The 72089-nt window shown below is 44.7% G+C and overlaps 2 protein-coding genes and 1 long non-coding RNA gene across 4 annotated transcripts; all 3 read left to right on the top strand.

Moving 5' to 3' along the window:
• The first annotated feature begins 25865 nt into the window (after positions 1–25865).
• Positions 25866–36984, top strand: LOC135399097 (transmembrane protein 65-like). 2 transcript variants are annotated; one of them, XR_010424191.1, is made up of 7 exons: positions 25866–26160; positions 26573–26682; positions 26793–26847; positions 27328–27370; positions 28183–28288; positions 31331–31538; positions 36772–36984. XR_010424191.1 is itself a non-coding variant. In XM_064630788.1 (6 exons), the coding sequence occupies exons 1-6, from the start codon at positions 25926–25928 to the stop codon at positions 31433–31435; spliced, it is 654 nt and encodes a 217-aa protein (XP_064486858.1). In that variant the 5' UTR covers positions 25866–25925; the 3' UTR covers positions 31436–36984. The 2 variants fall into 2 exon arrangements, 1 of the variants encoding a protein (XP_064486858.1); XM_064630788.1 differs by having other exon boundaries at positions 31331–36984.
• A 10208-nt stretch (positions 36985–47192) lies between these two features.
• LOC135397642 (uncharacterized) lies at positions 47193–50051 on the top strand. The gene is made up of 3 exons (XR_010423685.1): positions 47193–47286; positions 49674–49797; positions 49983–50051. It is a non-coding gene; the product is annotated as an uncharacterized LOC135397642 (long non-coding RNA).
• Positions 50052–50512: 461 nt separating this feature from the next.
• On the top strand, positions 50513–59403 carry LOC135397641 (choline transporter-like protein 2). Its single transcript, XM_064629252.1, has 9 exons — positions 50513–50566; positions 50640–50768; positions 50857–50963; positions 52023–52163; positions 52259–52371; positions 54140–54306; positions 57105–57197; positions 58135–58227; positions 59278–59403. Exons 1-9 carry the CDS (start codon positions 50537–50539, stop codon positions 59332–59334), a joined length of 930 nt encoding a protein of 309 aa, XP_064485322.1. The 5' UTR covers positions 50513–50536; the 3' UTR covers positions 59335–59403.
• The last annotated feature ends 12686 nt before the right edge of the window (positions 59404–72089 follow it).

Genomic DNA, 72089 nt, shown 5'->3' with positions numbered 1-72089 from the left:
ACAAAAAGATTTTTGTTTTCTTTACAAATACATCCGTGTTACACGCTGAGAAGTGTGAAAAATTATTGTGTTACAAGACGCTAAAAAGGTTTACACTTGGTACAAGTAAACAAATTGATTAATTTATTGTATTACCTTTTTTGATTAAATTGAAACCTGCAGAAGTACAGTCAACTGCACGAAAGTCTAGCTCGTTTTGTATATTAAATAGATGTTCTCAACCGTCTTGTTTTTTATTGAATTAATCTTAATTAGTTCACCAAAAAGGGAGTGTATGCCTGCGAGAGAACCAGGACATGGACCGCGAAGTTGGTACGTTTGGTTGCAGTGCAAGCCTTGTGAGCGCGTTTCGACAGCACTGTTTGGCACATCGCTTCGAAACCGGAAAAGAAGAGAACCATTTCGAATATATCTCGTCCCTGTCAAAACAAAACCAGCCATATTTCACGTTATCTGATTCGCATGGCTTGTGCTTAGTACAGCGCGCTATAGAACAGCCGCCGCCTACGAACATTTTCGACATCTTATATATACACAAAAGAAAGGAAACGTGGTTACGGTTGCTCAACCACGTTCACTTTTCTTATTCTGCGGTCACCTGATTACAGAGAGGGGTCTCTTGAGGTCGCAGATCTGCCGGTGCGTTTAGTTCCACCCCCATAAATAGCAAAAGTCACGTGACTGCAACAACGTATTCATGCGAGCGACATCCTCAAAGAATATTCCGGTGAATGAAGAATAAAAAATAAAAGCTGCTATGGGGCAGAAGTTCCGCCGTGTGTCGCGTTCGCATATGGTATCGGAATATCGGGAGTGGACACTTAGCAGACGACCGTCTGCAACTCTTTTCCTGTCGTCTGCTACGGAATGATGTTCCCCACAGTTGCCAGTTCACGAAAACACATGACGCTGAGCGCTCGCACTCGCATGTGGCAGCAAAAACCAATTGCGTTTTCCGCATCTTTCGCTGGAGTACGAACTTCCGTGTGAACACACGCGCATAAGCGTCTGTCTTTCTGTTGGGAATGCATGTCGAATTTTTCCATTAGAAGTCGTGTTCTCTGTTTCATTTGCAGTGGGATTAGAAACAAATGAAATCAATTAAGAAGCTATAGGCTCCGAAATATTTGCAGTTGGAAACATGTCCATTAGTGCGACGAAACGTCCAAACCTTGTCCAAATACTTGTTTGAAGTAACGTTACCTCGATGACTTGCCTCGGAACAGGCGAATAAGCAAAGAGTTTCGTGTGTCGTGTCCTTGTCAAACTTACTGAACGAATGATCTTGTGTACTGTCTAACTAAGAAGGGTGGCACCTTTCGCAATCTCCACGGGGACAAGACATATCTTCGGAATCGTCTGCGGACTTCCGGTGAACAAATGAAATAGTTGACCGTATAGCCAGTGGCGGATCCAGGGGGGCGGCGGTTGGGCGATCGCCACCCCTGCGAAACGTCAGTTTATACAGTGGAATTCCCTCTCTCCCCTCCCCCACTACGCGCTTCAACAAAGGAGCCCCCCCCCCCCCAGGATCCCCCCCCCCCGCAAACCCAGGGTCTAGACCCCGCCCCTCACCGTAGCTGCCACGTATGTTGGCTAATAATATCTTCTCGAACAGAATAAAGTGCCACTGAAACGGCATTAACACGTAGTGTAAATTACGAGAAAATAGATTGGAGAGTTTGGCAGTCGTGGAAGATTGCCGGCTGTTGTGTTCACGTAATTTTGACAAAATGAAAGGAAATAGTGAGGGAGATACTGCAAATAGGAGACGCTGTAAACATTTAACGGAGTGAAGCAAACTACAGTAGATGGTCTCACCGCACACGGTATAGGTCATGAGTCACGACCACTGTCACAGTACAAACGGCTACACTGAGCTGGAAGTACTTCTTTGTTTTTCCAGAGTGAATACTCTAGTGTCACTGTTCTTGGAGAGGTGTACAGCACAACAAGCAAGAAATCAAGCACAAGGGGAACGCAAGCTCAATGTAGCAGAGTGCTTCGATGCATGCTTATCGAGCCTAGGGCTCAATATAATCAACTTAAAAGCTGCAAGAATACGACATTAACCACGCCTCAAAGGGGGAACCCCCCCCCCCCACACACACACACCACCACCACCACCACCGCCCAGATTGAGATGAGTAATTGTCTACAGTACGTGCAAAATAATTTATTTTTTTGCATTATCCAGCGCGTAAAAGGGACATTCTTGTAAATAAATACCCTTTCTTAATCCCGCACGCTCAGCTGAAAGGTGTAATAACAGTATCGAAAATGGTAGAATAGAATAGAAATAGCAAAAAAAAAAAAAAAAAAGAAAAACATGGAAACGTAGGTTGCACTGGTGCGACACACACACACACACAAAAAACACCTGCAAAACACCCATCTGAAACACTGTTTTCAATGGAAACGTGGACAAACACTAGAAACGTGGGCGCTATGCAGGACAAGACGTTTTACACTCGAAAGGTGCAAAAGGTACCTCAAGGTACCTCAAGGCACCTCGAAAGGTACCTCACGTCGTCTGTTTCGAGAGACTCCCTCCCCGCTCCCAACGAAGGACAACGCAGTTGGCAAATCTCCGCTAATTCTAACAAAACACACAAACATTTCTTTATCTAAATCACATCCACTTTTCCTTCAGTTACACGACCACACGCGCGGAGAGAAGCTTTTTGGGGTCGCGTCCCTCAGAGCGTTTAATCTAACCCACATAAGAGTGGACATTTTCTCCTGGTCGTAGCATGCACACAAACAAAGCGCGGACAACAACAGCCTTCACGGTTTTTTTTTTACGTCGTGCGCAAGCAGCGGAGGAACGAAGGAGTCAACCGAGAAGGACTCAATGCTCTCGCCGTGTCCATTTCCGTTTCTTTTTTTGCGACCACTGTTGCCAGTGACCCAGTCCTGCACGAAGAGTCGTCATCGCCGCACTTAAAAGCGAAAGTGGCTTAGTGCATAGGAGAGTGAAGGTGAGGTCATCAAAGGATGATGCTTTGCTTTTTTCACGAAAAAAAAAATACACGAAAAAAATAAAAAAGGATAGAACTACTACCCCGTGGAAGGCGGGATTGTTTCACTTTCGCTTATTTTCTCTCTCTATCTGTTTTTCTTTTGTAAACTCCACGTGTTAAATGACCACGGCGTGATCGCGATGTCGCGCTTTCGCCAAGATTCTCCGCCCGTTTTGATTTCCTTTTTCGTGTTCTATGGAGCATTTTGTTTGAGGAAAAGTGTGTGAAGATGAGGAATGTCAGAGGGAACTACATTGGAGGTTAGTGTCTAATATAGCGGTGTTAGAAGGAAATGAAATGAATAAGAATAAGAACGAATAAGAGGAAATGAATTCAGCTACTGACTTGACTTGAGAACTTAAAAAAAAAAGAATTGTTCTGGCTGTGCTCAGGCCCTAGGTTCGATATAAAAAAGAGAAAAGAGAAAGCGTGATGGGGGTGGGGACTCGGTACACACTTGATTTCTCATGTGTGCTGCTGCTGTCTTTCTTGCGTGCGGCATTTGAGCAAGAGGAGCAAATTAGTTCAATTCGCAAGTTCAATTCCCAATAAATACGTGATAAATGACGTCATCAGAGTTAGAAGGTTATCTGTAGATTCGTGCTGCAGACGGACGGAAGCGTACCAGACTGTTGTGACGTGGAGAATACGAGGGATACTGTCCTGTATAGTGAAGCACTACAAGCTTTACTTCTAGGTGTCAGTCATGGTTTGCAACATGCAATCGATTTTTAAAATGCGAGGGAATCGCGTAGGAATAACGCCCGGCTTGCCGGAAGACAACGGCATAGCAAAGTGGGGGAAAGTAAACTGCTTTGAGCACCGCCTGTCGGAGTTTTCTGCCGCACGTTAGAACACTACGTGGTGAAAATGATTCGCGGTCCTACACTGCGGCACACAGGAATATGTCGCCACACAAATATATGAATTACCTTACGCGTAAATCCGTGTCTAATTATTAGAGCCGCGGCCAATAACAATTTCAACTGTAAAGCACAAGTTAACTTGGTTCTGCTGCTGCTGTCGTTCGATATATCGTTGCCTTTTATTTCGTCACACCACAACAATGAGAATGCTGCTGCTAATGGTAGTAGTGATGATGATGATGATAATGACGATGACGACAAGAACGCGAAAAGGCACATAGCTTCTTTATTCAATAGTCTTCTCCATTGTTTTTCGAGTGAGAGGAAGCGAGAAAAGTCCGCTGTACATCTAGGACACAATCCGGTTGCATAATATTGCATATAATATAATCCGGTTGCATAATAATAATAATAATAATAAGAAGAAGGAGAGTAAAATAGGAAGTAATTGCAACTCCCAGTCCCCTAGATTGCAGTTACTCCCCATTTAGTCCCCTGACCTCGAAATTTACTCCCCAGGACTGCAAATAGTCACTGAACTTCGTAAATGGTCTCCTGAACGCATCAGTCTACGTAAATATGGGCTCTTCGTGTATTGGATGAAATAAGAAACAGTTATCGGTTCTTTCGTGGCAAATTGTGCCCTATGGATGCCGCAAGATTTTATATCACTCGACATATCACGGTTGACGGTTGAATTCGAAGTATTTTCATTCATGCACACGAATTATGTACCTGTGGGACTGTTAGAACAGAGATTGAAACCAGTCCCCACTCTGTGACATTCATTTACGCCCGTGCATTTACTACCTAGAGGGACTAATTTTTTGTGGCAATGCACTCCCCAAAATAACTACTCCATTTTTTCTTAGAGTGCAGTACAAAGTCTTATCTTTCAAACCCGACTGTGAAGTCACAGAAAATGTCTTCGTCGTTTCAAATAAGAGCGATAAAGAAGAGGAAGAGAGATACAGCTGCTTGCGCAGAGCCCAATGTGGCTGTCATTTCCATACTATTATCTCCCACGCCTCCTAATTTCATCCTCATCATAATGTCATATTTGTGACGTGTCACTTCTACGATCTCAATTTTCTCCTCTACAGGCTCCACCGAACGTTGTCAAATACAAACACTTTATTTTTATTAGTGTGCACGTAACTTAGAATTATCATGATGGTCGATATATGCTCATACTAACATAGAGGACATATTTATTTAGTTTCTTTTTTTTTTTCACTTCTACTTTATTCTATTCTACTTTCCCACGAGTGATTACGATTAGCCAGCTACTCGGTTGTACGTGCCACCATTTTTCTATAACCAAAAAGTCCTTCACGTATTTTACATGTATACGTGCACTCAAAAATAGATTAATCTCGAACCAGCACTACATGATCGAAAAACATGAAATAAACAAATGTAAAAAAATCAAAGAGCACGTCCTTTCATCCTTCCATCATCCAAGATGCACTCACAAGTTACGTAAGCTTAAAACTTCTTTAAACGAAGCACACTTTTCTATGTGACGAAACTCAAAACTGCGCCCTCTACGTTGTCCTCAAGCACACAAAAGCGTGGTCCCAAGTGCAACGTAGCACGCCAGGGCCCAACCTAATTACTGGGCAGAGAAGAAACGACCCGTTTTTCCCTTTTTCAAAGCCATCGAATAGCGCATCTGAAGAAACCTAATGTCCGTCATCAAGCGACCACTTTACGCTTCGCTCCGCCGCAGGGAGACGCCACTTACGAAAACGCTTTTCCATTCTCGAAGGTCCTTTCGCGCACAAAAAGGCCTGACAGTTGCAAAACTCTGCAAATCGCTCCACACCAAGGAAGAAGAAGGGGTGGGGGGTGGATGCCTTGTGCGTTCTTGTTCCACCGCCCTCTGTGTTTTAAAACTTCACTTTTCACGGATGACGTCACTTATCAAGCTGGTCAGCATTTATTTCCTCGTTTCTCAGAGAACATGAGATGATGTCATGTGTGGTCCTGTTCGAGGCCTCGTTTTTGTTGCGATGAAGCGCGGAAGAAAAACACATACGATTTTGTGTAGGCTGAACGCTGCTTTGACGTTTGAGCAATGTGTGTAATGACGTCAGGTGTGTCAACAGCGCATGGCCAATTAGAAGGGGGGACGTGCGCTTAGGCAAAATGACGCGGTGACGCTGGACGAACTGGGAGAAAACGGCACGTGTGGTGACGTAAGGAGATGACAAGGGTGCTGCAGGTGACAGCAATTCTTGCTCATATTGCGTGCACCATAGGAAGTTGATGATGATCAAGATGGTGGCAGTCGAAGTTCAGTCTCCGAGAAGGCAGTATAAAAGTTTAGTACTAGTTCGGTCCCCTCAATATACGCCTGTGCGGCTTGTGTGCGTATACACCAAGGCAGCCTCTGCCTCTGAAGGGTGCGCTCAATAAGCTGGACCGTCGATACTCAGCGAGGATAAGGTGTGGGGACTGGCCAAATCAGCAAAAGACAATCCGCAGTTAGCGCCCTGGTGCGCTTTCTGGAAGACTTCCTGGTGACTGCGGCCATCTTTTAAGACACATCGCTCGCAACATCTCGCGGTGGTGGTGGTGGTGGTGGTGGTGAAAGGGCTTGCCGTTGTCGGCCTCACGTATGTGGGCAACGTCACGACTGACGCCCTGGGGAAATGTGCGTCCTGGGCCGACTTCTAGGGGAACTGTGCCGACATATGTCTGAAAGCGTCTGAGGAAAACCCAGGAAAAACCCGCGGCAGTGGTTATTGATATAACATCCACCAATTGTTCTGGAGCAGCTGGCTGAACCAGCGCGGCCGGCGTCTTCACTTTTTTTCCTTCTCTGCCTTTTATTTTATGTCTTCTTCTTCACAGATACTGAACGTCACTCTCTTCGTCGTCATCTTCAGCACTGTGCTTGACTGATTGATTATGGGCGTTGCATGGAAAGCGCGTGAAATATTAAAAATCAGCAACAATTAAATAAACATAAACGAGTCTAGCCAGCCTCGGTATAGCTCAGTCCGTAACGTGTTGGCTTGCCGAGCTCAAGATCGCGGGTTCGATCCCGGCCGAGGACGGTAGCAATGTGGGGGAGGTAAACATCGCAGCACCGTGTGTCGGAGATTTCCGATGCACATCAAAAGAACTCCAAGTGGTCCAAATTATCTGCGGTACGTGCAGCATGTCGCCACACATTATTTATTTATTAGAATTTACATTATTTATTTACAATAAATAAATAAATAAATAAGCTGACTCACCTTACGTGTAAACCTACTCCCCATCTAAACGCGCCTCCGTTTTACCTTCTGCTTCGAAAGGAGAGGAAAATAGAATAGAAAATATCGAAGCAGATATTCGTGATGATAATGATGATGATGATGGTATTCGTATTTTTTTTTATTCCGTGTTAGCGCTGTGGCTATGAGCGGCGTACAGACGTGGACAGATGGAGAGAGAACAGCAAGAAGGAGGGGGAGACAGGGGGTTTAGTATGCGTCCTGGGCCGACTTCAGGGGGAACTGTGCCGGCATTCGTCTGGAAAGTCTTCGGAAAACCCAGGGAAAACCTCAGACAGTACAGCCGGTGACAGAATTCGAACCTGTACGTGTCGCCTCCCAGTGATATTCGTAATGCTTCACGATAATGATAAGAAGGCAGGCCGCCTTTAATGGCGGAGAACGACCTATCCAAGCAAGCGCTAGCATGCTACCAAGTTGCTGGCGTCATCAACCGGGTTCGAACCCACAACCTCGGATGAGGTAAGAGGACACGCAACCACCGATATCGAAACCAAAAAAAGAAACAGAAAAAGAGTATGCGTACAAATGAGGCGAATGCTGTACATGGCGTGCACTTCTCGTTTGAGACCTCAGCGTGTTCGTGACCTCATATTTTGTATCACCCACCGCTACTGCTACACCGTTCACATCACATCCTTCATACATCCTTTCGTCCATAAACATCAGAGCGCACTGCCACGTAGACACTACGCTTTCATGTTCCCTCCATACCGACTGAACCACAACACGGAGTTCCGTTAAAACTGCATGCATTAACCCTTTGGTGACACCATTTAACTCTAAAGAGACAGGACATCTTCAAGCTCTGTGTATATCGTGTATATCGTGTATATCGTCGCAAAATAGACACTTTAGAGGGTCAAGTTACGTCCTCGAAACGTAACTTTGTAGATCACTCCATATACTACAGTGCAACAGAAGCAAAAGGAGAGGCCTTGAAATGAGCTCAAACTTGTGTGATTAGCATAGACACGAACGGGTGGAATGGCATGGCATTCGAGCAGAGGCGCCTATGTAAATGACTGCGTCAGACGTCAGATACGTAAAGTGGGCAGGTTCCGGCACCTTTATGACTGATGCGTTGGAAAACGTGGCCGTCTACTGAATTTTACTCTACAGATGATGGCTCAAGGTTGGTGACTGCTTGCGTCGGTTTTACGCTAGTTGCGGTAAAATTGTAAGGTCTCTTCCTGGTTCGAATAAGGTCTCTTATGTAGTAGAGGTTTATGGTAAGTAAAGCGGCCACACAAGCACGAAAGGACAGTGGAGCACGCAGTGGTTCAACAAACTCGAAGTCAGAAGATTCCACACCGATATTTTTGTGAAGACGGGACACTTGTAAGTCCGAAAGGGACAACGACAGCAACTTTATTGTGAGATGATGAATGGGAAGTTTCATCGCCAGGGGGCGATACTCTACCCCATTGCTGGCAGTGATGTGGGGAATGAAATAAGGAGCCTTTTCACAAAATTGCTTGGTCCCTGGCCAAATCCACCCCACCAACGCTATGCCCTCAAATCTCTTTTGACCTTTTGGACACTATTGGACTTCGGTTCGAAAAAGATTCTGCGGTTTACACACATGTGTAATGATGTTTTACTGTTGTTGATGAGTAATGTTCAGAATCGTATTTGACTGGCATGTATCTTCATTGTTCCTGGGCAGTCCCCTGCTTCTAAAATAGCTACTAAAATAGCATTTGGGTACCATGGTACCTTGCGCACGGTACCTTGGTATTCTTATACTGCCTATTGTGCCTTGGTCCTGTAAAAGCTCTTGCTGTAGGTATGTTCGATTTCATACCCCCTACAGGTCCTATAACGTCCCTAACAGGTCCTATAAGAAGGACCCATAGGTCGGCAAATTTACTCTGATGGTCCTCATCTACATCATCCACCATCACACCATGAAGAACGATGTGATGTTGAATGTTGTTCTAATACATGTATCTCCCCTCGTTTCGTAGCCGTAGCATAACCTCGAAACATCATCACCAGAATAACATCTATTCCGGGACGAACCTCCACCCAAGCAACTATATACCGCGAATGTACACACATAAATATGTGACGTTGAGACACATTCATGCAGGGTAGCCATGCATAACGCTTCTCTGGATGTACCTGCAAATCGGTTGCCGACCTGTGTTTCACGTAAGGTTTGCATAACAAGTCACAACGGATCCGTGACTTGTGTTGCACTCAGAAGACAGAGCGACCAGCCACCCCGAAACGTCACCCGCTGAGCTTAGACTAATTAATGCAGAACTCCAGTCACGTACTTGGATGAAGGAAACCAGTCTCTTCGATTCTTCCGACCATGTCTGAGGAGAACGTCGATTGGCGCTTAGAATTCGCGAGGCTGTAAAACTTCCATGGTTTTAGGTTGCGGATGTAAGGCTGGGTGGTCGATTCATTGTGAGGTGTGCTGGGCAATGATATTTCTCTCGAACCTGGCTCTGAAACACGAAGCATATAGATATTGATCTAAATCCCCGTGACATTTTTTAAATATTTTTCTGTAGTATTAAAAAACTGCATTACATATATACTTTATAATTTGTAATCTCTATGAAATACTTTAATATTTCATATATCTGCGTGAGGCTCGTACGAGATACTCACGAAAAGTATTTAAGTTAAGTGAAGGGATATCGGGCGAAAAAGTAACTGATTAGAGTATACTAAATACTCAATCTTGAAAAGTATTTAGGATAGCCACTCTTTTTAAAAGTAACTCGTTGCTTTCAAGGTACTTTGACGTTAGAGTATTGGAATTCACTATCAAAGACATACGAAGAGCGTGCAGTTGAAAACGGGATTACCAAAAATCTTTATCACATCGCTGGAACAACTGCTTTTCAAAATTACAACACAACACAAAACAACAAATTCGATAGAAAACAACGCTACCGAGGGGTGATTGCTCTGGACAACGTTAGTCCGTATTGTCATCAAGTAGGTGAATTACCTATTGGGCAGCAGTGGGGTATATTGTCATCAAGCATTTGTGAGTGCGTGCATTGCCATAGGGAACCTATAGAGGTAGGCCCCTTTACACGAGTTGCAACTCCAACCTGCATATACTGGGGAACCGCTCCAACCCGAAGAGGCCGGGATAGCTGTGCGTGCCCGCCAGACCATGCGAACAATCCAGAACTCAGGGGGAGTCGCTTCGGAGGCTAGCACGGTCTTTGCGACTAGAACATGATCTCCCACTCACCTTGAATATGGCGAACAAGACGTGTGGATGACAACCGGCGGCGAGAACACTCCAGGCTTCCATACAGGCCCTGCTCATATCCAGGGTGCGCACGAAGACCAGCACGAATGGCTTGATGGCACCCTGCACTTCCAGAGTCCGGGCCACCGAACGCTAAGCGGCACAGGTTTGAGGTTGGATTGGATTGGAAATGAAAGAAAAATCCACACTTTGAAGTTAATTTCCGTGACAAGCAAAGCGACCTGCTTCTGTTCGTGCCGTGCGACAAGTGTGTGTATTGTAGGGAAGCTACCTATGGAGGTAGGCGACAGAGGAGGGTCAGCAAGTGTATTGTCATCAAGCAGGAGAGCTCCCCATGGAGGTAGACTCCTTTACACATAAGAACAGTGGAGGGGGGCAACAGATTAGGAAATATATTTCCAGGAGCAGTACTGCAAGCAAAACTGCCCCGCGAGCGGGAGGCAACAATGTTAGTATGTATTGTCATCAAGCAGGAGGGCTACCTATGGAGGTAGACTGCTTAGACAACGTTAGCGTGCATTGTCGTATAGTAAGAGAATTAAGCCTACATAGAGGTAGTCCCCTTTACACCGTTGTATTGCCAGCTATAGGATGGGACAAGCACAAGGTTGCCCACATATCGTTTCAAAAGTAGTACTGCTGCCCTTGTCCTAAAAACGGGGAGCACCTTTACAACGCTATTTGCCAACTGTAGGACGGGACAAGCGCAATACTTGCCCACATCACGTTTCAAATATGGTACACCGTGTGTATTGTCATCAAGCAGGAGAGCTACCTATGTACCGAGAGCTACCGTGTGTACAAACGCGCAAACTGCACAAAGCCTCCAACAGCCGGATCCGGAGCCAGAACCTCGCAACCCAGTGAGCGAGAGACGCACACCCTCATGGTCAGAAAGCTCTCCAGAGGGAAGCACATCACATTTCAAAACATGGCTACCCAAACAAGGAGAAACGTACAAACGGTCAAGACGGCTACGTGCACCCTGAGCATTGCACCACGTGTCCTGGTAAACTCCAGGATTTATGTGCGAAAATGCATTTATGAGTCCTAGGCCGCCAACTAATTGCAACAGGCCCTGGTTTACAGGCCTGCTTCCACTCCCATGACCGTCAATAGTGCAATTAAAGTCCCCCGCAATCACAAGGTTTGGGTTACCCAACATGAAATACTCAAGTCCCCTAATTCCGTACGGTCACCCCAGCGGACCGGAGCGTACAGGTTCACAATTCTGAGAACTGTGCCCGCTAGGTGCCCCAACTCAACCGAAATAACGCGACCATCCCAGTCGCGATCAAACCACTTTACCACGCCGCGACAAGATGGAAAAATTATAATGCTAACACCTGACCAACGAGGTGAGCCATGACTAAAAAACACCCTAACATGATGGTTCGCCTCTAAATTCCTGACAGCCTTTGCTGAAAGAAAATGAGTTTCTTGCAGCAAAAGAATATCAATGGAATGACTAGAAGCCCACTGTAATACTGAAAGTTGCTTTGTACATGCAGCGAGAAAGAACCCTACAATTCAGCGTAGATAGAGAAAGTGCCATAATTTGAAATAATGCCCTCACAAAAACGCATGTTGCTTCCTCTGATACAACAGCTGACGCCTCTGCCTCCATGTCAAAGTCACCATCATTTTGACCCCACGCTTCGTCATCACTCGAAGATACGTCGCTCGGGAACCAGCGACCATCATCTACAGCAGGGAGTCATCTATGTATTGGCATCATCAAATACATCATCATCAAATGGAGTCATCAAAGGATGTACTGGCATCATTGGCATTGGCATCGGAGCGGAAGACCAGCCACACAGACTGGCTCCCTCTAACGTTTCACACGGGCTAATCAAGTGTATTGAGAGTGTATTGGCATCAAATGGAAGGCCGGCCACAGGGGCAGGCTTCCTGCAGCATCTCAAATAGACTCGAACAACATTCTGAATACCAACTCTCGCCCAGCGACTAAGGCTGTTCATCAGAGTGTATTGTCACTGTATTGCCAACTGTAGGATGGGACAAGCGTAAGCTCTGTCAAGTCATATTGCCAACTGTAGGATGGGACAAACAAAAGCTTGCCCACATCACATTTCAAACATTCCAAATCACTGTCACTGTCACTGTTTTAGAAAAAGTCTTCCCGGAAACAACACCGCAAGCGATGTTGCCCCGACGACCGTTAAGTGGCTTCGAGTGCAATAATCCTGTCTACGCAAGTATCGCACAATGTAGCGGTCTGATGTCATGATTTTAACGTCGTATCGTTTCGACGGTGCGCCGAAGCATGCAGACTGCGAACACGGTCCCTGTGTCCCGTTACTTCCTGCCCTGCATACATAAAAATCACCTGCGAACATACTACGAATAGAAATTTTCCCATACGGGCCCGAATTACCTATTGGGCAGCAGTGGGGTGTATTGTCATCGAGCATTTGTGAGTGCGTGCATTGCCATACGGAACCTACCTATAGAGGTAGGCACCTTTACACGCGTTGCAACTCTAACCTGCATATACTGGGGAACCGCTCCAACCCGAAGAGGCCGGTATAGCTGTGCGTGCCCGCCAGACCATGCGAAAAGTCCAGAACTCAGGGGGAGTCGCTTCGGAGGCTAGCACGGTCTCTGCGACTAGAACATGATCTCCCACTCATCTTGAATATGGCGAACAAGACGTGTGGATGACAACCGGCGGCGAGAACACTCCAGGCTTCCATACAGGCCCTGCTCATATCCAGGGTGCGCACGAAGACCAGCACGAATGGCTTGATGGCACCCTGCACTTCCGGAGTCCGGGCCACCGAACGCTAAGCGGCACAGGTTTGAGGTTGGATTGGATTGGAAATCAAAGAAAAATCCGCACTTTGAAGTTAATTTCCGTGACAAGCAAAGCGACCTGCTTCTGTTCGTGCCGTGCGACAAGTGTGTGTATTGTAGGGAAGCTACCTATGGAGGTAGGCGACAGGGGAGGGTCAGAAAGTGTATTGTCATCAAGCAGGAGAGCTCCCCATGGAGGTAGACTCTTTTACACATAAGGACAGGGGATAGGGGCAACAGATTAGGAAAAATCTTTCCAGGAGCAGTACTGCAAGCAAAACTGCCCCGCGAGCGGGAGGCAATAAAGTTAGTATGTATTGTCATCAAGCAGGAGAACTACCTTACTTACACACAGTCCACAAGTTGCGCGGCATATAAACGGTCGTCGGGGCAGCATCCTTTGCGGTATTGTTCCCGGAAAGATTTCTTCAAAAACACAAGTTCACAAGTTAGTGTCTGTGCAAAGGGGACTACCTCCATAACTTGTGAACTTGTGTTTTTGAAGAAATCTTTCCGGGAACAATACCGCAAAGGATGCTGCCCCGACGACCGTTTATATGCCGCGCAACTTGTGGACTATGTGTATTGTCATCAAGTAAAAGAACTACCTATGGAAGTAGCCCCTTTTACACCGACTGGACTGTGTGTATTGTCATCAAGTACGATTTTAGGAAATATATTCCCGGGAACATCAAGTAAGATTTTAGGAAAAACCTTCCCGGGAACAGCACTTCAAATGATATTGCAAAGTAAGATTTGTAAGAAAAATCTTTCCGGGAACAGCACCGCAAAGGATATTGGAAAGTAAGATTTTTAGGAAAAAATCTTCGCGGGAACAGCACCGCAAGCGATATACACTGCCCCGACGGCCGTTTGAGAGTGTATTGACATCAAAAAGGAAGGCCAGCCTCAGGTGCCGCACGACCGTTTGAGTGTGTATTGTCATCAAGTAAGGAACCTGTCTAGGCAGGCCGTTATACACGTAATCTTTGGGAGAAAATCTTCCCAGAAACAGCACCGCAAGCGATGCTGCCCCGACGACCGTTTGATAGGCAGTGCGTTATGCACACGTAATGCAACTCTGTGTGTTCTGAACAGGTTTTATTCACAACTATTACTTAGGTGTCACAGATGAAAATTAATCGCCGCCTATTTACACGAGGGTGACATGCCTCTGCCTTCAAAACGACCTTTCTCCTTGCATTTTTTTTTCCTTTTTGCGATGTACCTTCGCAAGTAAGTTGGCAAGCACTGAGGTTATGCCATTCTTGCTAGAAAGCTGTGAACAGTTTCACCCGGGAGTCAGCAACCTCGACTATGTTGACACAGGTCCACGCAGACGAAAATGCTGTCTCACCCATCATCAGCAACTGCCTTTCGAGATACTGCCTCACCTCACCTCCAACACCGTCGACCAACACCGTCGACCAACACCACCACGGAGCACCACTTGCCTGGACTGTATATTGTCCCTGGATCAGGCCTTGTTGTATTGTTGACTGGTCAGATGAGTCACAGAATTAGTGAGCCCATCTTCCTTATCCCATTATTTAGCCTATACCATTCCCTATATTACTGATTCGCTTTATTTTCCCCAACAAAGTCAACAACTGAGGCCATGCAGTTCTAAAACTCTGCCCCATTGCTTTTGCACTTGAGCTTTGTGTGGATTGTCATCAAGCAGGAGAACTACCTATGGAGGTAGTTCCCTTTGGACAGACGCTAACTTCACGTTACAATCCTACAAGCTAGATAACAACACTCTCTTGGAGAGTTTGCTTTTCGTACTGGCCATACCAAGCGAACAATCCAAACACGGGAGGGTCGCTGCGGAGGGCGGTACAGTCCTAGCGAGCCGGCTAGAGCATGATTTAGGATTTATTATTATTAATTATTTATGATTTATTTATTTATGCCACTCACCCTGAACGTGGGGCGGTAAAGACGAGTAGACGTCAGCCAGCGGCGAGAGCACTCCACAAGACCTGTAAACTGAAAAACACCCTTATGGGTGTAAATGGCTTGTCCTATAACTGACACCTCTTTTTACACCACATGGTCTTAGAACACCCTTTTCAGAGGGTGTATTCTGTGTAAGACACCCTTTGAAAGGGTGCTTTTCCTTGAAAATGCTTTCTTTTGCACACTTTAAACACCCTTCTAGGTGGGTGTAAAGTTGTTAAACACCCTCCTAAAAGGGTGTTTAAAGGGTGCAAAAGAAGGCGTTTTCAAGGAAAAGCACCCTTTCAAAGGGTGTCTTACACAGAATACACCCTCTGAAAAGGGTGTTCTAAGACCATATGGTGTAAAAAGAGGTGTCAGTTATAGGACAAGCCATTTACACCCATAAGGGTGTTTTTCAGTTTACAGTGGTGCTTCCTCACGGACAATGTGGCTACGAATCCCTGCCTTGCAATATAGCTGCGTCTCCGAAGTGCGGGCCACCGAAAGCCAGCCGGCAACGACGGATCCGAATTTGAAAGTTTATCATGGCAATGTATCGGTATCGGTATGTACGTATCGGTGTGTCTCCGTATCGGTATCTTGGTGGGTATTGTCATCAAGCAAGAGAACTACCTATGGAGGTAGCCCCTTCTACACAGACTCTATCTTAGTGCCAACTGTAGGATGGGACAAGCGAAAACTTGCCCACATCACATTTCAAAAATAGTGCTGCCCTCGCCCTAAAAACGAAGAGCAGGGTCAACTAATACTATAGGCAGGCAGTCCCACGGAACTGCCAATGCCAAATATCCATCACAAGCCTTCATTGGGATCGCAATAGTGTGTCTTGTCATGTCTTTGTCGTATTGCCAACTGTAGGATGGGACAAGCGAAACCTTGCCCACATCACATCTCAAAAATAGTACTGCTCTCGCCCTAAAAACTTTGTCATTGTCATTGTCATCCTCCGTCCAACTGTCATCAAATATATATATATGTATTGGCATGGTACGTGTATGTACCATGTACGTGTGTGTATTGTCATCAAGCAAGATAACTACCTATGGAGGTAGCCTGAAACGTACCTTGAAATTGAGGCTTTGAGTGCAATAATCCTGTCTACGCAAGAATCGCACAATGTAGCGGTCTGATGTCATGATTTTAACGTCGTATCGTTTCGACGGTGCGCCGAAGCATGCAGACTACGAACACGGTCCCTGTATCCCGCATTACTTCCCGCACTGCATACATAAAAATCACCTAAGAACATACTACGAATAGGAATTTTCTCATACGGGCCCTATAACTCAGCAATCAGCGAGCGCGTTGTGATGGGCCTCATGTCCGATTATGTTTCCCGCCCGGAATATGGGTGACTCTAGGACAACTTTACGTAGCTTCATGAACCTTAGACTTGACACTCAGCACTTGAGGCTCACACAGAGAAGAGGTATGTAGGTTAAAGTTGGAGTGCGTGTAAAGGGGCCTACCTCCATAGGTACGTTACCCACATACCTGATGACAACACACACGTTGTTGTACCGTTATCCCGCCGTTATGTTTGGCCTGTCGCGCTCAGCCATAGGCACTACGGCGAGCAGTCCCATCACCATCACCACTACTGCCTTCCGCGGTTTCGGATTGTTGTCTGCACGTTCTTCAGGGGCTGGTATTCCGCTAGTTGTATAAGTTAGTCCGCTCGAAACGCTAGAGGGAGCCAGTCAGTGTGACTGAACTTTCACATTAATACCCTCACGTGAATATATTTAGAGCCCAGGTTACACAAGTGTATCCCTCGTACATCCACTCCACGGGACGACTTTTCCGGGCCCGGGCCCGCACCTTCATTTTTTTATACGGCCCGTGCCGTCCCGGCCCGGTGGCCCAGTGAGTAGAGCCCGGCCCAGGTGACTCAGCGAGTACAGCCTGGCCTAGTATTTCCAGCCGTGACGTACGCGTTTCTAGCGCTTATCAAACAAATTTATAAGTATATTTATAAGAAGAGAAGATAAGGCCACAAACATACAAGTGCTGGCGATTTAACAACGGAACAGCACGAAAGCAAATTAAATCCAGAACGCACGCGGGCAAGCGCGTTATCGTTACACTATCAAGTTTTTGCGGAGGTAGAGGACGTTGTCGAAAAACTCCTTCTCCCAATCCCTACCCCTCTCACCAAGCTTTCCGAACGTGGTTGTGAAATACGTGAGGAGTCAGGAGCAATGTGAAGTGGCTTTGACAATGTTCTGGAGTCCCATCTGGGTGGAGTGAATAATATGCATAATAATGCAGTGTCCATTGCTTGTTTTTGCAAATATATGCCCAGGAATGACGCAAGCACGTGATGATATGAACTAATCGTCCTCCATTGTGTGGAATTAGCTGCGTGACCCGGCCGAGTCTGACTCTCGGAAACATGTTTGTCGGCCCGGCCCGGCCCGGAGCACACAGCCAATAAAAAAAGCCCGGCCCGGGCCCGTGCAGGGCTCTAACATCCAGCATTCCTCCCTCATCTTTAAAAATAAATACAACGAGGCAACATGAAGAGTCCACTAACCTCCGAATCTCTGCCACCCACTCATTCTCCACTTATTTAGACCAGCAATTTATTTTCCACGCTTCACGCGAGCCTGCAATCATCGACAATGGACGCTGTGCCCGTTACATCTAATAAAAAAAAAGAATAAAAAAAAGAGAAGAAAACAGTCCGTATCTTCCGCATCAGGAAACGGCCCAGAAACTGCGAGCAATAATTCGATACTTTCCTTTCATGACATCTGTCATGTAAGGCGCATGCTCGCAACGATCGTACGGCACGCATTATCCCCAATTAACCTTATCTCGATATAGGAAGAAGCGCGTGCTTTCACTCAACGATGCAACTCTGGCGAGTATAACCGATAAGTCTTGCTCATTAGGGTCATGGAAATGCATGGACATCGGCGGTGCGTCATCGATGGTTTGCATGTTAGTATTCGTGTGCTCGAGCAATGTGTGTGACGTGGAAGGAAGTGACAATGTACTATTTGCGTCTGCTGAAGGATATGTGTGTGTGCAAAGGCTGTTCGCGGAGGAGTGGCGCTGTGTGGTGAGGTGGAATGGAACACGTCACGTCCTGTATTGATCTGAGTGCCGCTTAGCCCAATTGCGTCCCTCAAAATACACGTTTTCGCACATTTCTTCTAGCAGTTAACACTGCAAAATAGAAACAACTTTATTTTAAGATGATGAATGTGGAGTTTCATCCCAAAATAAGTAGCGTATGTCGTGGTGGATTCTTCCTAATTCTATAGTAGGAAAACGTTACTTTAACTTGGAAAATTTGAGTGTTCGGTTCAAGAAACTGGATTTCTTGTAACTGAAATTTGATAAAGTTGCCTGTAGCACGTGGCACAAGTTCGCCGAAGGTAAATACCCTTGACCCCATATATTGTTTCACACAAGTACATTTTTGATAGACTTTTGTGACATAAGGTGAAACACTGTGTAATCTGTAGTTCTGAAAACTGACAAGCTTGTACAGTGCTGGACAAAACTTTACGGAACACTTTTTTCGACGCATTCCTTCCTCAGAGTGTCTGTCTGTGCAAAGGAGACTACCCCCATAGGTAGCTCTCCTGCTTGATGACAATACAAAGTGACACGCTTGCAGCAAACGGGACCGCACGGACTCAGACATGTGCCTAGATAACCATAGTCCCCTGTTAGCAAGTCCGTACGGGACCTACCATGCGCTGCTAGCGCGTCACTCTCAGGAAGGAATGCGCCGGAGCGTGTTCCGTAAACTTATGTCTAGCACTGTACAAAGCGCGGTAAGTTCCCCGTCAATATCAATAATATCAATATCACGATTTGGTGGCCATGTAAGTATACAGATTGTGCCGTTGTCACGTACGCCACTTTCCTCGAGTCTTTGATCGTTGCATAGTGACGTCCAGAACACATATTAATCTTTGACATGCAGCGATCACGTGCTGTAAAGTTTTTAGGAAAAAAATCTTCCCGGAAACAGTACCGCAAGCGATGCTGCCCCGACGACCGTTTGACAGACCGCGCGTTCAAGAGCACGGCCCATCCCCACTCTGAGAAAAAGAAAGATGTGAAAAGGTGGTAACTTCTATAGTTACCACCTAAGCCAGCATAGCGTCTAATAAAGGGTGCACAGGGGTGGTAAAAGCAATTACCATATTCCAAGTTGCTACACTTGCTCAACACAACACGCAGCGGAGTTCTGCCCCGTGTGCAGCTTACGCTTTTTCTTCCACCGAAATATTTCGTGGGGACGTCACTGATGAGAATACACGGTTGGAAGCCACAGTGACAACCCGCATTTCAGACTCCAGAGTGTGGCAGGAACCCTTCTGTCAACATTCATCCTTCAGTATGTAACCTGCTTCCGCTCAATGTGTAGCGTCATTTCCTTGTATTGGTTCTGCTGTATTGTTGTCCGTGACGTTACATTAAGCATTTTGCTTTAGTGTGCGTACCCACCGTGTACCTGCCTCTTGTCGCTCTCAAAGGTAAGACGCCTAGAGGAACTTAACACCAGCTAGCATGTATACTTCGGCTTTCAGCTCGGTTAGAAGCAGATTTCCCAAGCTCACCGGGATCCAACAGTAATGACACAAATAAAAAAATATAAAAAACTGACCTTCCGGAACACATTCGAAACCGATACCGCCCATACTGCCTTCACCGAATGCACGCCGATGCAGCGCACGGAGGCCACAACAGTTATTCCTCTTTTCTTTTCGAACGGTCAATCGTGACGGAAAACAAGAAACACAAAAGGACAACACTGAGCCGCCACCCAGCAGACGACCCTTTCGGTACCTTCTGCTTCGCATAACGCTTCTACTCTGCTTCTACTCTACCATCGCCGCAATCTATAACCGCATATACACCACCCGAATAGGACCTCACAAGGCCACCGTATAAGTGACCGTATCGGCATTAGGTGTTTCCGGAAAACAGCGCTAGACAAAGAAGTCTGTTCATCCTACTACACCAAAAGGGCTCTTCCTTTTGTCTGGAGATGCGAGATGGAGGTGGGAAATCTTAGCACCACCATTGTCGCTACACAGACGCCCTTTTCTTTTTGGTGCCAAGGTACATCATGCACGTACACGAGCACCGTGCTCGTGGTGCATGCGGTACGACCGAGCGACTCATTTGTATCGTGAATGTAGTACGTGCTATTTGTTGTTTTCTTTTTGTCATTATTTATTGGACATTGTTTTCTGCGCGTTTATAGCTTCGTAATTGGCGGACGTGTGCAAGATAAAAGAAGAACAGAAAAGAAAAAAAAAACGAAGAAAGGAAACACCGGATACTACGTATGAAACGGGATGGGTTGAAGCTGTGAGTAAACGCCGAAGGACGCTGAGGCGTTAATGACGCGTAACTATGTAAACGACCTTGTGCAAGGTGAGAGATATGTGTAGTTTTAATGTACTCTCGGCTAATGATGTAACGGTATACAAACGGGGGTGGGTAAGGAAGAGCTGAAGGTGTCACGTGGTGCGAAGTACATAAGGTTTCAAGCACACTCCTGGCGATGAAGTTCATTATCGAGTTGACAGAAGGCGAGACGAACAGCGCATGTGCATACAGAATAAGCTCTCGCAAATGTTTGCGCCCGGGACCATATGTTGCGTACATAAAAAAATAAAATAGAAATAGAGGATTATAATTAATGTGGAGTAGTATTGTGAATGGGGTTCATTATTTCATTCCCTGCATCACCACCAGCAATGGGGTAGAGTGTCTCCCCTGGCGAATGGCGATGAAACTCGCCATTCATCATCTCGCAATAAAGTTGTTGTTCGATTGTTGCTGCGTGAGTACACATATGGCCGAGAACAGTACACTGCAAACTGTATAACCGTACATGGTCAATGCGATACATAAAGTAAAGGGAAAATCATACTTCCAACGTGGTAAAGAGAGTGATTTAAATGGTGAAGGATCGAGAATGGATATACAACTGATGATGTGTCGTAACTGTGTGTCATTACTTATATGTAAATAAATAGATATTATAAGATATTATAAGATACACTTATGCGAGTGGTCCAAACGGAGCGACTGGAAACCAGAAATATCCAAGGGACGTCCCAGAAAAGTTGCCGATAAGTATTGTATACAGCGGCCACATACCGTTCACCAAATAAAAGGTGTAGATTATTTATTCAAAAATGTTACTAACTGTTACTAAAACGTGAACAGTAAACAAAAAACTGAATAATAATGCATCATGGCTGAATACACAAGCTAATTTCATACGAAACGGTAAACGTCCCATTCACGTCCATGTATCCAGCACAGACATTCATGGGACGTTCCCTGGATTGCAAAATGAGTACTTCCCGAGGATATATTTGGAACATATCCGGTTTACTGGAGTGCTGGGCGAATGTGTGATGCACACCGCGCGAGAAAACGACAAAGCTTATGGGGCTTGAACTGAAATATTTCTTTTTTTTTAATTCCGCGTAAGCGCCGCGAAGCAACTGTGGCTATGAGCGGCGTACAACTGTGGACAGATGGAGAGAGGACAGCAGTAACGAGTGGGGACAGGGGGTTAGTATGCGTCCTGGGCCGACTTCAGGGGGAACTGTGCCGACATTCGTCTGGAAAGTCTTCGGAAAACCTAGGAAAACGTCAGCCGGTGGTAGGACTCGAACCCACCACCTCCAAGTCGTCAGCACGACCTTGTCCAAAGCCAACGAGCGGGACTCGGCCATGCCGCTGGTATATTTCATGTCTAATGCCAGTGAGTTTTGGCTACGGTGTTGCATTTGTAAACGTACAATGTGTCAGCCAGCAGAATACTCGCGTTGATTTAGTTTCACAACAAACGCTTTCGGAAGAAATACGGCCATGTAGAGTAGCAAGAACTGCATGCTCTGCGGTGCTCGGACATATCAGTAATTTCCTCGTATTTAATTATAACTGTCAGTAAATGATAATTCGTTGCTTTACACCGCGAGACGACTATACTATTATTATATATAATTATTATATTATATTTATAATATTACATATATTATTATAATATATTATATTATTATATTTAATAATCAAATTAGATAAATGCTGTTTGTTCGATACGCGGATTTCTCGTGGGCCTCCACTGCAGCTCGCGTGCAGAGAGTCAACTGTGTTCGCATGAGAACCCCAGGAAGCTATAGGAATAATAAAAAGAAACTTCTTCTTCCTAGACTACACTTCTCATGCCTGACTTCGCGTAGTTAATGACTAAGTCTGCTCCGCGACAAAGTTTCATTCATTCTACACTGTAACTTTTCCTTATGATGCCGTTTCTATCGACGATGACGCGCTCGGGTAACGGCGCCGTGGACAGGAAAGGCCGGTTCCGAAGTGCATAAGCAACAGCAGTTTCAAGATACATAGCCACTACACTAGGAAGTATAGCGTCTACACTACGCAGACAGTTCCGAGGCTTGCCGTATGAGGAAAGGGAACTGGTATATTAGTTAGAAAGAAAAGCTGTGGAAGGGCAACCCCTGCTGAGACGAGAGAGTCAGAAGGGGTGAGCCTTTGAGTCGGATTTCCGTTGGCTCACCGTACATACCGGTGACGTAAGGGCTAACTCTAATCGTGCAAATGCTTCTCGCAATGTGTGTTGCAATATTGTGCCGTTAATTTCTATACTATGCGCGACGCCAAGTGCTATTCCACCCACCATTCAAAGACCACGGTCATTGTTGCTTATAGGGAAAACGGCATCATGCCTCCTCGGGCGTTGTCGTCGGTGCGTAGGCCTAAGTCGAGAAGGTCATACAGATATCCGTCTTGCGAGACCGTGGCTAAAGAACTAGCAATGACAGGATCTGCAAAGAGTATTACTGGCTTGGTGGCTCCGAATGCAAAAAAGGCGTAGGCCTCCCGTTTTTAACAAATCAGGGCAGATAACGATATCATTCGAGATGATGGTTGGCTAGGAGCGTGCTATGCGGTGAAGTTCATTTTTAAGAGTGTACTAAACCTACACCTAACTGTACTCGTAACCTGTACTTGTGACGTCAGTGATCGCCAAAGTATGTGCGTGTTAGTGAGCCATCCTTTGTCAGTCCAAGTATCTACGTCTGTACGCCCGTCCAGACATAACCCCTCTCAGCAGTGGAGTAGCCGAGGGGGGGGGGGGGGGGGTTTAACCGTACCTTTGGTAGTGCTTTTGGGAAAGAGAAACGAGGGTGCTTCATGTAAGGTTCCCACAGAAGCCCCCCCGAAATATTTTTTCTGGCTACGCTGCTGCCTCTCAGTGCGTATGCGGCACAGGACGACGTCAGGCACAGGGCCTTAACGTGAAAGGGACACTCTTCACCAGTCAACAAAAAGCAGCAACAAAATAGCGCAAGTGCAGGACAGTAACATAATTTTACCCCGCATCCACGCAGAGTAATTTTTACTCCCTTGCACGGTTAAGTTACACCCCTGGGCGACGGTGTAACACGCTTTCGAAAAAAGGAGTAAACATTACGCTAAAAAAGAGTGATCTCACTGACAAGGATTTTACGCTGCATAAAAGTTGGGTATACTGTATTTTTTCTTAGAGTGTAGAAGCGGCCCCGAAGCTTTTTCCTAATTTTTATCTCTCTCTTGCTTTTACAACGAATTTGACACACGGTAAAATGCTGACGAAGGGGCGTAGGTACAAGTCCGGTACAACCACTACATTTTGGCAACCTTCGCAAGCTGCCCTCCTCGAGGGCAGTCAAGGCCATAGGTACACGAGCGCAAGTGACACCGTGTCCAGTGTGACCAGACTTGAACCCCATATTTGCTACTTGTGCGAGCCCTGTGGTAATGCTGAAAATGAAATCTAGAAAACCTAGAAGGCGAAGCTTTAGAAGTTCGAGGACTAAGAAATTTTAGCGTTACACTAAGGCCTCCGATGCTCCAAGCCCACCTAGCATATCGCCACTATGCTGCCCGCGACAAGTCCTTCTGAGAAGTGTCGTGGAACCGGTGGCAACGGCTAGAAGCCTTGTGACCATAGTAGGATCCATAAGTTTTGCATTTCGTGCAGCAAAAAATTTGAAAAACAGTCACAATTCCCATTTACGGTATTGTTCCTGCGGATGAAACTGATTTATTCACTTTCTTTTTGCGCTTTCAGTGCTACAGATGAAAAAATCAACAACTTATAGTGCCTATAATGTCATTTTTAGTGCCCAAATCGGGATTTTTAGCGCCATTCATAGGCGCCTAAAACAAGGTTTTTTTCGTGCCTAGAAATCAGGGCTCATTAGGCTCAGGAGTCATTATATGGGTACGCAATTAATACAATGTTATGAAACGTATAATGTTTTCGCCATAGCAATGAACTAACAGCTACGTGATATACGTACATAACACGAACCATGCAAGTACAATAATCAATGTATTATCAATTAACGTGTATGATACGGCAGCATGGGCTAAGCGTTCTGGTGTAGTTAGAAGATAGTATATACGCCTCATGAACTACGTCCTTATCCTTATATCAAATATGCGACACCGCTAAGATGGTGATGGTGATGAGGATGATTGGAGTCCTTATAGCGCACATGTAACTAACGCTATAGACCTATAGTGCGCCAAAACCGTCAATAGAAATGACGTTAAAAAAACAACAACATAAAGTTAAAAATGTCACGCTACATAAAATGGGACGTAAACGCAGCCGTCCGAATAAAAACCTGGCGTAAAATCATAAGTAACGTAAATTGTTATTATCTCTAAAGACGTTGATGGGTAAAAGGAGCTCATCACTCAACAACAGGGCTGAGGAACACGCTGGAAAATAACACAATGTTTATGTTTTCTGTATATGCATGCATGTCCTCTGTATAAGAATGTTTTACCCACGGCAATGTGACAAAAAAAAAAAAAAGAAGAAAAATCTAGCAAAAGCAGTTTAGCAGTCAAAACACTATCGACTTCATTCAAGTATTTCTGATCAAAGGACGACAACTGTCGAAGAAGCCAGGGACTGCTTGCTGCTGCCGCGGTTCAATCATTGGATTGGACGCTGTGAAGCTGTCCTTGTACGTTTCATTAACCTCTCCACTCACATTGCCCCTGGGCACGGTGCTGTTTCTTGGAACTCGACACACCGTAAAGTGTGCATATATAACTAAACGGCAAGCAAAATATTAATGTAGCTACATTCGACATTAGTAAAATCAATGTTCTACTGCGGCAAGCGAAATGTACAACGAATACATACATTTATTTCTTTGCCCAATTTATTTATCCAAGGGATTGTAGGTACTTGTTTGGCAAGTAAAGATACAATGAATGAGTAAGCAGAAGGTGGGATTATATGGAACAAACATTCCAGCTTGAAGGCAATTAATAGTGTAATTGGAGTAGATTGAAGGACCAACTGAACGATTCTATGCTTTAGCGCAACACAACAGGGTACCACAGAGAGTTAACGGTCACGGGTACCCGTTTTGCCTAAGTTTGAAGCTGTGACAGACAGGATAAGAACAGGATCGAAGCACAGCCAGACACGTGCATTTGATTTATACAAAATAAGTTATAGGGACAACTACACACTAGCGAGAACACGAAAATTTGAAAACAAGCGCGCCAGCGATGTCAAGTAGCAGACGACACTGGACTACGGCGCCATCTGAAATCGGTCGGTCGTTCTATGCGGAGCGGCAGCACTAGTCAATGGCAGCCTCCGTCTGTTTAGAGTGCTGTAAGCGTTGACCGAAAAATGGCTCAATGTCACTGTTTGCGCTCTTATTCGTTGTTCAGGTCTCTGCTGCATTTTCACAGAACTTCACTAGCTTCACGGACACTTTGCGTGTCAGCATATAAGTACGGTGTAAGCAAGCTTACGGGAAGTCTTACGAGACAGACGGCGCAGGACCTAATTTTTCGTCTGCATCCAAACGAACGCAGGCTATTGATGGAAGAACTTGAGTTGCACTTAGGAGCAACCGCCACCTGTGAGTTTTAATGAACATTTAGAGCTGTTACGAATATTTGAAACGATTTGCGGACATAAATTGTAGCGGGACGCAATGATTTCTGCAACAGGTGCGATAAGGTGACACCCCCATGTTTCAAGTTCGAGATCAGAGAAGCGAGCCAAAGAATCAATAAGCAAGGGGCATGTTTAACAAAACATAAATGCTCACATAAAAGCTATAGATTCGATAGCAGAAGCAAATGTTTTCGTTCCAAGTATTTCTCCTGCCAGCTTGTCTGTGTGTTCCACGAAAGTCATTAGGATGCCTTCGCGGATCTAAAGTGTTGACCGTTTACTTTGGCAAAATAATATCGATCACGTTTTCGCACGAAATTTTGTTTACTGCCGCCCAGCAGAGTAGTCCTCTTTGATGATCATATTTTCTGCAGACGACAAGCCCGTGACACCAACGCCAGAACAGTTGCAGATGGTTGCTATCCACAATGCTTTGCCCTTTGTTGGATTTGGATTTCTTGACAACTTGATCATGATAGTTGCAGTAAGTAAACAATAACGTTCCTGAGCTGTCCTCACTCATTCCAACTGCTTTGCTGGAAACAATGCCATAATTATGTTTGCAATACGTTTATTGTCTTCTTTTGTTCGCAGGGAGACTATATTGACACAACTCTAGGACTTACTCTGGGAATTTCTACTATGGCAGGTACGACATTCCCTTGAAAAACTGTGCACACAATGGCAGTCAAGTCATGTCCCCCATATCTCGACATTATTGTCTGTGGAGAAGTCCGTTTAGATAAGTTCCTAAACTTAGTACCAAGTACGTAAGCCAATGACGTGCCATATCGAATGAGCTGGCAATGTTACACATAATTAACCCAGCTCAATTTTTTTTTTTTTTAAATTACTTTCGTCCTCAGAAAAGTCTTGTCAGTGATTCATCCCGGTCAGTTTTGGTGTTAGTTTCAGCATGTCCCTAGCATACAAACCCCTTGCGAGGTTTGCATACTAGGGACAGAACCTGTCCACAAAACAGAATGCATAGGGTTACATAGGATATGGCTGCCACAATAAAAGGAGAAAAGAAAAGACACACACACACACAGAAAATTAAGCCAGTACAAAATGTTTTTTTGTGTAATCTCTGTACTACTTATTGCTTATCACATTTTTTAAATTTCAGCTGCTGGATTAGGAAATGCAATTTCGGATGCAGCTGGCATTGGGTAAGCACAATACTTAACATTATGTAATATTACTCTTAACCCGTTCACTGTGTTAAAAAATATTGAAAATTGTACACAAGTATTGATACTTTTTTTTTCTTCCTCATGGTATGTGCAGTTCTGTGGAAACTAACACAAAAATTTCAGCTCTATCTAAAGAATATATGGCGGATATATTACATTTTGTAGGAAGGTGGTGAAGTGAATATACAAATGAGGAGCATTTTTATTTACATCCGTTTCTTTATATGCCCAAAACATCTAAATGTTTCCCAGGCACCCCTAAGAATAGGAACCTGGGTGGAGCAGGCAGCGGATCGTCTTTGTGTACGGAACACCACTGGCGACTGCTTCCTAAATCAGCTGCGTCGTCATCATACTCTTCGCTTGAAGAGCTCAAAGATTCCAAATCGCTGTCGTCTTCTTCACTTCCCTAGCACACATAACTCGAGTCACTATCGGAGGCCTCAGAAACCTCGTGATAACTTGGTAGACTTTTAGCAGTAGATGGCACTCAAAGTTTCATCTGTCATCCTTCTTGCATACGTGTCTGCACAGACACTGAACAGGTGCGTCACTGAAGCACAAGAGGGAACCGCTGTGTTCGCTTTTTTCAGTATATATGTGTTTACTTTTTCCTTTTTCTTTACTTTATGAAATCATAAAATTTCAAAGGCAGTCTTTATAGAAAATGCAAGAATACTGTGCTCCAAAACCACACTGAATTACTGCTTCCAAGTTGTCTGTGTATTCATCATAAATAGTGACAGATTTACAATGACATACTATTCCCATTTACTTCTCATGCTTAGGTCTGCCTGGTATGTGGAGAAGCTAGCCACCAGGGTAGGAGTTCAGGCCCCGAAGCTCACACCTGCACAGATGGAGATGTCCGCCACGAGATGGAGTTCCAATATTGTAAGTTTTTTTTTTAGTGAAGTGTTCATACTGGAGCTGCACGAATAGCAACATTTCAAAATCGAATCGAATAAGAATACCTTACAGACACTGCAAATCGAATTCGAATTGTTTATTTCGATTTCAAATCGAATATTCCCCAAATGCCCAATTTGTATATTTCTAGTACTTTCTCACTTTGGAAAATTTATTAAATTTGTACCCATTGGGGAACTCCTGCTCAAAACGGGGGAGCCTACAGCTTTTCAGTCAGAATAAAATATCTTAAAGAAAAAGAAGCCTATCTACTTCAAGTATTGGAATGCGCATTACATTGCTGGGTGTGCATCCTTTGGCTTATTTGTTTCCATTTGTACTTTCTGTACTTTTTACAGATCGCATATACTTCGGTATGCAATACTTCGTTACGGTATGCAACTCTAGAAGTTGCGAATACATTTACTGGCACCTTTAATGCGCATCGTTAGTAGGACCTCTAGTGACAGATATTGTAAGCACAGAAAACCTTCCAATCACTTGTGGAAGTGTGCTTCGTGTGAACACGTACAGCAACATATTGTGATCACAACTCCGAGTTGTCACACAGAAAAGCTATTCTTTGCTGTGGACTGATTGAAGCTCTCTGCAAACGAAAGTGTTTGCAGACGAGGAGTAGAGCCACTCACTTGACTACGATGTTGCCGACACATATCCGTGAAAGACATACTTTCCATGCCTTCAAAAGCTTTCCGTAACTCTCTGTGTAATTTCTTCATTTGCATCGACATAGCTAGCCGAGAGAGGGCTATCCTACAAAGTAGAGTGTAATCCGGGATAATTCCATGAAGTCTGCAATCTTTACGACAGATAGGGGTTGCAGGTTGGCAGCAATCATTTTTGCAATTTTAGTGGGTCCAGTGGCATCACATAGGAATTAGTCTGTGCATCACAGTTTCGGTTATTTCCGGCGGACTTCTTTGCTCTTGGAAGTAGCTCATTTGATGTCTTGTTTACCAACAGCATGATAGCTTGCCAATGTCACACACTCAGTACGCTATGATCCCGCGTTCGGTCTACAGACCACTTCACAAGTTCGCACGATGTCATCAACTGCGAGGACGATGCGTTGTCCAAAACGACGATGACGATCGAGCGGATTATGTTTCACGCCAGCATAAAATTTAACGCGTCACTACTCCTATTGCACAACATATTTCACTATATTCAAATTTTCGCAGCCGCCTCGTTCTCGCCCACAACGCCGACGTGAAAGTGTGTCAACGAAGCTGCTACACTGCGTTCCAGAAATATTCGAAAAAAATATTTGAAAAAAATTGCGAATATTACAAATCGCCTGCAAATATTGTTCGGATAACATTAAGTATTCGATACGAATTCAACAGGATTACGAGTATCGTGTAGCAAAGCTCCGGTTTGGTAATGGAATGGTAAGGTGGAATCGGACGAAAGAATGTGTGACAAAACACTTAGCAGTATACGAGGGAGGACAACACTAGTGTGGCACTTGGTTCAGGGAACAGTTGAAGTGCAGCACTTGTGTTGTTCTCTCTTGTACTGTTAAGTGTTCTGTCTCACGTTCTCAGTGCGATTACACCTTCCAGAGTATCGTGTAGAACATTCGCGTGCAGATGGAATTTTGAAGAGCATTTGCAGCATATGAGGCAGTTTTAGCGCTCAATTAAGGTGTCCTTCACACCTGTCATATCATCCTTGTCCAAGCATCATAAAAAAAAAAAGAAAGAAAAACGCTGAACTACTTGCTGAACCGGTTCGGGACAGTACAGTCAAACTCCTTTACAACGAAACTCAGGGGACAGCAAAAAAAATTCGCAGTAAAGGTATTTTCGTTAAAAAGGATGTCCATTATTGGACCTATAGGGCTCCAGCGGGACCGCAAAAAAATTTGCTGTAGTGGTATTGTCGTTAAAAAGGTGTTCGCTATAAAGGAGTTTGACTGTACTTTTCATTAGCTGCAGTTCAAGTTCAGTTCCAAGATCGGGAAAAAAATAGTGATTCGGTTTGGTTCAGTTCTGATTCTCGGTTCGACTCAGTTCTTGTTCGGCTCAGTTCTTGTTCGACACCATGGTTGACAGCAAGGCTGTACACACACATTCCCTACTTCAGATGTGTTACCCCGCGTGCGCTAACCTCCAGAAGGGGGGGGAGGAGAATTCAGAATCCTAGAAGGATGGAGCATCGTACGGTGCAGCAGAACGGTGTTCGTCATTCGGTGAGTTTAACATGTGGTGGAAAAGACCTGAAAATCACTTCGCAATTCTGGTATGTTCGTTCTAAAGAAATTTGTTGTAAATGTAATTTGTGTAAACGGACGGCGAAGCCGTCGGTTAGATTGGTGCGCCACGGCAGAAGCTTTGCGACAGGCAAAATAATGGTAACACTGCGCCATCTCTTAGGCGAGAGCAGAGGCTTGGGAAGTGCCTGCCCTCTGCGTCCTCCTATTGGCCAGTAACCAGGAGGTGGAGCCTCCCTTGCTCTTGGTCAGCAAATGCAAGGATAGTCAATAATTTTTGTGTTCTCGAGCACTTGTCTGTCAAGGAATGAACGAATGCACGTTGCATTCTTTTCAACTGTCCTCGTGCTGACCATGGATTGACGACTGTTTCTTTGTCCCTGTGACTTTCGTCTTTGTTCTGCAAAGTGATGCTGGATGACTGTAAATGGGTCTGGTGAGGCATGACTAATGACTGGTGATGGCTGGCAATGACTTGCTTCATGTTAAGTCAAAGCCCTGGCACAGCCCAGGCCACATGCCTTTTTTTTTTTTTTTTTCGGTAGAGACTGGGCCCTGGGATCCGATCTGCTGAGCACTTTAGCAAATCCCCCTGAGCCGACTGTGAAGAAATTGTGCCACACATCCATGGTTGACTGTGCCCCATGGAAGAAGGACAGTGTTTGAAAGGGCTCTGTTCTTTCCCTGATGCCCTTCAAAAAAATTTTGTAGCTGTAACCCAGAATAAGCGCATTCCTTTATGATGAATAGTCCTCACACAAATGCCCGATGGGCAACCTTGCATATTGCAGGGCCGAGCAGTCGGCGTATTTGTTGGCTGTCTCCTGGGCATGTTCCCTCTGCTCTTTCTCAGCTCCAAAGAAGACATCATACAGAAGGAGGGTAAAGCAAGCTGATGAGGCCCCCTCACATTTCTTGGCCAGAATGGTGCCACCCCGTCAGCCTCACTGTCCTGCTGGTGTCGCAGAGAGATTACTTCCTTCCTCCAATGCCTTATAAGTATGTAGTAATACATCGCAGGTGTTATCTCATTTTACCCACCGTCAGAGGTCGAGGATGATCTACGAATGACAGCAGTGACCTTTTGAGACCTTTGCACCCCTACTCAAAAAACTATTATATGTACATGTCAATACCTTGTGAAGTTCGAGGTGTATATGCAATGTATAAACTGGATTATTCTCGTCATTTAACAATATCAGCCGCAGTTGTTATTTCTGTTGAATTTTGGACATGTTGTGCCCTTTCCATCACCTTGGAAAAAATTAATCCAAGAAAAAATGAGTTTGGTTGGGTATAACCCCTTTGTTGCAGACATCACCCACCCTTTTCGTTCTTGCGGGTTGCCGTCTGCTTGATCTCCGACTTCATTTATAGATGACTTGTATTGATTTGTGTTGCAAATTTTAACCCGCAATATGTTTCAGTCACGTCGGGGATTCATGTCCCTTTTGTAGAGGCGCAAGAGTAAACAGTAAATAGAAATATATTATTGGCAATTATGGCCCTTCAGTACGTGCAAAGCAGAGTATTGTTACAGAAAGAGACACTGGAGACTGAAATGTTACTAATTTGACAAAAAATAGTGAAGAAGTAATGTCATTATAGTATACAGGGTGCTTCACCTAACTTTTAAGAACCCTACTAAAATGCTACTTTACCTATGAACACATGGCCACTGAATGCATGGCCATGCATGGTATATCATGCAACGTTATTTTTCCCGCCTTACAAGATGCCTTTAAATGCAACTTTGTTAACTTTGTTTGAGAATCACAGCTTTTCAGTACCTACTGAGAAAATTTGTAGTCAAGAGCACATTCTCTGCAGGATGCATATTGTTTACCCTGTTCCATAGTGAAAGATTTTCTATTTGAGGTTGGTTTTTCAATGGAGAGGTACTTGGATAAAATACGTCTCATATTTGACTATGCTACACATGAATGCTAACATGCCATGCGGAATCCTGCACAAAAAAGAAAAGAAAAAAGAAACACAAAACAAGAGAGAAAAAATGTGCTGTCAAATCAACTTGAGTTGAATTTGAACGACTTGTTTACTTTCCTCGTATTCTTTGTTTTGTGGGAATAGTATTGCAACCGTGTTAACACAGTATCATAACTAAGCACCTGTTTTTCCAAGGCATCTAGTATTTGATAAAGAGGATATGAAAAACTTATTGGAGTGTCCTTGCGTTCACCCTTTAAGCTAAGATTTGTGAACAGCCACTAACAGGATAGCAAAACTGTATTAAATGTGCCTTTGACTGCAGAGTTAAACGGTGCATCTTTCATTATGGTGGCATGTTAGGTGAAGCACTCTATGTAATGGATGTAACTGTATGCAGTTTTCGCAGGACTAACAATAGTATGTGATTATACGTATGTGTTCTATCAAGCAGAGGGACACAGTGTATTCGAGAAACAGCGTCAAAATTATGTACATATCAGGCACCAAAATCGGCATTTCATCTTTGTGGTTTGAATCACAAGGTGATGGCGTTACTGGTATTAGATGGGTGATCCTTCATCACATGAGGAAACTCGTCTAAGTTGGTGACAGAGATACTAAAGTCTTCCTTCTCAACACTACCAAAGCCTGTTCCCACTAGATATCTCATAAGCAAACCCTGTATAACAGCCTTAGTATTGTATTTCTGTCAATATATGAAGAACTGTACCTTCCAACTAGAAGTATAATGCAAGAAACTATCCATTTCCGAGGTGTCGCTACAGAGGGTGTCCACCAACCTGGAAAACCTGGAAAACAGGGAATAGTCAGAGAATTTTGATGTGACTGGAAAAGTCAGGGAATTGTCAGGGAATTTGGCTAAAAAGCCGCTGAAATCAGGGAGAATCGCAGACAAGTACCGTGATGATGCGCGGCGAATCACGAGTGCCGACCGGTGGTTGAGAGGCAATGCCGCAGCAACGTTACTGCGAGTAGCAGTTCACCAGTATGACAAGCTCTGACGCAGAAAAGTAGGGTAGCCTCACTAATACTTAATAAATGGCCTGTTTTATGTTGGATCTGGTATCAAAACGTATGAGCAAGCACCAAGTTCCCTTTTTTTTTGTCAGGGAATTTGCTTGAAATAGTCAGTGAAAACCTGGAAAAGTCAGGGAATTTGAAGGCTGTAGTTTGGTAGACACCCTGCTACAGAACTTTTTGCTAGCACATCTTAGACGGGCAGAAATAAACATGCAGTCATCGTGTGCGTGTCGTAATGTCAAAGAATTGCAAATATTATGTGCAATTACACAAAAGTGTTTAACAGAATGCTCATATGTGCAGTGTTCTACGATCATGTAAGGTATTGATAGGAAGCAAGTTGGTCTACGTTGAAAGATTTCTGTTCAAAGAATGTAACCCATTACCTTGGAGCATGACAGCTAAATTAGGGGGTAGATACGCAGCAGCTCAACATGTAGCAGCTAGCTTAAATTAGGAATGTGCACATATGTAGGGTAGGTTCAGTGCCATGTGGTACACAAGACTACTATTCCATTGCTCACTTGCATCTCCAAAGGTGCTTCCTTTAGGCATAGTCCTAGCAGCTCTTATACATCCACGTAGTGTATAGCATGAGCACACCATCATAAATCCAATGTCATTAGAAAAACATTATAAGACAATCTTAGTTGCATGCTGCTGCTGCTGCTATTATTTGCAAAGCATCTCCTGACAGAAGTCAAATTACAACAGGTGGCTTATGTTTATTGTATTGTGCTTTATTTAATGATGAGCATGAGAGAACACTAGAATGTGTGCGAAGCTTTATAATATATACCAAAGAATTAGTTCTCGTATTTTAACACATGCACTAGCCTCTTTCGTAGTTTCCTTATTCACGTGCAACATGTTTGCTTGCTTTCAGTTGTCTTACGTTGATGTGCTACAGCCTAGGCCTCTCATAAATTATTTAGGATGTATTTATCTTCTGGTAGAAGTTATCAATATAACGATGCTGATACGTACCACAGATATGCTCCAGCGAGCTAGGGCTGTAGTTCTAAATGTCATTCCATAATTCTGCTCTTAAAAGCAAGAAAAAGGGAATGGTGAGATACAAGCTATGTACATGCTACTATAACACATTGTTTTCACATGTGCATGAATACTGCCCATTTCCATGTGATCTGCTACATTCTAGATATGTGTATGTGCTGTTCTTTCTCTTTTCTGCACAGAAGGTTTGCGAGTTATTATATACTGCCAGTTGTTGATGCAGTGAACAAGAAGAATGACACCCTCATATTTAAGTGATGTTGAATGTGTTGTTGTATATGGAGCGGCCGTGATACAAAGTGGGTTTGATACTCGGTTTGACTGAGTGGTATAGCTTTACAACACCATAAAGTGTATTTTTCGGGATCCATCCCTTGATGTGTCATGAATTTGTATGCGATTGTTGGCATGTACCCACACAGTAAGATCAAACACACCTAGTGAAATCCATTGTTTGATGTCTGATGTTAGTTTATGCTTGTTAACTTCAGTAGTAGATATTTATCAGTCGTATTCACTTCAGCAACAGCACCTAAAGCAGTGTACACCTCTTATATCATCTCTGACACTGACATTGTTGCTGTTAACTACTAGTGTGATTTTGACTACAGAACAAAGCAGTTGAGAAATACAGGTCTTGCGAATTGCAGTTATTCATGCACGAGCTTCGAATGAAACTTCGTTTGCCTTGCCAGTGACTTATTGTTTGCGCTGTTGCACCGAGCTTCTTTAAAGGGGCGCTTAAGCACAAAAATTTCTCCTGCTGGAGAATGAAACATGATGTTACCTTGACAGCAACACAACAGAAATGGGATTCAGCAGTTTACGAGCTGGAGGAGAAGAGGCAGAAGGAAAGCTTAAATTGCAGGTTCTTTCGCTCACAAATCACGAATGACGCAACAGATGACTCCCATTGATGTAAAGGTAACGTCATCTTCCATTCTGCGAGGAGAAGTTTTTGTGCTTCCCCTTTCACGAACACCATTTTTCACAAAGCACCGCCAGAGTGCATTTTTGCACGCTTTGTTGAGCCACATAATGGGACAAGACAAAGCCCCGGAACGTACAGAAGTTGTGTAAGTCTGTCCATCCAAGCAGTCCCACTCTGTAGGGACCAGCCTCTCCCTTAATTTTTTTGTAAATATCCACCCATCCAAGCTTTTTTCCACTTATACTGGGTGTTGATACTGCACTTGTTGCTGTCAGTACAGCTACCAATACATACCCCTGCCACACAGGCACGAAAAATGACATTAGGTGCTTAATGCCTTACGTCTTAATGTCATTCGTGCGATGCCACACGGAGATATTTAATGACATTTGTCTGAATGAGTTCCTGCTTAATGAGATCCCCACAACTCATTCGCCGATGAAATGCCTACTCTCGCTCCCATTGTCTGCGCAGAGTAAGGATTTTCTTCTTGCATAAAACCACTTTGTACCATGCAAGGCAAGATTATTTTATAACTTGAGGTTGCAGGAGTATGCTTTGATGAGGGAAAAGCTGGACTTGTTTGAAATTTTAACTGATAGGCACAAAAACGAACCAAACGGGTGGCACCAACATCATGGTGTTTAATGTCATTACAAACTGACGTGTGGCATGACCTTCGTAGATAATGCCGTTCGGGACCTCAATGACATTAGACAATAATGTCATTTGTTCTGCCTGTATGGCACAGGTATTATCATGCAGGCATACCTTTCGTAGTCTAATATATTCAAGTGTACGTTAACAAATTTTTTGGGGCTGTTGTGTTCAAGAAAGGAGTGTTCTTTCCCTTCACTGTTGCTACATCCAAGCGCTAGTGTGTAACGATTGTTTGCTGTATGTGCATTGCAAATCCTTGTGCAATAACACCATAATCATCAGTATGTTACCCTGTTTTGTACTCAAATGTGCGTGGTGCAATACGATAATTATACCTGGTGGTACTAAGGTAATCAAAATACATTACATGCACACACATTGTGTGCTGCAAATATGTGCGTGGAAAATTCATTTGTACGTGATTTTCAGGTGTTTTGTACACACTTGAAATGAACTTCCAGTTCATATATGCTTGTTCACTCAGCATGTCATCACATAGAATGTCATAACAAAACACACAGTAATCTGCCAATAGTTACCGGACATTAACAACACTATGGGAGTTCACACCCTCTTGGACATCCTCTGGCCCAGCACAGTAGAGTGAACTGGTTTAACATTTTGTCTCTTCAGGTGCTCTCAATTCTTGAAGTTCCTCCAATGCCTTATCCTCCTAATGGTGCAATATTTTTCCTACTCGTCTCGGGACCAGCCTACCTGGCGTTCTTCAGCCTCCAGCCATGTGTGCTTACTTACACGTTTCTTGTTGGTCAGTTTGTCTCGCGAAACCATCTGTTCTGGACTTGCATGCACATTGAGAGATTAATAAATGCATTACAAACATTATGACTCCTTCAAATGTACGTTTCTCTGCACTTGTACAGTTAGAATCCCAACTCCATCGTATGGCGTGTCAACGTAACCTCCTTCCGTCACATTCTGGCGCTCAAACTGGAGCCAGCAAAAAAAAAAAAAAAAAGAACAGGCGGAGCCAAGGACTCATTTCCGCGGATTTTCAGCAATAGACCTCTACCCGAGAAACGTCATCATGACGTTGGTAGACAGACTGAAACCAAAACAAATCGGGAGGGTTGGGTTCCACGAATGGGCACTTGTTCACTTGTTCGCTGCCTCCTATTGAAAGAAAAGTAGGACCGAAGGTCGCGTCCCTTTCAGAAACTATCGTAAGCCCCTCAAGACCGTGGCTTTAGGGCGCGACCTTGTTCGCCCCTAGCTTCGAGTGTAGTTCCACTCTACCAAATTGGTGGCGCTGTCGAACACTATGAATCCATTTGTTTACAAACAGGGAGAGGTCTATTGTCGTTGCGTTACAGGTGCTATACTGAGTAAAGTGACCACAAGGGACCCATTTCTGAAAAGCGCGTGCGAAAGGTGCGGCGAGCGGAGGAAGTGTCCCCGCCTCTTGTTTCACCCTTCTTTCGCCGCCCGCTTTGACCTTGATGCTGGTGACGCATATATTTGGGACTCCTAAGTTAATTCTTTTCGCACACCACAAGGCAAGTCCACTGATAGAATGAAAATGCTTTTTCTTTTGTACCATCTTGGGTGTATATTAGTTTCAGTTTCATCTCTGTGTTGCGCCATACATGTGCAGTGCTGATGGCACACACAGAGAAAAATGGCTACTCTTGAATGAATTAAAAATCCTCCTCCTCCTCTTTATGATTTCTATGCTTGAATAAGATAGGCTGACCAAATGCACGAAGTGAAACTGATTGACTTTTGGCTTCCATGATAGGCAAGCCGGAGCGATGTTCTTGCCTATCATGGAATTTATCCACCAGCCAGCCTGCATTTACGCAATTCTGTCAATGACTTTTGACTTTGTTCGTACGATAGCGGAAGCAGCACGTTCGCAGACGACAGTCTTTCCAGGTGCTCTCCGGCCGGGTTTTGTGCATGAGGATGGAGCTTTTTCGAAAGAGTTGTGATTTGAGATAAAGCTATTGCGTACACTGCTTTCAGGTATGTAAGGAAGCGTTGAACGAAATATGTTCTACATAAGAAAAGAAGAAAGAATGACAAATTTCGTACCTTCCGTGTCCGAAATGAAATATGTTCCTTGATATCCTCTCATTTCAATATTATTTTTTCTAGTTGATGTTGAACGGGGTTGCTAGAACACTTTCCGACACTTAACCTGGTGACGATGACTTGTGATCCCGATTCATAGCATATTGGGAATTAGTACTTGAAAGGCGATGAAACATCTGGTGCGCAACCCTTCCTGTCAAGACGGCACACGTATTCCTGTCCCATACAGGGCAATAATAACAATTGGGAGTTAACTTCAATATTTGTTGCGGCGACATGCTGTACGTGCAGCATTGCTATATAGGACTGCGGATGGGCTTTGTTGTTGTCTTGTGATGTATGTAGTTTTGTGATGTGTGTGTTTTATGATGTCTTGTTGCTTCATGTTAATTGTATTTCATCTCAGATGAGGTGAGTTATTCTTATGTGCAAAGAAAATTTCTGATGGAAGTAGCCTGGGATGCACTGCTTTTCTGGCTTCTCGGATGTGTTTTTTCACACAAGCAATACTCCGCTTAATAGTGTTAAACTTTTAAGCGGAGTATTGCTTGTCATACGTTGCCTCCTAATGCAAGCATGTAGTTCCGCTGTTATCAGCTGACGAGATAATTTACTTCAGCCGAAAATTCATCATTAGTGTCATTACCTTATAGTTATAGCTGACAAAAGGAAAAAGAAAGAAGTTCGGAAGCAGCCGAATACAGTGTGTTGCTTATGGCCTGCAGTAAGCCGCTTTAATATTCATCTGTGCAGAGCGTCAATAGCAATCGCATCATCCTTGAGGTACATTGAATGTAGGATGTCATGTGTTAAGATATAAGCGCATGTAACAACAACAACAAAAAGAAAAAAAAAGTATTTCCACGAACTCAGCGCCGTATTATCGCTGCTCATAATCCTAGTTGTTTTGCGACGTAAAGCCCGAAGTTGTGAATTAAGTATGTCAAACAAAGGAAGATCAACTCAAGATCAGTCCTCCTACTGGAGAAGCACAACCTAAGGAGAAAAAAATGGAACCCAAGAGAAGAGGGATGCATTTGAGGTTTATCAGACAAGGCGTTCTGGAGCACTTTGCGAAGGCAAAGCGCGTGACATGTGATCTGGAAGACACACTCCAAGAAATAAAGGAGTAAATTGAGGAGTGATTACAGTTTCGAGTACCCCATACTGCAATTACTCCTCATTTTAGTCCTCTGACCTTGAAGTTGACTCCTCAGTACTGCAAATAGTCCCTAAATTTCGCATAAACTTCCACGCATTTTATCCCGAAAGGCATTAATACTCGTGACATTGCATCCAGTCCTTACAAGGACTAACACTACTCCTTTTTTTTCTCTCTTAGAGTGGAGGTTTATGTAGCTCCAAGAGAGTTCACCTTTAGTGTTACTGTCGGTAACCAACCGTGCATTCACTCAAGCGAGATTCCCCAGAATACTCCAAGGAAAGATGCGAAAAACGTCATAGCTTTCTGCTGCCTGTCGTTTCGTGTACTGGCAACCGCGGGGAATCTCATGTATTGCGTAGCAGACGACAAGATATTCCGTAGCAGACGACAGGAAATGACGAAGACGGTGTCGTCTGCTACGTGCGGCACCGTTCGAATCCTCAACGTAACACGCGGCGGAACGGTATTTTTTTTTTTTTTTTTTGCTTTTTCTTTCACTAGAATGTTCCGTAGGAGTGTCGGCTGTGTGAAAACAAGGTACGTGTCTCTTTGACTGGAGCTTCCAGACAGCTGTTGTTCACCGCATGATTTTCAGTTTAATCCATGAGTACACGTACTCGACGAGGGCGAACGACCTACGTATTAGTGGAGTCATTACTTCGTTTGGGGTATCTTCGTACAATGTTCAGCGTTCGTTACCTCGGGTACAAACGTCGCGAGATCAACGCCCGGCGCGGTCGTTAACCAAAGCTCATCGCACGTGGGAGAACTCTCTGTATGGCTTATCACATCTCGCACGTCTGACAACGTCGCGGTATGAGATCGATGGGTATGTTCCCCTCGCGGCTTCGTAGACGCGAATAACGTTTCTAGAATGAACCACGGCTTAGAGTCAACGAACCTGTTGGCTGATAAGATTATGATACGAAAGGTTAATGAATGATATGGATTACCGGGCTTTTTTCAATGCTGAATCCGCATCGCGCTGTTATTTACACGTTTGTTAATGCATGTCGTGGCGTTACAGAAAAGCCTTCCGACGAGCATGACGGAAAGCGTGCTTCCCATCATAGAGACTCCCTGTGTGGGAAAACACGCTTTACAAATCAACTCTGCGTAGTTCTTGCTTCGTATCAGACAAGGTTTATCACAAAGCAAGGATAGGGAATAAGCAACGTCTTCTTGTGAGCTTTCTTTAAATATAATAACATATTATGACGTTTGAGGCGCACAGCCAAGGCTTACTATAACAATAATGGTCGTGGATGAAGTAAATAGTGCGAATAGTGAGCCCAGTTTTGACGTGGCACTGACGCTGTCATGATGTGTTCCAGCATCACATGATTACGGAAAGCGCTAACGATATATTGATGTCACAACTTCATGCTAGAAACTCCAGGACAAACATTCTTGCGAAAGCGGGAGTTTTCGGCTAAAGTTCGAAAACAAAAATGTTAAGAACAATGCAAGAAAAAAAAGGAAGGTGGGGTGGGGGAAAGTAGCAGTGTTTTGTCAGAAAACGGCCTAATCGGCATAAAGAACGTGTAGTCGGAGCTTATGTTACGAATTCAAAATTAAGTCCTGCTGAAGCACGAAGATTATTTCAGGGCCGTAATGTTTGGTGGAAAACAGTTTAACAAACGTTTAATTAAAATTTGCACGCACTCTCAACCATTTTTCACAATTGCAATTCGCACACTACAACTGAAAAAGAGAATTAAAGTAAAGTAACCACATTTCTAAGTTATCTAACTCGTGGCAGTCTAAGGATGTATTGGCCCGGACGTGCACTCAATATTGCGTAAATTTGCACTAAAGATTGTAAATCATACCTCTTCCAGGAAGAGAAACATACATGCGTGGCATACCAGCATTTCGGCCACGTGCTCTTTCCAACCTACGCAAACGTGATAAGACGGAACTACTACAACGATTAACATTTAACATTTTATGTGCTCATTTCCCCATCCATAGACGAAGGTCAGGAGCCAATTATCTCGCACCACATCAGCTCAAAGGCGCACGCGATCTTGTCATAGCTCTGTTCCACAATCGCACATTTCCGCACAAAGGCGCAGTGTCCTCTCTTAACCCATTTCTTTCGGGCAACAATATAGATGAATCGATTTCTCATCTGAATTATCTGTGCATGCCACGGCGCGGGTGAGCACGCGATGCGGGCACGGGTGCTAGCGAAGGCGGCCTCTTTGAAAGTTCAATGGAATCGATGTGCATGTCGGCTTTTTGCCATGGAAACTGCGGTAATTCTGGGAAACAACGCCCGGAGCTTAGTCGCGAACGCAGCACACACCGCGTACGCATTTGTTGCTGGTGACTCTGCCTGTGAAGTTGGCTTGACCGTCAGCGCATCCACGTACGACAGGTGAGGTCGCTTCGGAGGGGGGTGAAAAAGGTGCCGCGCAGAGGATTTGCGAGATGCTCCGAGAAGGAGGGCAGACATGGTTCTGGCTCTGGGATATTACTTTCATTGTACTTACACATTCGAAAGTTGCAAATTAACATAGACAAATTTTGGTTCATGTCTGCTTTTCTCGATGAATAAGGCTATACTTTGTAGCATGAGTCCATGCGTGGTCACTGATGCCGTGGGACATGATTTCACGCGTTGTAATGTGCAGCTTTGACGGGTGTTGTAATGTTTGAACAGTTAGCCGGACTGGATTTTTTAAAATTTTGTTCCGATTGATCATTAATTCATTATGTCAGTATGGTGTTGATGGCGTTCCCACTTAAAGGTTTCAACACTTATTAAAGAAATTCGGCATCATACAGCTAGGGTGACTCCAAATGGTGACCCAGCTTTCCGTAATTTTAAATAAAAATTTATTTAGTGCTCGTCCAGTATGTGTGCAAAGGTTTTTAATGACTCTGGCAAGAAAAAATGCTGTGGCAATTAAGTACGCTCATGGTTAATCCTCTTGCTATTAAATCGATTAAGGACGTTTTTTCCTGCAGGAAGCAATTTGTTCAAATTAATGTATCGCGTTCTACATGCGCAGCTGTTCTAGCCGAGATTCCCCAGGGATCAGTTACAGGACCATTTCTACGACATTACTAAAGTGCGTTGTCGCCTATTTTGGAGATGATGACATTCTTTACCCTAATGTTCGCTCCGTTTGTGATCAAGTTTCTGTGCCCAAAGGAATTGTTGCTTGGTGTAACTAAAAGCAAATGGCGTCGAATGCGAAAAATTGTGTGCACGAATATTACTAAAAAAGAACAAGAGACATGTTTTGAAGATTAACACTCACCGCCATTTTTTAGAACTTTTTTTTTACAAATTGAATTGGAACATGCACGTTGACAAAATCCGTAAGGGTTCAGACCAATTTTAGAAAACTCAAAAGTGGTACGGGACGTATTTTACTTCTCAAACTGTTGAAACTCCTGCATCTCAAAACGTTACTCAAATTTAGGCCCTTCAGAAGAAGTCACTTTGGTTCGTGTCTCACGGGGACAGGCCGCTTAGTTCTGTCCTTGACTCGATTGGATTGGAATGGATATGAAAGAAAAATATGGAGAGGTTAGCCCCGGCACAGTCAGGACTGGCTACTCCAAAACGCGTTTGTCTGTCCTTGATCTTTGTGACAAACCTGGTGGAAACGCTGAAGAAGAGGTCCGAAGGGGCTAGGTTGAGGACCTTGTATTAAATATTTATATAAATAGGGATCGGTACATACCGTTGAACCCCTGTAATCACCTCTAATGCATTCCTGGGCTCCAATGCATTCACCATGAGGAGCATGAACTGATTGTAGAGTTGACTCCTTTAATTTGTATTTCCCACAAACAAATGCCAACAGGAAACGCCTATCAGGCTATGGGACGTTCATTTCTAGAGCTCAAAGTCACTTGTGATATTTGTGAATCGTGATATTCCATGCTCGTTTAGTTCTTCCACGTGCCCCTCCACAAGAAGTCCTGTGGTACTTGAAAGGAAATAAATATATTATGTATTAATCTTCCAGTTTCAGTGAAATCAACCTGCAATGCATCGATGAAGTCTGTACAGCAACTCAATGGGCTGCTGCGGTCACTCGAGAATTGACTCAACTACCGTAAGTTTCTCTTCCATTTTCGAATGTATGTGTAGGTGACCGAAACACGTTGTAATGTGACAGTATGCCTCCTTAATCCTATATACATTTTTGCTTTTGGGCAGGGCAGACTGAGCCCATCAGGGTCAGATTCACGTGAACCATTCGGGTTCTGATAGTAGACGGTATCGCGTTGTAACGCACCAGGCGTAATGCATTAAGTATTGTGGCGACTACAGAAAGGCCTTCCGTCAAGCATGACGGAAAGCGTGCTTCCTAGCATAAAGACTTCGTTTGCGGGAAAGCACGCTTTACAAATCAACTCTGCACACTGCTTCGTAAAGGAAAGATTGATGGGGTATCGGGAATAATAAGCAAGCTTTGCTTCTGAGCTTCCCTTAAATATATCAACATAATATGACATTTGAGGTATATAGGCTTATTAATAATGGTGGTCATGAATCGAAGAAATCATAGGCTCATGAATAGTGAATGCAGTTTTATGTGGCACTGACGCCGTCATCTTGTGCTTTTGTATTACATTATTACACATTCCTTACATTACACATTATTACACTTGGAAAATCTGGAACACATTTTTTGTCAGAACTTCGAAGCCTGAAGCGTAACATGTGCTGTGTTTCTAAATCAGCATGACTCTGACCTTTGTGGACGATATGGGAGTTAAGTCCTCACTGTGAATCTCATCAATATAGTTTCATCAAATGACTGCGAGCAGTGAGGCAGAGTTGTTGTTGCTGTACACGGGTACGATCGCCAATTAAAAATCTCGTATCACAAGCCCTTCCCGCCCGGTTGTCTCAAAATAATGCCCAGCGTGACGGTCAACAACACACGCCATGTCTAAAAATAGACGCAGTACTATAAATACGCGCCTGTAGGAGTTCCAGTGACTCATTTATAACGATAAAAGGAGAGCGTATTGCTTGAACTGCAGTATAATTGACGAACACAGGAAAAACACGGACAAGACGCACCCGTGTGTGGCTTGTCCGTTCCGTGTTTGTTCTGCGTTCGTTATATTGTACTCCTTCGTCGTTACGGCAATCCGTGATATATCCCGCAGCACATTAACTTACAAAATTCAAGTATCATCCCACGTGGGTGGCGTTTACAAGGTCGTACATAGTAACAGGAGCTTAGACAATTTTAATGAAGCTAGTGCCTCGGCTTCGGCCAGTACATTGAAAAACGAGTGTATTCAGATATATGTTCACGATTGCTCACCGGTATCACCCGATGGTAGCAAATGGTTCGGCGCATCAAGCTATATCGTTTAACATCGATTCGGTAAATTTGATAGATAGACTCGATCGGTAAATTCGAACACTATATAAGATTGATCACTATCATCTCATCTGCTGCGTAAGACCGGTATACTCCATTACTAACTGCCAGCACTTGCTTTCTGTATCTTTCAGTCTTTGGAAGAATTTCGGGCTCCAATCAACTTCACCGGGCCCGTTAACGAGAGACGATGCAGGGACATCGTTTTTCTTATTGTCTTTTGTATCTTCACGGTATACATGGTGCGTAACATCTTATCTTAAAGCCGACAAGATCGTTTAGGACGAAAATTCGTTACTTACATCTCTTCATCGTATAGACGTGCGTCGTGATCGCAGCTGCGTCGCGTGGCGACTACATGCGCTTCACGCGCGGTGTCGACGACTTCGGCAACATCTGCGGCCGAAGTAATCAGCGCAGAAAATACGCTGACGTTCCACAGTCTGGACAGGACATGACAGCCAAGCCGTGAGTACCCAGACGTCCCGTGCACATCTATCACCTGGTGGACACGAAGTGAAGTACAGTTGATGATGATGATAATAATAACCCCAAATTGTATACTTTTTAGAGAATAATAGTAACTTTTATTTTCACGAATGACAAACTAGCGTTTTACGGGCACGCCTAAACCCAAGAGCTTGTAATAATAACAGCAATGTAATAATAATATACTTGTTTCGTTGGTTAATACATTTAGTTTGATCATATCACAATCGCATGAGTGTTTGAGAGCAGACACAAAAAAGTCATTTTGCGTGCCTTGACGCTATCTGTTTCAATATAGCAGCAGCACTACATTAAACATGGTTATATTGAGATACTAACGACTACTATTATGCAAAGCAAAATATAATAGCAGTAATAGAAATAGTAATGCAGCAGTAACATTGTTCAAGTACAAAAAGAAGTATTTGTAACCGTTTTTTTTTTTTTTTTTTAGTATGTTTGCAGAGCAGTTTTGCAGTTGCAATGCTGACCTGAACGAAATGTACGTGCTTGCATGTACGAAAGCAGCACGTCTGAACTGATTACAAGTAGTAGTTCGGATGTGCGATATTTTATTTCGGAAGTATTTTAAGTCACATTTAACAGTCCAAGCGCATATAGTAACTGGCTAAACCGCAGTTCACAGATGTAGGTATTACTTCGTCCTCTGTTTCCGCCGTGTATCCGTGTAACTGATCCGTGTAACTGATGTCGTCCGCTATGTCCGCGCCCCCTGTGAGCTGTGTCATAAACTATAGCATACACCCGGATCAAGTATAATGATGCTTCTATTAAGGTAACCAGACCGGTTGCAAAACGAAATTACGACTTCGTAACGTTGCATTTTATGTGGAAGTCACGATCCAGCTGCTCGAGTCACAAGAACTGACGACATGGATAATTTCAGCGAAAAATTGAACTTTTTTTTATCTGTATCTAGGTTGACGTGCTTACGCGGCATGGATGTAAAATCGTGTGTTATTAAAGTGATCAAAAATGCAAAGTGAATTCAGGACGAGACGTTACGCGGATGTCAGGTGACCATACTTCACTTAATTAATTACTTAACTAAGTCGTTGACAGACAGTGTCGTGCAGTCCACAGCAACGGTAACACTCGTACGCAGCTGTGAATAATGTACATATACTGAAACAAGATTCCTGCGCTCATTCGTGCTGTCATTGTCCTGCGCACAAAACATTCGATGGGCCGCTGCGATAGTCAATTACACCCTTTCGTACTGACCCAGTCTCCTTTGTGTAGGACAGCAAGTGAATTTTAAATATTCGTGTCGAGCTAATGCAAGACAACACTGACAGCACGACAACATTGATTGAGGAGCAGCGTTCTTATTGACTCCCATAATGAACACAGGTACTTGTTGGTTCGATATCTCAACGGCAGAGGAAAAGAATGCGTGGATTCCTGTCCCAAGGATTTCATGTAAGTCGCGCCATGCCATCGAGTCTTGCTTTTGTCAATGAGTGTTATCTTTTGTTCCTTTCAGGAAAACGTACTTCAAAATCTGCATCAATTCCACTTTTAAGCGAGTGTTTGAAAAGGAAAATATTCCCGATGTAGAGGTAAGCTTTCAGTAGAGTAAGGAGAGGTAAGCAGTGCAGTGCAGTGCCAGTGGACGAGGCTCCAGTTTACTTTCATACTATGACGCAAATTGACGCCCTTCAATCTGTCAGCCGTTCTTATTCATTTGGTCGTTCACTACATTGTACTACTTTGTAGTAAAAGTATGTCCTTTCCAATCTCTGTTTCTCCATTCAGGCGGTCGCTGATGATATCGCTTCACTTTACCTGGAAATAATCTACATGGTCTTGATCGGCATTGGTAAGTACACCGGACGCTTCATTATCACAAAGTATTACCGCATTCTTCGATGTCCTTGAGCGGATGAAAAGTCGCCATACTTCTTGGTCGGCAAGCTAAACAGTATCTGTTTCTGTCGCAGGGTTCACGACTTTGTTCATGGTCACACTGAGGTTTCTGGCTGTCATCGTCGTATGGTTCATTCTCGGAGTCACAGCTATTGCGAGCATTGCAGCTTCTGCTGTTTTCTGGTAAGTACAATTTTGCATATTGCCAAGCAATATTTCTGGCGTGCTGATACGCAGGGCTACCCAAGAAATGCTACAACGCTACGAAAACGCCGGTATAGGCAGTTAGAGGTGTTAAGAGGGCATCGTCTTTTTCTTTTTTCCCCTGAACTTTTGGGCTTTATCGACAAAGAACTGGCTCTAGTGACACTTTCTATATGAGTTTTGACGGTGCAGCCTTCCCACACAGACTTCGAAAGTCTGTTTTTATTCATTATCCCTTCATGACAAGCCTCGTACATGGGTAACCCTGTACGTCCCTAGACATCAGCCGATGAGGTATGTGCTATTGCAGAGCCGTGATCTTTACGAGTGGAACCGCTGTTTATTAGAACAAGAGAACGGCATTTTGTCTCTTATTTTTGGGGTATAATTGGACTCGCGACACTGTTACAGCCTGGGGGCGCGTTCCTCGCCACCTCTTAGCTTCGCCATTTCGCGTTTGCTCCGCCCTCGTCAGCGTAATGCCGGAGGACGTCAAATGGCCATGATGCAAGTTAAAAAGAAAGACAATTCTTTTGTGGTGGCTCAATCGCGGTCACCAACTGTCGAGCCGCACGAGAGCGCATGGAGAAATTATGTTCTACTTTGTCGTCCATTGGCTGCTTGTGTTTTATTCGCGATCATAAAAAACATTACATTTAAGATCTAATAGGTTCATATTGATATTCAGGACATAGTACGATACATAGCTTACTTGGATAATGTACAAGTTTAGTATTTAAAAAGCTAACAGTATTAATTCGAAATACTCTTGTCATCATGCTCTCTTTATTTCTTTCCGCACATGGTATATAGCGAATGCACCTTTATGATTGCGGTATATGCGCACTGGGTCGCCATGAGTGATGCCTTCCTTACTGAAGAGCACATAAAGAGTTATTTTCAACGCCAACGTCGTACATGGAACATATTGCGTCGTTCTGGTTGACAGGGAACGGCTCTTTATAGTGCTCACCCAGCGAAGCGTACAACGTGGCTCGCAGGCTGCTATGGTGATGGGCGAAGTCAACGCAACTTTGCGAATCTGCGACGTGGCTGTGAACACGACCCTGAACATTCCACGGCCTCAGGCAGAGCGACCACGCAGCGCTGGCGGAGGCGGAGCGAAAGCGAACTTGCGAAGCTACGAAATGGCGAGGAGCGCGCATATGGTATCACAGATTGATATAGGGGATCCATCAGCGTCGCGATACGCTTGGACAACCCTGTTTACTGCGTTCAAAAGGCGCGCTGTCAAAGCAGCAGCCCTTAGTTTTCAGCTTTTCAGTGAGAGCTCCGCTATTTTCATTCGCTCATCTTCAGGCATTTTGACTATATTAACTATATTGACTATACTGACTATATAACTACATAACTATAACTATATAACTATATTGACTATATTAACGGCAACGGGCGTCTATTCTGAACGGAAGTTTCCTAGTAACATGGACACTATTGGGGACAACGTAAGGAGCTGGTCTAGTCGGTTAGACATGGCGAAAACGGTGAACGAGACAGACTGCCCGGTCTGAGCCTGTCCGGTGTCGTCATTGTCTATTCCGCTCACCGTTTTCGCCACACCATTGGGATCGGAGGCAATCAAAACAAAACAAGAAGAAGTAAGGTCCTTGTTATCAACTACCACATAAGGTGGTCGTGTTTGACAGCATGGAAGTCATGCGCGCAAACGATGACATGCATGGCGAGGGTGCCAGCACTGGACAGACCTGCAAAACACTCGTCATTGACTTCCACGTGTCGCCACAAGTGGCAGAAGAGGTTACCTGCCATCGTATGCCAGGTATTACCTGCCATACATATTTAAAAGCACATCGTATGTAATCGCGGTACATGACACACGACATCTCGTCACCCTATAAGCGCGCTGGAAAAGCCGGCCCAATAAGTTCAGCCATTTTCTTCCTTTAAACTAACCCGCATGACGCATCAACCAACCTGTGCAAAATGTTATATTGCCAATCACACATTCTACAAACATTACAGCTCGCCATACTCGCATCCTGCCCTCAGGGGCGCCTCCTCCTCTACCTGTCTTCCTCGTGTGGGAATCAAACACGGACCTATGGTCGTCGTTCTTTCTCCCTCGTACCTTACACCCCCTTCTAAATTTCTCCCTCCATGCAATATACCTTGCATGGTCTCTTTAGGACACATGAATACTATCGATCGTCTATCCTTACAACATATAGCCTCCTTACCGTGTGTCTCGCCCCTCTCGTTCACGACAGACAAGATTCCGACACGTACGGACAGCAAACCGTTGCATGCCATGTTTACCATCAGACGAAAAAGATCGTTTTAACAGACCTTATCTGACATCCATTTTCTTTCCGTACACAATGAAGGTACCAATGGGACACGAAGAACAGGGAACTCAAAAAGCTTCCGCTACTGCATGAAGAACGGGGTCTTCGGGAGAAGCGGCTTTCCTATTGGCTGTTCGCGGCTATCATAGCTACGATCTTTATGGTAAAATATTTTTCGTAGTTGTCTTTGTACTTCACGACTCCGTCACTCGATCCTTCGAGTGCAACAACATCAACTTTATTTAATGATTATTATTTTATGTCCTTATTTATTGTCCTTATTTAATAATAGGTTCCGAGTGCTGTCGAAACGTTTCCTATTAAAGTGGCATATTTTGTTCTTTGCAGGTGATTTTGCTTCTGATGTTAATCATCATGCGAAAAAGGATCAAAATGGTACTTTTTTCATCACCTTCCACACGTTGAACCGTACCAAATAGGAATATCGAAGAAAATATTTACAACAGCACACGCAATTTTGCTAGAAGCCCGCCCGGCGCTTATATGTGTTCACGGAGCAGAGGAGGTCGAGCCTTCTTTAGTCTTGAGCCTTAACGTTTATCTTTAATCACCATCCAACCTTTTATTTTTAATATTGAGGACGTTTGTCCTGGTCTGACCATAATAATGACACACGTCAGTGTTTTTTTTTTTTTTTCAAATAACCATAAAGCCATTCAGAGAAATCGCCGGGTATTCAAGAACACATCCATATATATATATCTATATTTTTTTTTCTAATTCGCAATTTCCATAGATTATCTTTCTTGACTGCTTCAGATACGCACAATAATAACTACTAGCAATGTTCTAGCGTATGTTCAAATCTTCTAAAGCTCCTCTAACAAAATTCGACCCAGGTCACTGCGCTGTTCAAAGAAGCTAGCGTAGCACTAGCTGCCATGCCGGGACTGTTTCTGCAACCCTTACTGGTAATGATATTCCTCACCTCTGGCAGCACATAATCTCACTAACGGTACCCACATTATTCACTTGTGTTCGCAGACCTCAACGTGTATCATAATCTTTGCCATTCTGTGGCTGCTAGGCTTAATCTGCGTCGTGTCCGTGGGTCATCCTTATTTGGATAAGAAGGTCAACGTGGTGAAGTACGCTGCAGATAACTTCTTCGTGGTACGAGTTATTCCTTCTTTGCGTCACCCTGCCTAATATTTCCGGCATTCTGCTGACTAGCATCGCTAACATCATTCTTCGTTTACAGGCCATGTTACCGTTCTACCTGTTGCTCTTCTTCTGGCTAGTGCAGATCATCCTCAACAGTCAGCTCTTCGTTATTGCAGCGTCTGTGTCGTCGTGGTATTTTACCCGGTAAGTCGGTTCCAGCCATCCGAGCCTCAAAGGCGCGACAACTGCAGTGTGGTCTCCCATGGATCATCGATATACTGTAAACGTATTTTTATTCACGGTGCATTAATTTTCGCGAATCGCACATTCAGTCATTTGCGAAATTATTCGCGTGTATTTGATTTCGCGATTCCAGGGCTGTTTCCTTTCGCGGGATAAACGTCAAGCTGTGTTCGCCAGTACAATTTTTTCGCGACTTTTGAGCGGCCGCGAAATTCGCGAAAATTAATACATCGCGAATAAAAATATATACGTTTACAGTAGTTCATTCCGCCGAGAGAATTTTTGCATTTCAGTGTACCTTTAAGTATGCACAGTTTTGCGAAAAAAAAAAACAAGTTAGCAGAAGCAACAAACGATACAAGCAACACGATATCAAAACGACACGAACAACGACAAGCGAAGACAACCTATATGATAAATATGGTGTGCCCATTATGCTGAAACAATCGTGATTGTGGCACAAGTGGTGTTAATGCGCTAGACCCAGAAACAAATATGTTATTAATATAATTCCTGGCTTTTCGCCGCGAGACAACTGTGATCATCAGCGACCCACCCACAGCGGTCTGTCTGTCGATTACTGTATATATATGTAGTAATTTTCGCGCGTTTCGCGAATGCTAATTTTCCGCGAAATCCCGCGAAGTAAGCGACACCCCTAAGAATTCCGCGGTGCAGGATCGATGTACCGCGAAATTAAGGTCCCGCGAAATATGCCTCAAACGTGCCTACATCCGAATTCGCGCATAATTGAGACCGCGAAATTAACCAGTACAGTAATTTCGCCCATGCACCTGTGGGTCTTTTAACGTTCCTCGTAAAGCTCAATGAGCACACGGCACACCGTATTTAACGTCCCTCGCGAAAGGCGGTGTCAACCTTTACAATGTCACCAAGTTACTGGCGTCTTCGGCCGGGTTCGAACGCGCAGCCTAGGGATGAGTAGGCAGGCACGCTATCCACCGAGGCAACTGATCCACCGAGGTCGGTCAAGTACGCTCTTCGTTGGCATACTTTCAGGGACAAGACACACATGAAATCACCTGTGACGACCGGCATTCGATACCTCGTGTGCTACCATTTAGGGTCCATCGTTTTTGGATCTCTCATAGTGGCCTGCATCAAGCTCCTGCGTGCTCTTGTCAAGGCCATTGAATATTCGTGAGTCAAAACGTGCAACGTCCTTGTCGCCCTCTTTCGAGACACATCCTATTTGCTGGTACCTGGAAGTAACTTCCTTTCCGCTTCCTAATTAGGATGAAGCGCGACACGGAGAAGGTGAAAATCTTCGCCCGAATTTGGGAAGCAGTGTGCCAGTGCGTCCAGAAGTTCCTCACTTTCGTTAACCGCAACGCATTCATCGTCATAGGTGAGATAACACGGAGGCTGCAAGGACCGCCTGCAATCGCAACGTCTTGCTTTATAGATTATCAATAGAACGCAACCTCATTTACAAGTCATTTGTCTCGAAAAACTGACAATACAGGTCGGTCGGTATACATGCCGTTTTCACTGCTTCCGGTTTGGTGCCAAAACGACATCCGGTTTCCAGCAGACACGCTCTGCGCCAACCACTGTGCCGATTCATACACTTATCGCTTCTGTTTTGAGGATAGAGAGGGTCGTATGCGCCTTTCTGTGGCAATTCAAATTGCCGCAAAAAGGCTTACGCCTCCTGTTTTCAACAAATCAGGAAACCGGAAGATATAATTCTGCATGGCGGCTGGTTGCGAGCGTCCTTAGTCGCGTATAGACCGGAAGTCTTCGTGGCACCGGAAGTTGTAGCAGGGGTTTGTTTATGTTTACCCAAGAATGCCATGTAGTATAGAGTCACAACTATAGAGTGTGTTAGTAGAGCGCTGAAGACGTCACCATGAAGTTATCATACGTACCGGAACCAATGGTAGCGTGCATGTCTCGGAGTCTTATCCGTTGATTGGGTGCGGTAGCTAGGATACTTCAGAAGCCATGTTGTCTACGGTATACTACAACACTCTCTTATGGCGAATTCGGGAGGTCATTTCGTGGCAACACTGCCTAGCGCTCGGAAATTGCTAGTCTTGCGCCCGCGCTGGATCACGTGACCTATGCCACCCGAACATGCGTGTCAGGATTCTAGCGGTTCTGGTCGCTTGGATCCCGCTAGGGGCATCGCGGTCGATCGTCTTCGGGTTTCGTCGTCTGCTAACCCACGTGAACTTCGACGTGCGCGCCAATTTGGGCCCTCGCCACCCTCGCAGTGCGGATGTGACGACACCGGATATAGTTGGGTAACCCAAGTGCTAGCTGGCAAATTCCTGGCGCTCGGAAAAAGCCACGCGAAAATGCGAGATCGCTGCGCTTCCCCCAAGCGATCATGACTGTTCGGGACCTGGCAAAAAAAAATTGCCACGATATGACTATACCCCAATTCGCCATTATATCAACTTCAAAGGGGCATGAACCATGGAAACGTCGAATGTTCACGGGAACGCACTGCGCATGCGCATTTCTCCTGTGCTGCTGCTCTCTCTCCCTCGCCCTTTGGTTGAAAACAAATACATTTTGCTTTGACAGTGCGAACCTCAACCAGAGTTACATAAAAGACATCACACGTTTCCTTATGGTGCTCAGAACCCCCCAACAAAATATTTCAATTAAGTTATTGCAGTTACATTTCAATTTCCATTAAAGCAATGCTAGATTAACTGCAATTATTTATAATTGAATTTCTGATTCGAGACAAAACTTGTTCACTACTTTTGACCATGCCTCAAAATAGTCTTCGTATACCTTTATCCCTGTCGCACATGTTTGTGATGCTCATCCACCGAGGTGTGATATAGCTCATGCGTTCACCACTGTGAAACCAAATCCAGATGGGATCATCCTGTCGTTTTTTTTTCTCATTTCTCCCAAAAATTAACGACGCTCTGCTGGTATAAATTTCGTATTAGGCATCCGTACGTAGCTTACAGTAGAATCGAACTTCCGTGAACTGAACTAAGTATCTGTCGACAGCTTCAGGCAGGGAAAGTGAAGTGGATCCTGGGGCTTGCCTTTGTCTGTTCCTCCTCAGTAACGCTACAACACCTAACACATATCGCCATTACGACGTACCGAGTGCTCTGAGTGAGAGCTGTCTGATCTATTTTCAGCGATCCACGGCTATTCATTCATAACGAGCGCCAAGCGCGCTTTCACCCTCTTGGCTCAACACGCAATGGACGTCGTGGCCATCAACTCAGTCGGGGATTTCGTCCTATTTCTGGCCAAAGTTGCTGTCACTGTCTTCACGGTGCTCTGCGGCATCGAAATAATGAACGTAAGCAAAGACATCGTGTCATGTGCGCATCACGTGTCACACGCATACTAAGCACGCATGAGTAGGAAACTATATACTGGCATGGAGAGCTAAGGGTTTCCAGGGTCTGTACCCTAGCACACGTTCGATACCCAGGGGCTCTCGTTCACTAACTCGCCGACATCTTTACGTTTTATGTTGAGATTTTGTTAGTGGAAGTTAGCAAAAAAGTTATGTACAAAGTTTGCTGAAAATCGAGCCGTTCGAAGTGTGCAAATCCTGGAGAATTCCCTTTGAGAACCACAGAATTTGCTTCTATGGCATTACAAGAAAAAAATAAAAGAAGAAGAAAAACAAATATTACAACAGAATGCTGATGGTAAGAAATAATCTGCCATTAGCATCAAGTACCTCTTTAAATCCACTGTGCGGTGACACGCATTATGAGGTACAGGCAGGGAACTGTACAAATTAGAAGCAAAGACCGCTCGGGAACACACAAGGAGCTTTAATAGGAACACCAACCGGGCTAGGGAGTGTCGACGATTCGACAAGCAGCGTCACCTATATCAAATGTGTGTATTCATGTGTGTGCGTGACGGGGAACGCCAGAGAGCTCACAAAAAACACGTAAAATGAGATCCTGGCTATAGGCCACTGGTTTCATTTTCACGGCTGCCTGGCCTGCCACATAATTTCCCGTTTTCCTTCCTTCGTTTATACTCAACACCAGGTCTTCAAATACCAACATCGGCTTCCAAGTTTTGTTCTATATCGCGAAAGTCCACGAGACATCGGTATGAAACGTCGTCGTCAAAACAAGGACGAAGTAGTCGGACATCACTCCGCGTTCTTCATGTCATCGTCATCAACATCATCGCTCGTTCAACGTTCTTTCCCAGTTTTCGCCAACGTTCCGTTGAAGGCCACATCATGTGAGAGTCAGTGGCGTCACACCGACCCTACAACCCTTGAAAATTCCTCGAGCGGAACACGACTTCTCACAAGGATGCCGCAACCCTTCGGCGTTAACCTGTCCTGCAAGTACCTTCTGATTCCCAGTCTCATCTGGCTCAGTTCCTTCGTCGTGTTTGCAGCGGCTGCTATAACCCTGACCATCAGTGTCAACCCCTTCTTCTGCTTCCTCTTTATCGCCGCCATTCTAGCATCTACGCTTCTTGCCGATCAGTACCGCTTGAAGCACATGGTAATCTACGGCCCGCTCAGCGAGCCGTTTTTGGAAACTGATTCTTCAGTCCGCCTCAACCAGACGTCGCCGGTCAACACTCAAGCTCGCGTCTTGACGCAAGGCGTATCGTCTGAACCATGCCTATGTCCGAGGTCTTACTCTCTGCCCCGAAGGTCGTTCTCGTCCCCGAAGCTTTCGCCAAGCGAACGGTGTCTTCGTGCATCAGGCCTCCCACCATTTTGCTTTGAACGCGACAGCGGCAGTCCTGAGGTGAAGACGCGTTCGAGGAACGCATCACCCACTTTCAACAACGCTATTGTCTACAGCGTGTTTGGTGACGGCTTGCCAACATGTCCGGGACCTTTGTTTTTGAGGAGCGGACGAGCTCTGTTCGTTTACAAGACCTGTTCCGCAAGGGGTCAGAGAATAACGTTGGCATTCCCTGAGTTCGGGCATAAGGATAACGCCAAGATGCCCATCACACGGCAAGATAGTGAACATGCGTTAGATGATGGATTTACGTCTGGGGATAATCAAGGACCACCTCGCACTCAAGAAAGCTCTGAGGCACTTGAGGATTCCTCGAAGACAACGCACGAAAATTACGATTCACATCTACCACGTACCAGCAAAACATCGCTTGGAAGTACTAAGCAAGTAACTGGAGGCCTCGTGGACACTAACTCTCCTGATACGTTCAACCTTTCTGCAAAGGCGACGACTCCGCCAAGACCAGTTTCACCTGTGCTTCACAGAGCACCGTCACCGCAACCATCACCTAACATGACTATAAACTCTGGTTGCCCTAGCGCAGGAGACACTGACGCGTCCGCCGACCTCAAGCAATGGCAGCCCGAGAACAACGATTACGCCTCCTGCTCTTCTCTCTGTCCTGATGTCCTAGGCACACGTCAGGACAAAGAGAACGTCTGGAGATCTATGAGCTGGAGTCCGATTAGTTTGAGCACGAGTAACGACGCCAGCGAAGCTTCCATCGCAAGCTCTGGCCGTCATCAGCGAACTTTGGTGGAAGTTCCCGAATGGGTCATCGTCGAGGTAGGGAATCTCGATGGGGGTGCCGAAAGCGCTTCCAACGACTCATTGCGGACGAGACCGGGCGCCGTGACGCCCTCTGGCGTGTCTCTGGGAGCACAGTCAGCGAAGGACGAAGGAGGACTCGTGGCAACCGCGTGTTCGATGTCACTGCATGACGTTGAGTCGCAGAAGGCTACGGGGGCTCCCAAGAAGGCCAAGAAGTTGAAGCTCATTCCTCGATTTCTCAAGTGGAAGAAAAAAGAGAAAAGGCAGAAGCGAGCTATATAGCTCGTGTAATTTCCTTCCCACTTAGATCGATGTACATCTGTACGGTACTGCCTATGTAGTTTCTTGTAATGCTAGAATATGTGCGATTAACTCTTCAGCATTCACTACAACGAAAATTAATACGTCGATATGCCTGGATTTTGTAACGATAGGATGTAATGTCTTGTAGTACATGTGTCATCGACAAGAAGTCCTGTTGTTGCATGCTTATTGTCAGTACTTCAGTGCCTCTCATACTCATCTCAGGAATGTAAAACAATTACTTTTTTTACGATGACCTGCTGTTGTGTTATTGGCTCTTCAACAGCAACACCAGGGTGTGCACTACAAGTGGGTTCCAGTTTTTGCCGGAGCCATTCTCACCTACTTCGTAGCGGATAGCTGCATCTCAATCTACGAGGTACGCTTTGCTAATGCTTACAATGGCATGTGTGCAAGGCTTATTTCCTTTTCGGGTACGCTTTCGTCAAACCATGTGTTACTGCCTACAACCTCACTTCACTGCCTATGTTTACGGGCTAAATATCGGGCCCATATCTGCATCATGTGAGCAATATAAGCATTGGCAGCGGAGAGTCAAAATTTGTAAATAAGTGGAGCAGGATGTTCAAGACTAGCCCTTGCCACAAACCACACGCTGCGCTGCCCAGTATTTTCTCATAGAGCATGTATCTCTGCCTCACTATCAGGTACGCGCATTCGCCACGGATTTATTCCAAGTTACTCATCTAATACGCTATCAATACAAATTTATGCAGATTTGGAAAACTACGTACAGACAGAAGGCTACTAGAACACTGTCTGTTATGTCATGAAAGGTTTGCATATCAGCGGGCTATGCGGCAAGATATGGTTACATCGAGCCTGCAATCGAACCGCAATAAAACGTGTATACCTCACTTGCACCAAATTAGCGACTAGCGGAAAATAGCCGGGGGGCTTCCTCCGCTGTGGAGTCTTCAATAGATACTTCAGTAGATAGTAGTTTGTGCTGAGAAGGCGCTGACTGCTACTCTTAAGGCTAAACTATATGGAGCAATTTTTGAGAGCGATCGTCGCACCAAGCGCGACGAGGTGGCTTGTCGAGTCCCGAACGGTAACGTGCGACAACAGAGCGGCATCGCCGGCCTTTTGCACGACAAGGGTGCGTTATCGCGCGACGCGAAAATCGCGCTGGTTGTCGCTCCATATCATTTAGCCTTTAATCATTTGCGCTTTCATCGGGCAGAACGGCATACCCTTACCATTGGTTGACATGCATCTAACACGTCTACGATGTATCATAAAAGAAGGTCTATCGCTTGCTTCCATTTAACGTTGATCTAATGGGCTTCCAGATGACCATCGACACCCTATTCGTGTGCTTCTGTGAAGACTGTGAGTGGAACGACGGTGTCACAAAGCCCTTTTTCATGTCAGACACTTTCAAGGTGAGACACTTATTCAGTACTGGTTTTAGCCAACGCCACCTATATAAAGAAAGCCTACTTACAGGGGCACCAAAGTGCAAAATATATCATGGCGGAATAGGAGATATGCAGTTACCTTGACCGTAATACAAAAGGAACGGAATTCATCCGTTGCATCATTCGTGGTTTATGATCGATAGAAAAAACGCAATTTCCGCTTTCCATGTTTCTCTCCTTCTCAAGAAGCACGGCAATGTGGAGCGGCCTGTCATTGGTCTTCTCAAACGATTTGTCCAATCATCGCAGGAGATCGTTCAGAGAATGCTACCGAAAGAACGTCGCGATCGGTTGACCAGTACTATACGGCCGCCGAAAGCACGTCGTGATTGGTGGATTATTCATGCATACGTCACGTAAATTCCGTGTTAGCGCCGCGAAGCGACTGTGGCTATGAACGCCGTACAGACGTGGACAGATGGAGAGAGGACAGCAGGAAGGAGTGGAGGACGGAGGGGATTAGTATGATTCCTGGGCCGACTTCACGGGGAACTGTGCCGACACCCGTCTGGTGAGTCCGATAAGTCTCAGAAAGTCTGGGAAATCTCAGACAGCACAGCCCGTGGCAGGATTCGAACACGCCACCTCCCCCAGTCTTCAGCACCACCTTGACTACCACGAACCACCGGATACTTCTTTTTTGTTTTTTTGTTTTTTTGCCCGCTCTACAATGCCGCTGGTGTCTTCAAACTATAAGCCTTTCCATATCTAAGTGGGTATAGTTTGCAGACGACACGTGCTGAAACGTACAGAGAGAGCACAACCAACGCCACCTATGGACTAAAGATCCGTAGTCACAAGTGGTCACACAGCCGCAGGCCTTGTGCATCTAAGATCGTCTGCGGCGTTTGCTTGTAAAGAACGACACCACGGCTTTACGTTAACTTCGTTACTTCTTAAACGTTACTTCTTTACGTAACGAAGGGAGCGAAAGGAGCCACAAAGCAGGTCTTCCTTATTCTAGATGGCGTTTGCAGAACCGTATGTGTTGATACGGGAAACTTTCTCTTGCAGGAATTCATTGAGGACAGCAGACGGGATTGCACAACCGAGCCGAAACAGTTCAAGTAAAACCTGCACTCGGGACAACGATACAAATAAACAGATACTTACGTTAACAAATAAAAATATTAATATTGAGGCAGTCTTTGGATGGGGAGCTGAAAGGGGAGTCCGAGGTCGACATTACGAATGGCTGTACAGGGAACAGGTAGGTGTTAGGAAAACTTTTTATACGTTTACAAATGGTTCGAGAACTCATGTTTGATGGATGAAGCGTTTGTCCCTTTGGCACTGGTGGCAATTTATCATGTTGGAAAGCGAGCAGCCCCTGCGGATAGAGTGGCGGTGTAGCCGCGTTATGATCGTAACACGAGATCGTAAGAGAACGTAAAAAAGGACCCGAAGAAAAACAAACTGAATTGATCTTAACAAACCGGTTGCTATGTTCTGCTCTAACACGCAGCTTGTAAACTGCTCAGTCAAGTGCTCTAATTCCTAAATATCATTTGGTAAGTATCTTCGGAGTACTTTTCGCTGTGTAAATCTCATTAGGACTACACCGCTATGTCTTCGTGCAGTTCTACGAACGGAAGTTGGGCCATAAACCGCCGAAGGCTTACGTTACAATGAACAATACGCGCAAGAAACGTCATGGTGGTGTTGAGGGAACAGTGTGCCTAGTAGGCCACGCTGAGGCAGGCAACGTCACGACTATCGCTGGGGGGGGAGTTCGTGCGTCCTAGGCCGACTTCACAGGGATCTGTACCGACATTTGTCTTAAAGCGTGTGGGAAAAACCCAGAGAAATCACCCAAACAGCGCATTCAGCGCCCGGATGCGAACCTCAGTCACCTCCCAGTCTCGGCAACTCCTCAACCGGGAATCATAGTTCACCATTCCATCACTCGTGAGGTCCCGGTAGAGAAGCTCGGCAATGGCACGCCACCAACAAAGTGACGACAGATAGAGAATCAAAAACTCCCGCCAAACGATATAGTGGTTCTGATAAAATCTCATAGATGGCGCCACACACAAAAGCCGGCGTTACCCGCCAGCGCTGACGTGGCGCAATGTTGCGCATCGAAATATCCGTATGGGCGCGTGTGCGGCGAAGCGCTGTCGCGAATGTGAACGTGACAGATGCCCAGTAGAGCGCGTTCTCTCCCATGGAAAAGGGGAGAAGGCAGATGACAACCCAGGTGTGCGACGGCGGCTGCTCGTCTGCTGTCACTAAGGGGAACCATCCCTCCCTTACTGGGTGGGCGCTCTCATATGGTGTTGGAGAATATTGCCCATGATGTAACATTTATCTGGGCAATAACTGCTCACTTGAACACACTAGAAATGCATATTTGTACGTCAGTATTGACGCAGAAGCTTAATACCCTTAAGAAATCAATGAAACTGGGCGAAAGTGAGACTAGAAAAATGAAATGCCTTCTTCCTGAACGGAACTGACCGACTAGACGTCACTGGTCGCCGTGACTTCTTGCTGATATCTGTGACGGCTTCAGTTGCTAGCATTTTAGACTCTCTCCTCTTGTTTATTGTTGGAAGCTGGCTCCGGGAATCTTGTAGAAATTTCACAAAATTTCTTTTCGCATCTCTAGCACGGGCCAGTACTCTGCCACTACACTGGTGACACTGGTTTAATTCAAACCTTCTTTCACAGAGGTACACTCGCATGTGCTTCTCTTTTATTATACTTATCCTCTCTCTCTCTCTCTCTTTTTTTTCTTCTTTTCTTTTTTTTGGAGAGAAGCACTTAAACCTCTGCATGCAATAACGGGATAGGTCGGAAAATCCCAACCTGACCTTCCTTGACTAACGCAAATGCAAAATGTGTAACATGTATGTATGTGTCTACTCAATATGCGTATCCTGTTGGCATCGTTTTCGGGTGTGTGACTTAGTAGAAACTGAACAAAATCCAGGAGCATGATATATCCCCTTTTTCCGAAATAAACGTATATCCTCCCCCATTTTTTTTTTCAATGTAAACGGCACGCACAGGGCTTCCATGAAAGAAGTTTTCACGAGAGTGACTTTGATGATGATGCCAGGTAGGGTAAAGGTCACCTTTGTGCAGTGGAGCAGTCAGGATCGGGCTTATCGTGCTGCTAAAGGAGCACAATCTTGAAAATTCATTCATTCATTCAGAGGTGTGCGTTGGAGCCATTCTATTAGGACTGTGTGAACCACTGTGCGCTACATAAACCGGTGATTTGGCCTTTGGCCGATACTTCCTCGCGAAAGCGGGGGTTTCTCCTTCCTATTTTTCTTTTTTTTTTTTTCTCCTGGGGGGGCTCTGTTTATGGCGCAGCCGAATTTCTCATGTGACGAATTCAATCTTTCCCTATTATTTTTCTTCAATCTTCATCAACATGAGCATCAATCTTGAAAATAATGACCTGGATGGCTAGCATAATGTGAGTTATTAGATTATAGTACACACGTTTTGTTTTTTATTTATTTTTTATTTTATTTTTTTCATTACAAAGCTCTGCTGACACGGTCACGTGAGGCAGGAAGAACATGTTTCTCGAGTGGAAGTCGAAGTCCCTGCCCGCATCGTAGCAAAGTTTCAGCTACACCATTTGTATGCGTGTGTAGAAAAGAGGCCCGATCTCACTGTTCGTCCCACTGACACACATGCATGTCCCGTTTCGTAATAAACTGCAATACGGACCTCAATCTTCTTTGGCAGGTTCATACTGGTATGTAGATGTCATTGCAGCAAAAATACCAAAATGGGGATAACTCGACTTATACTCGGAGAACAAGGAGCAGTCAAAAACAGGGACAACGACACAAGAAGACACACAAACAGAGGCTCCACTATCAACAAGTTTTTACTGAACTACACAAGCACATTTATAACCAATGGTGTAGAGGGGAAAAAAAGGGGGCAAAAACGGAACACACGTGGGGGCCATAAAAACACGATGAACAACCGGATCTAACTACTCAACTCCTGCTTTTTCCGAGTTTCCTGCTTTTTCCGAGTCATGTACCAACAAGCCCATCAAGCTACTCTAGTTAACTCGACTTATACCCTTATTGCATACAGAGGTTCAATTGTAGTATCGAAACGCTATATTTGAACCTTAGCCCACCCAACCATACAGTGACAAAAACACTGATTGATTGAAAAATAAAAATATGGAGATGACTGATTGAGAGAGCTTGGAAGGAATATGTGTAAGAATCCATTGCGTGCAGTTGCACCCATCTTTCTATTTTGTACGGAGCACATATACTTGTATGGAAACGAAGCAGCTGAAATTTGTTAACGCCCAGTAATGTGTATCGTATCCTTGTGGTTTCCATTATGTTACCTAAGATGACCTTACTGTGGGAAGCTGGAAGCGGCTGTTCAGAATTACCCTGGGATGTTTCAAAGTTGTATGAGCGAACAACAATTTGCGCCCCAAGATTGGTCCAACAACCACATTCTTCTTATTCGGGAAATCAGCAATGAACTTTCTAATATCTAACGTACGAACGGGATATACGAAAAGGTCGAAAGTCGTCCCTTTAGAAATAGCGTCTTGCAACCCGGTGAACGTGAGTAAATTTCGAAAATACGCGTGGCGCAAGTTGCAAGTCAGCTTCACGGCTCGAAAAAAGTTATTGTGACATTTCTAGTCGCGGTATGTGCGGTGCTAAAAAAGCATCGCGCACTCATCGTGCGAGCATTGCACGACTGTGGTCAAGGTCTTAGCATTATAGCGGGTAAGGCATCCCACCCAGCATAGTATGTAGGAAGCAAGAGGATGCTGAAGGGGACACAAAGCCCCAAGAATACATAAGGAACAAAACTATAACTCCAAGTCAACGTCAACCGTTTCTAATTCATGTTGTCAAACAGTAAAATTCATGTTGTAGAGCATAGGGAACCAACAAGGGAGAAAGAGAGTCAAGAAGAGCATGATATCGGTTCTATACCTTTAGTATTTGGCAAAAAGATAAAAGTCTGCACTTTTCTAGCAATTCATTCAACATCACATCACGGTGGGCCTTACTCACAGCCCATCATGTCGCATCAACATCATAACGCGTCATTTGACCTGGAATTGAAAACGCATTATTGGACTTCGACATTACCACTCATCAATGGACGTCCACTGCGAAAAGTAACATTCAACATCACAACACATCACAGCCCATCACTCAACATCACGCCATTCTCCATGCATGTGTGATGGTGAAGGATGTCTATGACGCCTATCACGAGTGTATTTGCCTATCTATACCGATGCCGATTTCTCAGTTCTGCCTTTAGCAATGGAAACACGCTTGCCCAAAGAAAGCACGCCTTCTGTTTTTACCTCTCCTCACTCTGCACTTCTTCAAACAGGCTAGTGTCTTCCTGCACCAGTATACCTGTACCTGAATCCAGTCAGCAGGTATGCCCATCAAAGAGGTACGGCGCGCTGCAGCAGTTGAAACCGAACCCTGCCCCTATCACATCTCCGGCAGACCGTAACCTTCCCCACTGTCACATAAAAACGTATCAAGCCCCCAAGGCGCGCATCATTCTGAAAATAGGGTGAGCGACCCCAAGTCACACATGGGGACAGTTGCGGATATTTTGGAAACGCTCTACCTCCAGTCAGCAGAAAAGCTTCGCGTGTTCCCGAATTGGACCACGCGGTCTCCAACACACGCGCGCTGCCTATGTCACTCTGTTACTCCTTGCTTTCTTCTTTTGCCTGCCAAGATAGTGGAGAAAAAGAAAGGTAATGTCGTCGTCACGCAGAATGGAAATAGCACTTCTTTTACAACGCGACCGTGTGTATTACTGTCACCTGGGGGGTTCACTTTGAGGAGCACATGCCACAGACCAATGCGGGATGGAGGAATGCAACAGCCAGAGCCGGGACGTGGCTGGCTTCCAGGTGACGCTTCACTCAGGACGTGTGACGTCAAAGAGTCACGTGGTCTTTCACGTTTGGAAGATTTACGAGTTGGAGCAGAAGGAAGTGGCGGCGAGAGTAGGCATTATGTAACGAATGAGAAGAACGTAGTGATGAGCTTAAGGTTGCGATGTGCGTAGTCTAGGGTTGTAAGCAAGCCTTTTACTACCTGTAGTAAATTTAGCGCTACTAAGAGGTACAGTTATGCCAGGAACCTGAGGTCTCAAAGGAATTTGAGCCTCAGATTTTGCCTGCGGGTTTCCAATGTTTCCAATGAGGCCTTGTCAAGTCTCCTGTGACTTTTTAGCCTCTGCTCCTAATCACTTGTGTGATGAAATAAATAAATAAAATAAAAAAACAATGTGCCTCATTTGAGCGTAAGCTTCATCGATGTCTTCACGGCGCGGTTTTGTTTTAGCACACCGTTGGTAAAGTTATCGTGCCTATCGGAGCCAATTACAGTTGTGTGTGACTCAGAATCTTATCCACTGATTGGTTCCGGTTGATACGGTTCGACGCAAGCCACGTTATCAACGGTTTCCAAAAAATCTCTAATGTCTCAGAACGAATCGAGCTGCTCTAGTTTGCATTCTCTCAAGGCTATCTATGAAGTCCTTGGTGTAAGGATCCCGGGCGGTAGAGGCATACGAACGTGCCTCTGTGGCTCGACATGAAATGCGACCACTAAAATATAAAGCGTTTCTTTAACATCCCGTGGTGCTCTTTTACAATTTCGCTTTCCCAGGTTCAGCATGCGATTATCCTTTTGTATATAATGTGTCCTAGATATCCGTTTCACTTGAAGTTTTTACATATTTTAAGTCTTAAGTCTTTATATCATAATAATTCCCAAATAATTTACCTCATTCACTTTATTTAATCAGCTGGGTAAGAAGGAGGTATTACTCTTCCTAGTAAAACGCACGTGATTACATTTATTTACGTTGAGTGACACGTTCTACAGTGACATGTGTGACAGCGTGTGCCCCCTGCAGTTTTCGTCTTGGTCCATTTATTCATTAGGTTTCACTTTATTTAGTGTCTAATTGAATTTGAATGAATCCCCATTATATTTTTTCATGCACCGAACGCAATGCGCCTTTCGGAGTGGGAGATACTACTCATAATTTCTATTATTATAGAAATACGAAATAGCTGCCAGAATTCAGGATTATAATACCAATAAGTAATACTTTGATTCTGAGGTATTCCTACTTCCCTGCATAACGCGAGTAATACTAGTTCTATAGTGCTATTCAGCCCGTGAGTTACCAAGAAAGAAAAAAAGCAGAACTCTACACAATTTTGTGTGTCCACTCGAGACAGTCACTCTCCAATCACGTTTTATTTTAGGCGCATAGTAGGCGCCTTGCTTGCAACCAAGTGTTTCTGGGAGACGGGCTTGGGAAAATTATTGATAAAGTGCACCGGCGTCACTCGGTAGGTAGGATTTTAGGAACTATAAGTAATTGTGACATCTTCTAGATTATTATAATACACGTGATGCCACCATCTGCACACCATCTGTATTACAAATAGTATTACAGTATTACAGATATTACATACAGTAAGTATTACAGATACAAATACGTTGAGTTGATGAGTATTGTAGTACTGAGTAGTATAGCATGAGTAGCATAGTACATGATACAAATACTCAAAAGTAGAGATGGGACGAATCCAGAATTTTCCGAATCCGAATCCGAATCCAAGGAAGGTTCTGCGAATCTACGAATCTTACGAATCTCGAATCTTTCGAATCCTTCCTTAAAAAAAGGGTTTAGAAAGCCAGAAACGAAAAAAACAAAACAAAAAACAGTTCTACTATAAAGTGTTTCGAAACAGAATTTGTTATATTTGTTTAATGAAAAACAAATTAAATACTAGCTCACTTTCAGAAGAAAACATGCCCGTATACTTCTTCTAAAAAAAAAATGTAATTTATTTAACGTGTTGTTCATCGACTACAGAAAATACGTAAATTTTCGAGTCTGAATTCTTTCCATAAAACTGAGAAACGATCAAAAGCAAAACCATGTTACTTTTAAACTTGTAACGTAAGAGTTCCCGCCTGAACTCTTTCAGTCCAGAGCAGTGTTAGCAAACAAACAAGAAAACGCAGCTGAAAGTTTTAAATTAATGGGCCCGGGGCCCGCCGGCCAATCAGGCTTTCGACGGGCTCCGGAGGCGCCGATTTTAAAAAGAAACAAACAAACGTGGTTGGTGGATTCGAAAGATTCGATTCGCCGTTTTCGGCACTGGGATTAGGATTTCCGAATCTCGAATCGATATAGTAAGTAGAATAGTATAGATAGTATCGAAATAGTAAGATAATACGAAGTACTGCTATTACTGTCCACCCGTGAAACGGAAGTATACGCAGATAAGCTTCAATTCCGTGCCGCATCGTACACTGTCATTCAGCTTCTATCGCGCATTCGTCTACTTTCTCATTCAATGTGTTGTTGATTACAGAAAGATACAGTGGTATCTCTTCCTCCTGTCGGGCCACCTGGGGCTATTTTGGACGTCGTTAAGGGAGAGGCCGCCCCGGGGTCCGACTAATGGTGTTATCTTTCGTCGTGCTTCGCATTAGCCCACGTGTGTCTCCAGCTCGGTCTCTTTGTTTTGTCACCGGGCCCCCCCCCCCCCCCCCCCCCCGTTCATGTCAGTGCTGTCGGCGGCTGCGCTTGAAGTAGAAAGCGCTGTTCCTGGGCGACGGTCCAACGTGCCGAGAAGCTAACTGGTCGACAGCAGAAAAAGAGAGAAAGAAAGTAAACGCACTGGGTGAAACAACCTTTTACCTCACCTTCAGTTTTTTCTAAAATTCTTGGCTCCTTTCGTTTTTACTGTCACGTTTCTTACTTCTGGTTCCAGTATGACATCAGAAATGCCAGATGTCGGCACAGGTCCCGCTGAAGTCGGCCCAGGACGCATACTAACCCCCCCCCCACTCGTCCTCTCTCCATCTGTACGCGTTCATAGTCACCGTTGCTTCGCAGCGCTAACACGGAATCAAAGAAAAGCATTAAAAAAAAGAAGCTAGAAAGTCAGTGAAGCACACTCCTGAATTCTGATGTTTATTGTTTATTATTATTGTCCTTAATATTGTTTATTATTTCTTCCTAATTATTATTTTTCTTCCTTTCTTATCTTCCTTTTTTTTCTTCTTCTATTGTTTTCTTCCTTCATTTCTCGTTTCAGTGCCTTCCTTCCTTCTTCTCTCCTCTCTCTTCCCCTCCACAAATGTTATGGACGGACCTACTAAACGACTATCGACGTTGGTTGGCTCTATAAAGCTATAGCTTCAAGCAGCGAGTAAAGGGGCCATTCAGCTGTTAAAACTCGTTCGCTGTTTACTATTAGCGTATTTTATATTCAATATCTTACTTATTCCAATATAGTATCGCCCCTGATGATGAAACTCCCCAATCATAATCATAAAATAAAGTTGTTGTTTATCCCAATATAGGCTGCTGCACGTGGTGTTTTTGACGTCTGCCGAAGTGTTTCCGAAAGCTAAGTTGCGAGGTATATAAATAAAAATATAATAAATATATTCGCGCAGACATCTGATGCCAATCGTTCTTGCGGAGGCTCAGCCTTGCCCAGTGACGGAAATCACATTTAAATTGTTATCGATGTGAGTATGAATATTTACACTGTAAAATATCCATAAAAAGACAGTAAAAACGGCACTCCGGCAATATCAGCAAGTCTTCAGCAATAATTTAAGAAAGGGAAACTGTATCAACGGATGACATGTGAGATGCTCCATTTAGAACAGCCCTTGCCACCTTAACGCCCGTCTCATAGGAAATATGATAGCGCGTTCATATTATTAACAAACAAAGAGCATAAATATCACGTATTTCTATGTGGAGCCATAACAAAAACTAATCTAAAGACAGTTCATCCGCATCTTAACAGCTACTGAGCGAACCACACACGACATCGAAATGACAACAAAAATACAAAAAAGACCCACCGCGCAGCGTGTAGCGTTCCCTTCATGTAAGACGCATCGCTTACATAAATTATCACAATCGAGTAGGGAGTCGGCAAGCAGTCAGCGTGCTCTCGACAGCCTTCTTTCAGCAATGGAGCTCGGATTCGCATGGAAACACTCGCGTACTCTAATTGTCGCCTGTAGAGCGGGCTTCGCCTTAGGGAGTAGTGGACTGTGGCGGAGCACGCTTTCGGGCGCTCCACGTTCCGCCCTACTATAGCCTTACGGTGAGCGTGCTGTACCCGGCAACCGATCTAAGTTTTCTTCTCTCTTTCGTAGTTTTGCTTTCTCTTTTTCGTTGTGTTTTGTTGTTGTTGTTGTTTTAGAGCTTAAAAAAATCTGAAAGGCACGTTACTTGTAGGAGTGCCAGGTACAGAGCGCTGTCGATTAATCTAAATATTAGTCTATCGAAAATTCGAGCTCCAATAAGGAATCTGTCATGCTTCTTCGGGCTACAAGGCTTTGCAGGGTGTGCATTGAAGACATGCATGCGCTTTGTGCTCCAAGAAGAGGCAAGGAATCGCGTTAGGATGTTCCTTCATATTTTTTTGACAAGTCATTAACCTCTCATAAAAAGAATAGCGATGTGGGTTTCCTTTATTATTACACCTTGGAAATGCGGTATGTTGTTAAAGGGGTTGGTACTGCATGCATAAGTATAGGGGAAAAAAAGATCTCTACGGTTCTCTGCATGCCGTACCTAGAATTAACCATCGAACACATGTACGCGCCAAGCTCTTACTGTCATGGGACCGAACGTTACGGCCATTCCTATTGGTAGTCGTAGGCACGTGACCTCACCAGCGCCGTCTCACTGGCGGACACACCTGATGAGTTGCAGTATCCGTGGTGCCGATTTTCTGGGCGCCTATGACCCGCTTGCTGCAAACAAACTCCTTACACTCGTTAAAATGACCAAAGCCAATACATCGACAAGGAAAATGAGAAAGAAAGAAAGGTAGGAAGGAAAATGAGGGAGAGAGAGAGAGAGAGAGAGAGCTTCCCAAACTCCACAGCGAGGATCACGACACATCCACCATCTCCAAAACGACATGCTTCTTCCTCGACTTGAAAGAGCCGCTGATGATTCCGTGAGTCAGCCCTCGTGTCCCTCCAGTTGCCGGGACAACGCTTCCGCTAATGAAAAGTGCTCCGGGGCGATGCACGTGCGCCTTGCGAGTCACTCGCTTTACTCCGGAAGCGCCGCGCACGCGTCGGAATGGCTTCGACCCCCCATCCCGCCTTTTTGTTTTCTACATTGTTCCCTTTTCTCCGTGGGAGTTCCTTGTGTGTTTTTGTTTTACGGAAGCCAGCCGGGACGGTGATCGCTCCAGCGTTAATGCGAGAGCTATGTACGTTGTCCGGGTTTCCCAGGGTTTCACTATGGAGACCTCGGTTCCGGCATACGTTGTGCAGTCGAATCACGTATCCGGAGGGTGCATGCGTTGCCGTTCGCGGCTACTGTCTGCGTGATCGAAGCATGATCAAATTGACACGATTGTATCAGGCGGGTGGAGAAATTGTATCAGCCATATTTGCAAACGTTTCGGTGTGGCGCTGATTCAGTTTTGGGAGTCTGTAGAAACGTAGAGTTATCGGTCCGGGATAAAGTGGGACTACATCAGATTTCGCAGCGAATCCTCGAAGACGTGAGGAAGCCGTGTTGCCGGTGCAGCGTGGCATATTTGTTTTGTCACCGCTTAGCCATGAGTGTCATCTACTACGAAAATCATACTTATGCTTTTGGTTAGTATTTTTACGGACGGCATTGCATATACACATGAAGGTCTTACGATAGCTCCTTCCATTACTAGTATTTATACTAACTAGGGTAAGAGGAACGTTAAAAATATGGACATATAAGTCCCGGTTAGTGTACCTCATTCGAAAGATAAATGCTATTACAGCCTGTTCCCAGAAAAAGACACCGGAGAAAAGAGATGGCAGAACGAGTTCTAAGTTCTGGTACCGTTCAATCCACCGAGTGAATCATCATATTAATCACGTGATCGACTACGAAAGATAAGCACCTCCATTGACACGTACATAGCACGGGACAACACTTTTGTGTGTGTGTGTGTGTGTGTTTATATATTCAAAATCAGATAGACAGCAACAGGACCTCCGTACGTTCATATATACAGCAACATCTCGATGCATACCGCTATCGTCTGCAATCTCCGCAAAAGAACCGAAACCAAAACTAACACGCACGCAATCACACCACACCCTTGGTCGAAGCGTTACAAGGGCAGTCACCTTTTTAGTCGCTGTTCTTCCCACCGAATGTGGGAACCACCCTAGCGCACGTAAAAGCAAGAGTCGTTACCCCTAAAAAGGCAGGTGCGTAAAAACGGTTCGTCTCACGCGATATGCGACACGCCAAAAGATCGATGCTTGCAGACGAACACACTTAGCAGACGACAACGTGCATCGATCGTGACGCTGCCGCAGCGACACCAATAAGGTCGACGCGGTCGGGAGTCACGTGACGCCAATGTGCGCAATGGCCGGCCGTCGCTCAAAGAGGCAGACGACAAAGTCGACGCCATCTTGGCACTTTCCTTGCTGTGGTTGTGGCTATACGGGCGGCGAGGGAGACAGCTTTGTGACAGGCTGTTACAGAAGTCTACAAAACCGTGTCGTGATTTGACGAATTTAGTCGCTCAGTGAAACACATTCACATCTAAGGCGTAAAAATCCTCAGTGAGCGTATGATTTTTTTAACATTTCATATTTATTTTCTGACGAAATTTAAAGTATCGTAGGTTTCAACAAAATACTACAGGGATCTTAATTGACAATGAATCCTCGTCGTAAACGATCCGTTTTAAAAACATTTCAGCGCACAGTACAAAAATGCAGGCACATTACTACTTCAGCACTCTGAAATAAAATGTCAATGATGAACACGAAGTCCAGTAGAAGTACGGTATCTGTGCGATCGCTGTATTTTCCTATTTTCGATGCAATTAATCGGGTTCATAAAAAGGAAACCTACAACTGTGCGGCCTACCTACCTACCTTGAACGGCATATCCCAGTCGAAAGTGCAAATATCCTGTTGTGCGTAAAAACAACGAACCGAACTTCGAGCTGACCGCTACTAGATCCTTAAAAAAAAAAAAAGGATGAAATTGGGGAAGTCACCTTCTAGTTCCCATACATTGCAGTTACTCCCTATTTTCGTCAGTGACCCTGAAATTTATTCTTGGAATGGTTGTGGTACTGCATCTAGCCCCAGAATTACTGAAATTACTCTCTCTCTCTTTTTTCCTTTTTTTTTCTTCTTTAGAATATATAGGGTTCAAACCGGAGTAGGTAAGTAAGGTCTTGCACCTTTCCGGACACCAAATGGATGCTCGCGATATTCAGTTTATGCAGGTGTTTAATCAAGTTATATTGCGATTCGCGAGGCTACGATATGAAAACTAGCAAAACGATGACGCGAGAATGTAACCAGGAAACGCGCCGTAGAATATTCACGCGTCCCTCTTATATGGGTTAAAGTACATTTGTCAAGCCCGCTGGAAAAGGAACAGGCGTATCTTCCCGTGTGCAGCATAAAAATATAGTATAAATATACAATACTGTAAAAATCACAGCACGGTTACGGTTGTGTATCGCGAATTTCAGCGACAGCACCGTCGGCATTGGGCAGTCATTTTGACAGTCCAGTTCTAGTCGAAGCAGTGTGTGGCAAGTCAACGGCAGAGCTGTGAGATCATTCTTGAACCACAAGCGATCGCACACCTAGCAACTGTACCCAAATGGGTTCTCCCTGAATTGCCTAGTGAAGCCCTTCGTGGCTCCTTCGGCTCTCGCTTGCCTCAGATGCCTCTTTGCCTCCGCTCCGGCGGCACGTATACTGCAGGGTCTTGCCGCTGAGTCCGCCTTG

The sequence above is a fragment of the Ornithodoros turicata genome, chromosome 6 (assembly GCF_037126465.1).
Source record: "Ornithodoros turicata isolate Travis chromosome 6, ASM3712646v1, whole genome shotgun sequence".
NCBI classification, from domain to species: Eukaryota; Metazoa; Arthropoda; class Arachnida; order Ixodida; family Argasidae; genus Ornithodoros; species Ornithodoros turicata.
Note: the sequence above shows the minus strand (reverse complement) of the source record. Positions and strands in the feature narration are given on the sequence as shown.

Bases quoted from the DNA above. Each gene is read 5' to 3' on its own strand.
- LOC135399097 (XM_064630788.1), top strand. From the start codon at position 25,926: ATGGCTCAATGTCACTGTTTGCGCTCTTATTCGTTGTTCAGGTCTCTG. The intron at 26,161-26,572 runs GTGAGTTTTAAT...TATTTTCTGCAG, and splicing joins CTTAGGAGCAACCGCCACCT to ACGACAAGCCCGTGACACCA. The intron at 26,848-27,327 runs GTACGACATTCC...TTTAAATTTCAG, and splicing joins GGGAATTTCTACTATGGCAG to CTGCTGGATTAGGAAATGCA.
- LOC135397641 (XM_064629252.1), top strand. From the start codon at position 50,537: ATGCCGGGACTGTTTCTGCAACCCTTACTG. The intron at 50,567-50,639 runs GTAATGATATTC...TTGTGTTCGCAG, and splicing joins TGTTTCTGCAACCCTTACTG to ACCTCAACGTGTATCATAAT. The intron at 58,228-59,277 runs GTGAGACACTTA...TTTCTCTTGCAG, and splicing joins TCATGTCAGACACTTTCAAG to GAATTCATTGAGGACAGCAG.